The sequence below is a fragment of the Physella acuta genome, unplaced genomic scaffold (genome assembly GCF_028476545.2).
Source record: "Physella acuta isolate Inbredline_101_S28 unplaced genomic scaffold, ASM2847654v3 ptg000620l, whole genome shotgun sequence".
NCBI lineage: Eukaryota > Metazoa > Mollusca > Gastropoda > Physidae > Physella > Physella acuta.
This window is the reverse complement of record NW_026732139.1, coordinates 80,655-152,743: the sequence shown is the minus strand read 5'-3', so window position 1 is coordinate 152,743 and position 72,089 is coordinate 80,655. Positions and strand designations below refer to the sequence as shown.

Genomic DNA, 72,089 nt, shown 5'->3' with positions numbered 1-72,089 from the left:
ACAGTACGCTTGTCTGGATGCGGACATATTGGATGAGAAGTTATAGGACATAAAGCTGGTTGGATGAGAAGATATAGGACATAAACCTGGTTGTATGAGAAGATATAGGACATAAATGAGAACATATAGGGCATAAAGCTGGTTGGATTAGAAGATATAGGACATAAAGCTGGTTGGATGAGAAGATATAGGACATAAAGCTGGTTGTATGAGAAGATATGACATAAATGAGAAGATATAGGGCATAAAGCTGGTTGGATTAGAAGATATAGGACATAAAGCTGGTTGTATGAGAAGATATAGGACATAAATGAGAAGATATAGGGCATAAAGCTGGTTGGATTAGAAGATATAGGACATAAAGCTGGTTGGATGAGAAGATATAGGACATAAATGAGAAGATATAGGGCATAAAGCTGGTTGGATTAGAAGATATAGGACATAAAGCTGGTTGTATGAGAAGATATGACATAAATGAGAAGATATAGGGCATAAAGCTGGTTGGATTTGAAGATATAGGACATAAAGCTGGTTGGATTAGAAGATATAGGACATAAATGAGAAGTTATAGGACATAAAACTGGTTGATTGAGAAGTTATAAGACATAAAGCTGGTTGATTGAAAAGTTATAGGATATAATTTATAAAGCTGGTTGGATGAGAAGTTATAGGATATAAAGCTGGTTGATTGAGAAGTTATAGGATATAAAGCTGGTTGATTGAGAAGTTATAGGACATAAAGCTGGTTGGATGAAAAGATATCGGACATAAAGCTGGTTGATTGAGAAGTTATAGGATATAAAGCTGTTTGGATGAGAATTTGTAGGACATAAAGCTGGTTGGATGAGAAGTTATAGGATATAAAGCTGGTTGCTTGAGAAGAAATAGGATATAAAGTTGGCTGGATGAGAAGAAATAAGATATAATGCTGGCTGAGTGCAGACATAATAGATAAGTTATAGTAGAATGACTGGGTTATATTAACTGACAGTTGAAGTCACCTAAGAGATCCCGGATGTTACATAACTTACTTGGATTTTGCAGATAACTTTTTTTTTAAAACCCGAGAAAGTCGATTTAAAAACGAATCAAATCATTCTTCGCAGTGATCTCGTGCAAAATGTTTTTGTTGACACAAGTATTAGACATGCTGACAAGTATAGGGCTGGTAAGTAGGGCAATAAATAGTTCTATGGCTCATGCAGGTTTTATTGAGTTGTAGAACTGGTTGGTGACCTACTTACCAGCCAGTAGCGTACGCAGGGGGGGGAGCAGGGGGAGCGGCCGCTCCCCCTCTGGCCATTTTCAGCAAAGTGGCGCCTTTTTGGAAACTTTTTAAATTCAAAGTTTTAAACAATGATATTAGTTAAAAAAATATTTTTTTAAATCACAAGATTTCTTTTCATGCAGCAATTAAGCATTATTGTACTAGTCTAGTAGTGTCTACTTTTACAACACGTATTAACAGCTGCATTAGTTTGCCATTCTAAAAATAACCATTACGATGCATTGCAATGTTTAAAATACGTTTACGGTAGTACCACTTGGCAAGAGGGGTGTTAAGTTTAAGGCAACTGTGTAATGTATTTGCCTACGAATAATTGAATTAGAAAATGTTATACATAAAACTTCACACATAATTACTTTATACATACAGTTTGAATCATGTGATTAATTTTTTTAAAATTACAATACAAAAACCGTTTGGGCGATAGTGATTACGATTACAAATTATATGAAACAGTTACAACCTCCCTCCCCCATAGACCCCTCTGTAAAAAAAAATGTCATAATACCACTGCTACTTATTTAAATCTATTTCTGTAATATGTATTTGTGTAATATATACGTGTGTAATATATATGTATGTTTAGAACAGTCATCTAAAAACTGACGCTAAGTTCACTCTGAGTTGGTTATCTCCCCCCCCCACACACACACACACCTCACCACCACAATTGTGTAGAGCGACATTAATGTCACACCTAGGTATACACTGGGTTGGATAATTGACCTAAAGTGAACGGACAGTGGTGAATGAAGTTGAAACCCCCCCCCCACCCCACCCCACCCCGAACTGATCTGTTAAGTACATGTAGAGAACGCGTAATGATGTACCAAAGTACCATGCCGCCAGAAAATTAGCTTTTTAAACATAAAACTCTGTGAATATTGTTTTTGCAATTACCAGTAAAAAGGTGTGTGATCAATACAGTGATCTAACCCATACCTATCACAATGTTAAAAAAAAAGATCTTTAAAGAACACAAAGAAGCAGTAGTTAATTAAAATATATGATCTGAACTGAAAGACCGATATTTAGCTCTATGTAGGCTGTTCTTCCGAATGTCTTTTATTGTAACGAAAAGCGTGCTTTTATACCATCTCTGATTTTACAAACTTTCATTATGCTGTAATACTTTAGCATTTATGATAACGAAATATTAAATTCTGATTATAGACAAAAACATTTTGTAATCACGAATAGTCTTAAACAATTTCATTATATTCTAAAGTAATTATTTATTTGTTTTGACATTTATAATTAAATGTGTCGATATATACATATTTATATTAAGAGAGTGATTATTTCCCCTATTTCACTTGTCTTAATGTCCCAGGAATTATTATGTAAGAAATTTTGTTTACAAGAATTACAAAACAGATTGTGTTACGTTCATTGTTTTTGGTTGTAGTATATATATAAATATATATATATATATATATATATATATATATATATATATATATATATATATATATATATATATATATATATATATATATATATTTGTCGGCCAACATTGTGTGTTTTTTCTTATTTCTTCAGAGCGCTACTTTCAATTTATTTTACATCATAGCGTATTTATGACATACAGCTCTCTCTCTCTCTCTCTCTCTCTCTCTCTATATATATATATATATATATATATATATATATATATATATATATATAATACACGTATATAGAACGTGTTAAAAATTCGGCGCCTTTTTTTGCTCTTTTCGCTCCCCCTACAACGAAAACCTGGATACGCCTCTGTTACCAGCCCTATAGTAAGGATCGTCCAGACGTGTATGTTTCATTACATACCTACAAGACATTTGAAACCTACCCCATACTCCACAGGACGTTACAGAACAAATATGTTCATAACCCCCCCCCCCCCCACCACGAACAAAATGTAAACTCAGTGCTTTGCAATTTATGTGACCATATAAATGAATTACAAGAATCCCATTATTTTTTAGGAAATATTTTATTAAAATAAGACTGTTTTGTAATAATATTCATTATACAACTGTCTGTTGATTTAAGCAAAAGAAACAATAACCTAAATTAATAATTGTAATGCATTCAATGATAAAAATAGATAATAATAAATGCAATCTTTTGTAGTTTAGATATTAACGTCAATAAAACATTAAAATTTAATAACTATGAATATAAACACACCTAACTTTATATACAAACATTGTATTCAATAAAAACATTGCAACCATCCATTGTTTGCAGTTGTGTTGTCATGTTATAGTGATGCCTTGTATTCTATAGAACTGTTTTCATCGTTACTATGGACTTATAGTAACTACTTTTACAAATGGTGCCGAGTGTATGGCTTGTAAGACATGTTCTCTCTCACTGTTATTTGATATCTCGCTAGCCAGGGAGAGGTGTGAATTTTCAAACTGAATTTTCTCTTGTGATCATGGTTACCATTATTAACAAACAAAAAAAAATGGGGTTATTTGTTTCTAGGTCTCGCCTCAAGATTTTAAAATACCAAGAGTGCATAAAAGAAAAAAGAATTGCGCAGCAAGTGAACGGAAAAAAATATTTAAATAATAGTGCGGAAAACTAGTACTTCATTCATTCATATGCGTTTTTTTAGAAATCGGAAATAGCGTAAAGTTTTACTTCCGGTCAATGAAAATTACTCAAAATTTGAAAGAAAGCAGAGAATTAGATCTTCTACGTTTAAGTGAAATTTCGTTTCTCTATGTGAAACAGTACTCAAGTTATGTTTGCGTTTTTGTTTGTGGTTAGGGTTAATTAAAAAGGTAATATATATATTAAATCCGTGCTATGCCGGGTATATGCTGAACACAACACACAAGTCATAGGGGGGGGGGGCGGTAGATGCATGGAAAAAATTCTAGTGCCTGGCCGGCTAGTTTATAATTATTTATATATATATATATAAATATATATATATATATATGTTAGGGGGATTTAGTTGTTCGAGAAAGAGGGATCATCTGCGATCGCACTTCTGACACCAAAATGTAAGGGGAGGGTTGTTTTTGTTAACCGATTTAAAAGAGAGACATGGTAAGATGGTATTGACCATTATTCTCTCAAATCCGTGCACCTTTGCGTGGTGACAAAGGAGTCTAATAGAGCTGAGCAAAACTAATTAACATCTAAACAAATACAACATTAATTTTACACTAAAAATAAAACTTGGTAAACACCCAGTTAATGCATTTATTTTGTCTTGAGCACTTATATCGGGAGCCAATATGTCGGGAGCCGCTTTATTTTAGAAACATATTTATGGCAATCATCACATTCATCTGGCTTATCTCCAGTATGAACTTTTCTATGTTTCCTTAAATTAGAACTCAGAGAAAACTTTTTATGACAAACATCACATTCAAATGGTTTATCTTCTAAATAACCTTTTTTGTGTGTATTTAAACTAGAACTCTGAGAAAACTTTTTATGACAAACATCACATTCAAATGGTTTATCTCCTGAATGAACTCTTTTGTGTGTATATAAATTAGAACTATATGAAAACTTTTTATGACAAACATCACATTCAAATGGTTTTTCTTCTAAATGAACTTTTTTGTGTGTATTTAAACTAGAACTCTGAGAAAACTTTTTATGACAAACATCACATTCAAATGGTTTATCTCCTGAATGAACTCTTTTGTGTGTATATAAATTAGAACTATATGAAAACTTTTTATGACAAACATCACATTCAAATGGTTTATCTTCTGAATGAACTTGTTTGTGTTCATATAAATTAGCACTATATGAAAACTTTTTATGACAAACATCACATTCAAATAGTTTATCTTCTAAATGAACTCTTTTGTGTTTATATAAACTAGTACTCCAAGAAAACTTTTTATGACAAACATCACATTCAAATGGTTTATCTTCTGAATGAACTTGTTTGTGTTCATATAAATTAACATTATATGAAAACTTTTTATGACAAACATCACATTCAAATGGTTTATCTTCTGAATGAACTTGTTTGTGTTCATATAAATTAACATTATATGAAAACTTTTTATGACAAACATCACATTCAAATGGTTTATCTTCTGAATGAACATGTTTGTGTTCATATAAATTAACACTATATGAAAACTTTTTATGACAAACATCACATTCAAATGGTTTATCTTCTGAATGAACTTGTTTGTGTTCATATAAATTAGCACTATATGAAAACTTTTTATGACAAACATCACATTCAAATGGTTTATCTTCTGAATGAACTTGTTTGTGTTCATATAAATTAACACTATATGAAAACTTTTTATGACAAACATCACATTCAAATGGTTTATCTTCTGAATGAACTTGTTTGTGTTCATATAAATTAACACTATATGAAAACTTTTTATGACAAACATCACATTCAAATGGTTTATCTCCAGTATGAACTTTTCTATGTGTCCTTAAATTAGAACTATGAGAAAACTTTTTATGACAAACATCACATTCAAATGGTTTATATCCAGTATGAACTTTTCTATGTGTCCTTAAATTAGAACTATGAGAAAACTTTTTATGACAAACATCACATTCAAATGGTTTATCTCCTGAATGAACTCTTTTGTGTGTATATAAACTAGAACTATATGAAAACTTTTTATGACAAATATCACATTCAAATGGTTTATCTCCTGAATGAACTCTTTTGTGTCTATATAAACTAGAACTCTGAGAAAACTTTTTATGACAAACATCACATTCAAATTGTTTATCTTCTGAATGAACTTGTTTGTGTGCATATAAATTAGCACTATGTGAAAACTTTTTATGACAAACATCACATTCATATGGTTTATCTTCTGAATGAACGCTTTTGTGTTCATATAAAATAGAACTATATGAAAACCTTTTGTGACAAACATCACATTCAAATGGTTTATCTCCTGAATGAACTGTTTTGTGTCTATATAAATTAGAACTCTTAGAAAACTTTTTATGACAAACATCACATTCATATGGCTTATCTCCTGAATGAACTTTTTTATGTTCATTTAACCTAGAACTATATGAAAACCTTTTATGACAAACATCACATTCAAATGGTTTATCTCCTGAATGAACTGTTTTATGTCTATATAAATAAGAACTCTTAGAAAACTTTTTATAGAGCAAAAATGTTGGTTTTTCACGGTATACAAACAAGCTATAGGTGGCAGGGCAAAATATGCCAGAAAAACATTTTAAAATTTGCTTTGAAGAAGGAAGGTATATTTAAAAGTTGGTACCATTAAAAATGATAGAACTTTTAAAATATTAGCCCGGGAAGTAGAAAAATGAATTGAAGATTGAAGAACTGTTAGGTTTATCAGTCTATTAAAAAATATATCCAATATATAATACAACATAATTAGTTTAAAATGTTAGTACAATCTCTAGGCCTACCCCCATGCATGTAAACCACAATACAAACAACTCTGTAGTGGCAGTGGTCACTTTTTCTACTGTTGGTAATACAGAAATGTGTAGAAATATCTAAGAATTTTTTTTTAGCAGGCCTGAACTATAACAAGTGGTAGGCGTACAACACAAATGTACACTGTCGTATGCCTGCTTTTACAACATACCCAGGTATATGGCTAATTTCCACATCAAAATCTAAAACCTTATGTTGCACCATTTCACCACCAATGTCCCCCACCTTGATATGCGCGATGACATAAAAAAAAATATTGTGGAAATTCGTAAGTAACATCGCAGGATTACAGAAACGTTTTTACTAAGAAATCACTTCAGAAGTGGGGTTGGTATGGTCGAGTCGGTAAAGCTCATGGTTGCTAAACCGATATGTCTCGAGTTTGAACACTCTGGCAGATGAGGCTCGTTAGCAGAGGACAGCCACTCTTCTAGGAGAGACTACTCCAAAATCAAACAACTTCTGCCTTGGGTGGACAAAGGCTATGGAAGCAAATCCAAAAAGAAAAGCAGGAAGAAATCTGAGTCAATGGCCTCAATGGCGCATAACCAGTTGACATGTATATTTCATTATGAAGAAGAAGATTTCAGAAGTAACTATGCTAATACTAATGTCAGAGATGTAGCGCCCCACCTCCCCCCAAAGCAAATAGCTGATTTTTTTTACAAGTGGTGGGAGGAGAAAATAGGATGAGTGCAGTGACAGCAGCAATTTTCACAAACACTGCATTTCAAGGTTTTTTAAAAATTTCAAGGACCTTTTACAACTGTTAAAAAACAACTATAGATAGATCGTGTAAAAAAAATTATAGCAGGCCTACATATTTTGTTTGAAGGCCCAAAACCAGATACGTTTTTTCAAAATTTTGCTTAACAGTAAAGTGACTTTCTTTGAATTTGGTTTTTAAAAAATGATTATCACGTGAAAAATGGCAGATTTTAAGCGTATTTTTATGCTACCTGAAGATGACAAAGCTATTTTTGCCAGAAAAAAATTTATCAAACATAAACATGGGTAAAGTTTTAAGTTGCTTAAAAACTTAAAATATCTATCTGTAAGGTTCCAAACTTGCACTGTTAGGTAGGGTATTATTAGATTGATCTGTTTCTGAATTAAAACTGTAAATATTCTGTACTCATTTTGAGAAAAAAAATCACCCACATGTCACGTAAACAATATTTTTTTGTGAGGGACGTAATTGCTATCCTCTGTCACTGCTTAAGTTTTCTTTTTACTAGACACTTTCTTTTTTTACCTATTTTGCTAGCGTAATTAGGCTAATTAAGTCTCATTATGGATCTATCACCGGGCTTTTTGATTATACTATAACTCTAAAAGCCCCTAAACCACAATGATCTATTATTTTGTTTTTTAATTTGTGTTAATCCTTGAAATTATTGCGAGTTGGCCTTTGTGTGCTTATTTATGCCTAATTATTTGTTGTTTTCAAATGTGTTATAAGGGGTTGGCGTGGTAGAGTCAGTAAAGCCCATGGTTGCTAAACCGAAAAGTCTCGAGTTCGAACCCTCAGGCAGATAAGGCTCGTTAGCTGGGGACAGCCACCCTTCTAGGAGAGACAACTCCAAAATTAAACAACTGCTGCCTTGTACTTTGTTCTTGGTTGGACAAAGGCTATGGAAGCAAATCCAAAAAGAAAAGCAGGCTGAAATCGGAGTCAATGGCCTCAATGGCGCATAACCAGTTGACACGTAACGCTTAATTGTGTTGGAGGCGTGGTCGAGTAGGCAAAAAGTTCATGGTTGATAAATTCGAACAAAGTCTCGAGTTCAAACCCACTGGCAGATAAATCTCGATCCCCTTCGACACTAATAATTAAGAACAAAGAAGAAGAAGAAAAATGTGTTATAGCTTAAGGACAATGGCGGGTGTACTTTTCGTCATAAATCCACTAAATCATCGATTTCCCACTTTTACTTGATCTATACAGAATAACCATCGTTGAATCTAAAAATGGCATTGTTATGACCCTAAAAACAGTATTTATTTATGAAAAACCGGGTTCAATGTAGTGTGTACAGGGTCTTTTGTTTAATTTTTTGGTAAAAATAGCAATTTTTCGACCTAGAAAAGTACTATTAGGCTTCGCGGAAAACCTAATGTGTTTCATATCAATGGAAAGGCTGTGACATCCTTTCTTTATTTGTTCTAAAATTAAATGACCAATCAAAATACCTATTTTAATGTGATTATTTTTCTACGTCATAAAGTTGTTTATTTTACTCAGTCGGGTTTTTCCGGTATGCAAATTTTTTACCTCAATTTTTTCATTGGCATACAACTGCGGAAGCTAGTTAGCGATTGGTCATTTCGCTTCGGAAATAAACATTCCCTTAGTTTCAGCACGTTGCTAAGTTTGATCTAGTTTTGTTTCTCTAAGCTTCTATGAAATACTTACATTATTTTAACATATAATTATTGCAATTAAATATACTATTAACAGTTTAGACTAGTTTGTGTGAATTATCATAAGCAGAGAGACGATTTAATTTGTTTCTCTTTCGATAATGGGTAGAACAAAACACTCGCTAAAAATAGATACACACATCTAACTAATTTACTAAAGCTAGAGCACGTCCGAATGCAACTGATTGCAGCTACCTCTACTCAATCTAGCACTGGTGCAGATGTAATATGCACATTTACTAAGAAACTGCGGCAATGTAAGACACAGTTTTTACAGACAGAAGAAAGCACTGTTACATCTAGTACTGGTAGTGCTAATTGTAAACCACAGCCATGCAGAATTATTGTCGAATGTGATTTGCTTCTTGATGTTATCAATATATTTCCTCGCCCACTGTGATGTAGTGGCTACTATTGATGAAAAAAGTGTAAAGGGTTTGCTTCAAGCATGGTGTGGCAGTAATAAAAATGTTGTAAACCGTAAGTATACAACTGCAAAAGAATCCAGAACAAGGCCTTTCACAATAAACAAAGACATCGTCTTATCATAATTGGCTTTAGACATGAGACCATGCAAAATATACTGCTGTTTCAATTTTGGGCCCAGGCATGCTATGGCATTGCTGTCAAAAGAAGGAAACCATAGTCGAAGACCCAGCTTTACTACAGCTTTAGGTAAAACAAACAGCGCCAGAAAAAAAGAAAACTAGCAGCTGAAAAAGCTCAGAAGGAATATATTCAGCAGCACCATACTTCAGGCTATAAATGTGGTCGATTTTAGTGACATACAGCGATAAATTTTAATTTTTTGCAACTTTTTGTTAGTTTTTTGCGTTTTTCTCAGTTTGGTGTTTATTTGTACAATTGTTGAAATAACTTTGTTAATAATTATAAGAACTGAACTAAATTTGCTCCAGTTACTCTTTATATATATTCAAATAAAACTGATAGAACACTTTTGGATATTTGGTAAAAAAAAAAAAAAAATTTTTTGTTGAAATAGTGAAAAAATTGGACGAAATAATGTAATTTTTTACAGTGATGTTTGGAAAAAAAAAGTTAAAAAAAAACTATTTTCTTTTTTGAAAATGTAATCTATCAGAAGTCTTAAACACATGTGTCTGCAGACTATATTAAGTTTTCATGAAATTTGTACAAACCATTTTTGAGTTATTTCCATTTAAAAATTGTCAATAAAATCCAATATGGCCACCGTCATCATGGCAACGGAAGATTTAAAAAAATATTTTTATGCTTAACTCTTTGAGTTATAACTATTAGCCAAGTATTACATCTTTAGACTCGGAAAAAAGGAAGTTGGTACTCATCACCCGCCCATGCCCTTAATTAATTTTTGTTAATTCTTATTGATTTCATAGATTTTAATTAGTTTAAGTTTAATATAATATTATTCTCACTGTTCTTTGTTGATATTCTTTTATTAGGCTAAATAATGTTTATATTATTAAGATTTAAGAGGTCTGAAAAATTAAATGATTTTAGTGTTGGGTCTAGGCTTACATTACTAATTAGAATTATTAATTAGAACTTGGGCTAACAAAGTACTTGGACTAGATTTGGAACACGCTCATACTGTGCTTTGAGTTTTCTCTCACCGGTTTACAAAAGAACTCAGGTGGGCTGCAATGTTTGTAATTTGCCTATATCTTTCGGTCACATGCGATCATTTTAATGTGATAGGCCTCTTAATTTTATAGGCCTGATGAATTGTATTTGATAGGTTAACTTTTCTAGTTGACAAAACTACTTGAGTGAGCATCTGTCTGTCACTACGCAAGCGAGATGCATGTCATGGGCACTGCCAGTGATGCTGTTTAGAATGCGTTTCTCGATAATTTGATCAATTTTAATGTGATTACAGTTTTAAAAAATGGATACAAATCTTAACAATATTTTAAACTCAGCATGGACAAAGCTTTGTGAATAACACACAGGTTTCAAGTCCAGTAAGGGAGGAGGGATAGATTCATTTTACAATGACATAGCTATCATTTATAAATTGCCCTGATTAAACATTACTAAAACACACTAATTAAGCCTAATCAAAACTGAAATAAACATACATATGAATATCTTTTAAAAGTTTAGATCTAGATCTATATTATATATTCTTAAACATTTAAAACGTGATTATTTTTGGATCATTCATTAGCCTATATTAAAAAAATAGTAAATATGTTACATGACAAAACCAAGTTACGAGCATCCTTTCAATTATGTTTTATTGACACATACCGACACTCCACCCTCCCCTCACATGATCCTTACTAACATCCAAGGTCCCTCTCCTGTCAATTTTGTGGACCAGATCTAAGAATGATTGTCACGGAAAAAGCTGTCCCAGCTAAGCTAAAAAGCACCAATAATTAAAATCCTGTATTTTAGCCCCAAATTTACAAATTAGCTAAAACCATCAAATGTAGTTAGTAGTTAGAGATAGGGTAAAGGAGGGCGTTAAGAGCCGTGTTATTAAGCCCCAAACCACACCCCACCCCCACAAAACCCCCAATAACACTGCTAATCTACTTCTGAGGTAACAACCACTGCTGTTCTTTGATAACAGAGAAGCAGAGGATTCATTTTATGTAATTTATGACTCACTTGGTCCAATAGGGAGAGGACGAGACAGGATTTAATCCCACTGCTCTTTCCCTAAAATTTCTCATCTCCATAAAACCATTTTGTGAACTTTTTTTTTCCAAATAGACATAACTTGGGAAACTTCACTTTGTAATAAACCAAATGAGTTTTTCAAGCCCATTTTTTGTTCCTGTATTAGAGCATTGGTTGTTGTACATTTTAACACTATTTTTATAGCTATGGCTAGAATAGTTTTATTTTGGTGAATTTTTTTTGCACAGTGATTATTGGTGCCAAACAAAATGGCCGACATTTGTCCCATTTTACCATGCTATAAAGTTTTTATCATTATCAGAGTAAAACTTGACTGATCATTACCATAATGGTTTTATTTGTTAGATAATAACTAAATCTACATGAATACATTAATTTTGTCCACTAGCTTGCCTGTTAAGAAAAGTTATAACAGATACTGTTATGTGGCTCTTGATACCCTATGTGCAAGTTTCTCATTGATTAGACCACTGAATATGACACTGGTTTAGGACCACGCCTCCAACACAATTAAGCGTTACGTGTCAACTGGTTATGCGCCATTGAGGCCATTGACTCCAATTTCAGCCTGCTTTTCTTTTTGGATTTGCTTCCATAGCCTTTGTCCAACCAAGAACAAACTACAAGGCAGCAGTTGTTTAATTTTGGAGTTGTCTCTCCTAGAAGAGTGGCTGTCCCCAGCTAACGAGCCTCATCTGCCCGGGGGTTCGAACTAGACCATTTGTACATGTTTTTTGGGGTTAGGATAAATAGGATGGTCTATCTATAGAACGTGCACTTGCAATCGCGGATTTTTCGAGTTCGCTATTCGGCACCCTGGACCGAACTGCCGCTCATAACGAACCAGGTGCATCTGAGAAGTAGGCAAAAGACTGGCAAAACCCACGGACCATGCGGGTTACAATACAAGATACGAGATTCTTCAAAGTTTTTCCAGACTGCCTAGCTTAAGAATGATGCAGGAGTAGGCGATGGCCGTGGTAGAAATAGATAATTTGTCGTGAAAGCGAGATGGCTAGTTGAAGATACTTTTTTTCTAAAATGGTGAAATAGCTTATTTATTTTTTAATTTAATTTTTTTTGTAAAAATTGCCCTGAGCTTTAACCGTCTTAAGATATTTGAATTGATACTATGAAAAACAATAACTTTTTTTCTTGATAAAAAAAATATGCTGCGTTCCCTTCAAAATACAAGTAAAATGAATTGTTCTTATGTTATTACTTTTTAAATAAACCGAGAGTGATCTCCCCTAAACTTTCTCGAATATTCTTATGTAAAATAAACCGGGAGTGATCTCCCCTAAACTTTCTCGAATATTCTTATATAAAAAACAAGGGATGGGAACTCGGGATATAGACATGAATTTTAATCCATTTTAAAAATTAAAACTTTTTAAAAATAGAATAAAATCTCGTAGAAAAAAGAATTGCACACCAGTGAACGCCAAATAAAATGTGCTTAATATGCGGAATATTATTAGTACTTTATAAATTTACATTAATTTTTGAGAAATCGGAGATATCGCAAATTAGTACTTCCGGTCAATGGAAATTACTCAAGATTTGACAGAAGGTAGAGAATTAGATCTTTTACTTACATGTTTAATTTCATTTATCTATCTAAAATAGTACTCAAGTTATAGGCTTTTGAAAAATTCAAAGTAAAAAAAAGTACCACTTCCGGTTATCGGAAATCGCTCAAAAGTTGATACGGATCTACGATTTTGATAACATACTTATATATGAAATTTCATCAATCTAGCTGTAACGGTTCTCAAGTTATCGTGTTTACAGACACACAGACACACATACACACGAACAAGATTGCAAAATTATGTTTTTCCGTATCAGTGAGGTGTAAAATGTCGAGATTTTTGCACGATTACAAGCCAATCTTTTATTTAATTAATTCAGCTGCCCTACGCCGTCGCCGGTAAAACAACAGCGGAAACAGTCTTACGTCACTTCAGACAGGAAACCGGTCTACGTCACATCCGACACGATTTCTCTGAGCAGCCGATCGAGGCAGACGGCGCGGCGAGGCAGCATGTCCAGCCAGTGCAGCAGTGTGGCCACGGAGAGCTGCTTTAGTCGCATCACCAGCATAGACGAGGTGGAGGAGGAGCGGATCTCGTCCAGCGATCTCTTCGCTTTCTGCCTACAGGTGGCGCGGGGTATGGGGCATCTGGCTGAGAACAAGGTGATAACAGGTGGGGACAGGTACAGATGGTGGTGGTGGGGACAGGTGGCGGTGGGGACAGGTACAGGTGGTGGAGGGGCTAGGGGTGGGTGGTAAATACAGGTGGCGCGGGGTATGGGGCATCTGGCTGAGAACAAGGTGAGAACTGGTGGGGACAGGTGGTGGTGGGGACAGGCGGGGCTAGGGGTATGGGGCATCTGGCTGAGAACAAGGTGAGAACAGGTGGGGACAGGTACAGGTGGTGGTGGTGGGGACAGGTGGTGGTGGGGACAGGTACAGGTGGTGGAGGGGCTAGGGGTGGGTGGTAAATACAGGTGGCGCGGGGTATGGGGCATCTGGCTGAGAACAAGGTGATAACAGGTGGGGACAGGTACAGGTGGTGGTGGTGGGGACAGGTACAGGTGGTGGTGACAGGTACAGGTGGTTGTGGGGCTAGGGGTGGGTTGGTAGATACAAGTGGGGCGGGGTATGGGGCATCTGGCTGAGAACAAGGTGATAACAGGTGGGTACAGGTACAGGTGGGGACAGGTGGTGGTGGGGACAGGTACAGGTGGTTGTGGGGCTAGGGGTGGGTTGGTAGATACAAGTGGGGCGGGATATGGGGCATCTGGCTGAGAACAAGGTGAGAACAGGTGGGGACAAGTGGTGGTGATGGGGACAGGTACAGGTGGTGGTGGTGGGGACAGGTGGTGGTGGGGACAGGTGGGGCAAGGGGTGGGGAGATAGGTACAGTTGGGGATAGGGGTGGGGACAGATGAGGCAAGGGGTGCGATGGTACATGGGGACAGGTGGGGGCTGGCGGTTGTGTGGTTCGTAGGGGTATAGGAGCATTCACCGTAGACCATTTAATAGGGCATCTAGGCTAGACATTAAAACGATAATACGTAGGGATCGAAAAGGACATTGATGGAATTTATTTAAGACGCAAAAGGACAATTAGTTGTGAAAAAAATGGAAATTTTATTTAGACAGTAAAAGGACAATTATTTTCGTCCAAGAAACCAAATCAAGACAACAAAAGGACAAATATTTTTGAGAAAAACTGTTTATAAAAATGGGAAATAACTCCAGTTGACTTTTTTCTTTGACCAGATTGTCCACAGAGATCTGGCAGCTCGCAATGTGTTGGTCACTGACAGGGGCGTGTGCAAGATCACAGACTTCTGGCTGGCTCGATGTCTGGGGGACACTGACCACTACGACAGGTCGTCGAAGGTTCGTGAATTGGTTAAATTATGGTTAAATGGTCAAAGGTTCGTGAATTGGTTAAATTATGGTTAAATAGTCAAAGGTTCGTGAGTTGGTTAAATTATGGTTAAATAGTCAAAGGTTCGTGAGTTGGTTAAATTATGGTTAAATAGTTGGCTCGATGTCTGGGGGACACTGACCACTACGACAAATCGTCGAAGGTTCGTGAATTGGTTAAATTATGGTTAAATGGTCAAAGGTTCGTGAATTGGTTAAATTATGGTTAAATGGTCAAAGGTTCGTGAATTGGTTAAATTATGGTTAAATAGTCAAAGGTTCGTGAGTTGGTTAAATTATGGTTAAATGGTCAAAGGTTCGTGAATTGGTTAAATTATGGTTAAATAGTCAAAGGTTCGTAAAATCCATTGGTTAAATTATGGTTAAATCGTCGAAGGTTCGTGAATTGGTTAAATTATGGTTCAATCGTCGAAGGCTCGTAAACTCCATTGGTTAAATTATGGTTAGATCGTCAAAGGTTCGTGAACTGCAATGGTTTAAGGTAAATTATGTTTTCAGTTATTCGTCGAAGGTTCACTAACTTCATTAGTTTGATTATTGTTTGATCGTCGGTTTTTTAACTTGTTTTACTTATAGTCGCGGAAGAAACTCCAAACTTGCTCTAGTTCAGTTGCCACATAATTTGGCCAGAAAATAATTGTTTTATCTGTAGAAAACAAGCATATGTCAATTTGGTGGCTTTAGCAATTGGTTAGAATATTTAAACTAAATATTATGTTTCAATGCATCCTATTGTGAGTTTGTGTGGGACGACGTGGTCGAATGGTAGAGCGTTGGAGGCCAGCCCCAAAGTCTCGAGTTCGGTCCTGGTTTTGATTAATCCACCAAGCTCTGATGGGTACCAGACAATACGTTGGGCATAGTGCTGACCACGCCATCCCTTCATATGCCGAAGTCAAGAAACATGAACCCTAGTTCATCTACACAATGGATCGCTATGTCTAAAGAAAGTATTTTTTACTTTCTTTATTGCTAGCTGGTGGTAAATCCCAATGCTGATTCACCTTGCTATGGCTTACATTATTAGGACTAGGACATTGATTCCTTTGTAGAACTGTGTTTTATTCGTTTCAAGCATTAATTTTCATACTTCGTTTTAGATTCGAACCCGTTACCGTTAAAGCGGCGTAGGTGAAGTAGATTATAACAGAAGTGGTAGGTGAATGATAAATCTAGTTTAAAACAAGTGTTTTTCTAAACTTGACAGGGCCCACTGCCGGTTAGATGGTTGGCACCAGAAAGTTTGATTGACAGAACACACAGCACCAAATCTGATGTCTGGGCCTGCGGCTTTCTTCTGTGGGAGATTGTTACGCTAGGTGAGTTCATAGGTTTACATTAGTAGGGGGGGGGGGGCGGGGTTGGGGGGAGGTTTTATGTAGTGAAGGGGGTGAGTGTTGTTGTTACTTGGTACCCTATCCCGTTCGTCCTTGTTCAGTTCTCGTGCTGTGAGTTGTAATATTCCGGTTTGTACCAGTTTATGAAAGGGTATGTAAGGTGTATGAAAACGTGTGTGATGGCCTCAGTTTTGTCCAGGTCTCCAAGGTTAGTACAGTTAGGTTTATACTAGTTTTTAGCCACTGTATCTTAGTTTACTAGCTTGTGTATTTTCTGTTTAAACTAGACTGTGTTAGGTGTAGATAATGTATATAAATTCTTTTAGTTTCAACGAGCCTTTGTTTCAGTCTTGTTTTGTAACCCTTTTGTGGTTGTTTGTCTTATGTGTTGCGCTACGCATCGGATCTCCCGAATGGCATGTCCGTGTGTTCACAACAGTGTACTTTACGGTGTTGGAGGGGGGGGGGGGGACTATCTTTGGGTGTGTCTATTGTTTTACTTTAGTTTGGTAGTAGGGGGCTACTGTATGGGTTTGGAGGGGGGTGTAGATTGTAAATCTCGGCAAATTCATTAAGCAGGCGCATGTAACCTTCACCTTGAATGTCTTGCAACCAACAGTCTGATTGCAAACTATACACTTTTGTGTTGATAGATGGGGTCGGAGCGAACTTTCTAGATAGCAAACAAATACAACAAAATAGCATTAGCTTCCTACAACATTGTGTCATGAAGAAGGGCTTCACAAAATGTGTACATTAATACTATTATATTAATACACGGGATACCGTGATGGGTCTGAATAGATCCGCCTTCAAGATAAAATAAACAGTACCTGTGATGTAAAAGATACTGGGTGAACCTGGCAATAGGGCTGGTAAGTAGGTCACCAACCAGTTATATGGCTCATGCAGGTTTTATTGAGCCGTAGAACTGGTTGGTGACCTACTTACCAGCCCTATTTTGTTCCAAATGTCCACTCTATATTTTATTTTCTTGTACCACACCCACCCCACGCACCCCAGACCAAGTTGACAAAATATCGATCTAAAGAGTTTGATTGATTGATTTCAGGTGCCAGTCCTTACCCCGGGTTGTCTGCCCATGACGCCTTCAAGTTTGTTAGCGCTGGCAAGAAAATGGAGAAACCTCAGCACTGCAGTTCTGACATGTACATAACTTTAATCCTAACCACACAATCGACAACACACACATCCACTTTGACAACTAAAAACCCACTCAGCTAGAGAAATTTTGACAATTCCACATCAATTACGACAGCAACAAGAGAGTTCCACACAACCCCCACCCCCCACATAACTCACCCCAATGTATAATCCCACCCACTCACAACCCCACACAACTCAACTCCAACAATCCTACACAAAATCCCACCCCCATACAAACCCGCACAACTCAACTCCCACACAAAATCCCACCCCACACAATTCCATCAAAACAAACCCACCCCCACAATCCCACACAACTCACCCCCATACATAATCCCAACCATTCACAACCCCACACAACTCAACTCCCACACAAACTCCCACCCCCACACAACTCAACTCCCACAATAAATCCCACCCCCACACAATCTCCCACCCCCACACAATCTCCTACCCAGACACAATCCTACAACTCAACTCCAACATTCCCACACAATCTCCCACCCCCTCACAATCCTACTACTCACCTCCCACAATCCCACACAAAACGCCACCCCAACTCCCCCATAACCAACCAACTAACCCTAACCCTCCCTGTCCCCAGATACGAGCTCATGTGCAGCTGCTGGTCCTTCCTCCCAGTGAACCGTCCAACGTTTGATGCTCTGTATCGCAGGTTCGAGACTCTGCTGGAAAAAGAAAAAGATTACATCAATCTGGAACTATTCCAGAGCGAACAGTACGCTTGTCTGGATGCGGACATATTGGATGAGAAGTTATAGGACATAAAGCTGGTTGTATGAGAAGATATAGGACATAAAGCTGGTTGTATGAGAAGATATAGGACATAAATGAGAAGATATAGGGCATAAAGCTGGTTGGATTAGAAGATATAGGACATAAAGCTGGTTGTATGAGAAGATATGACATAAATGAGAAGATATAGGGCATAAAGCTGGTTGGATTTGAAGATATAGGACATAAAGCTGGTTGGATTAGAAGATATAGGACATAAATGAGAAGTTATAGGACATAAAGCTGGTTGATTGAGAAGTTATAGGACATAAAGCTGGTTGATTGAAAAGTTATAGGATATAATTTATAAAGCTGGTTGGATGAGAAGTTATAGGATATAAAGCTGGTTTATTGAGAAGTTATAGGATATAAAGCTGGTTGATTGAGAAGTTATAGGACATAAAGCTGGTTGGATGAAAAGATATCGGACATAAAGCTGGTTGATTGAGAAGTTATAGGATATAAAGCTGTTTGGATGAGAAGTTGTAGGACATAAAGCTGGTTGGATGAGAAGTTATAGGATATAAAGCTGGTTGCTTGAGAAGAAATAGGATATAATGTTGGCTGGATGAGAAGAAATAAGATATAATGCTGGCTGAGTGCAGACATAATAGATAAGTTATAGTAGAATGACTGGGTTATATTAACTGACAGTTGAAGTCACCTAAGAGATCCCGGATGTTACATAACTTACTTGGATTTTGCAGATAACTTTTTTTTTTAAAACCCGAGAAAGTCGATTTAAAAACGAATCAAATCATTCTTCGCAGTGATCTCGTGCAAAATGTTTTTGTTGACACAAGTATTAGACATGCTGACAAGTATAGGGCTGGTAAGTAGGTCAATAAATAGTTCTATGGCTCATGCAGGTTTTATTGAGCTGTAGAACTGGTTGGTGACCTACTTACCAGCCCTATAGTAACGATCGTCCAGACGTGTATGTTTCATTACATACCTACAAGACATTTGAAACCTACCCCATACTCCACAGGACGTTACAGAACAAATATGTTCATAACCCCCCCCCCCCCTGCCTCAACACGAACAAAATGTAAACTCAGTGCTTTGCAATTTATGTGACCATATAAATGAATTACAAGAATCCCATTATTTTTTAGGAAATATTTTATTAAAATAAGACTGTTTTGTAATAATATTCATTATACAACTGTCTGTTGATTTAAGCAAAAGAAACAATAACCTACATTAATAATTGTAATGCATTCAATGATAAAAATAGATAATAATAAATGCAATCTTTTGTAGTTTAGATATTAACGTCAATAAAACATTAAAATTTAATAACTATGAATATAAACACACCTAACTTTATATACAAACATTGTATTCAATAAAAACATTGCAACCATCCATTGTTTGCAGTTGTGTTGTCATGTTATAGTGATGCCTTGTATTCTATAGAACTGTTTTCATCGTTACTATGGACTTATAGTAACTACTTTTACAAATGCTGCCGAGTGTATGGCTTGTGAGACATGTTCTCTCTCACTGTTATTTGATATCTCGCTAGCCAGGGAGAGGTGTGAATTTTCGAACTGAATTTTCTCTTGTGATCATGGTTACCATTATTAACAAACAAAAAAAAAATGGGGTTATTTGTTTCTAGGTCTCGCCTCAAGATTTTAAAATACCAAGAGTGCATAAAAGAAAAAAGAATTGCGCAGCAAGTGAACGGAAAAAAATATTTAAATAATAGTGCGGAAAACTAGTACTTCATTAATTCATATGCGTTTTTTTAGAAATCGGAAATAGCGTAAAGTTTTACTTCCGGTCAATGAAAATTACTCAAAATTTGAAAGAAAGCAGAGAATTAGATCTTTTACGTTTAAGTGAAATTTCGTTTCTCTATGTGAAACAGTACTCAAGTTATGTTTGCGTTTTTGTTTGTGGTTAGGGTTAATTAAAAAGGTAATATATATATTAAATCCGGGTATATGCTGAACACAACACACAAGTCATAGGGGGGGGGGGGGCGGTGGATGCATGGAAAAAATTCTGGTGCCTGGCCGGCTAGTTTATAATTATTTATATATATATATATATATAAATATATATATATGTTAGGGGGATTTAGTTGTTCGAGAAAGAGGGATCATCTGCGATCGCACTTCTGACACCAAACTGTAATGGGAGGGTTGTTTTTGTTAACCGATTAAAAGAGAGACATGGTAAGATGGTATTGACCATTATTCTCTCAAATCCGTGCACCTTTGCGTGGTGACAAAGGAGTCTAATAGACCTGAGCAAAACTAATTAACATCTAAACAAATACAACATTAATTTTACACTAAAAATAAAACTTGGTAAATACCCAGTTAATGCATTTATTTAACTTCATCCTACTTCACAAAAATGTATTTTACAAGCAAAAAACAAAAGGATACAAATATGACCTGGCCAGTTTTCATAATCAAGGAAACATCCCTCGAATTCTTAATACATGGTAAGATGGTATTGACCATTATTCTCTCAAATCTGTGCACCTTTGCGTGGGGACAAAGGAGTCTAATAGACCTGAGAAAAACTAATTAACATCTAAACAAATACAACATTAATTTTACACTAAAAATAAAACCTGGTAAACACCCAGTTAATGCATTTATTTAACTTCATCCTACTTCACAAAAATGTATTTTACAAGCAAAAAACAAAAGGATACAAATAAGACCTGGCCAGTTTTCATAATCAAGGAAACATCCCTCGAATTCTTAATACATGGTAAGATGGTATTGACCATTATTCTCTCAAATCCGTGCACCTTTGCGTGGTGACAAAGGAGTCTAATAGAGCTGAGCAAAACTAATTAACATCTAAACAAATACAACATTAATTTTACACTAAAAATAAAACTTGGTAAACACCCAGTTAATGCATTTATTTTGTCTTGAGCACTTATATCGGGAGCCAATATGTCGGGAGCCGCTTTATTTTAGAAACATATTTATGGCCATCATCACATTCATCTGGCTTATCTCCAGTATGAACTTTTCTATGTTTCCTTAAATGAGAATTCAGAGAAAACTTTTTATGACAAACATCACATTCAAATAGTTTATCTTCTGAATGAACTCTTTTGTGTTTATATAAACTAGAACTCTGAGAAAACGTTTTATGACAAACATCGCATTCAAATGGTTTATCTTCTGAATGAACTCCTTTGTGTCTATATAAACTAGAACTCTGAGAAAACTTTTTATGACAAACATCACATTCAAATTGTTTATCTTCTGAATGAACTTGTTTGTGTGCATATAAATTAGCACTATGTGAAAACTTTTTATGACAAACATCACATTCATATGGTTTATCTTCTAAATGAACTTTTTTGTGTGTATTTAAACTAGAACTCTGAGAAAACTTTTTATGACAAACATCACATTCAAATGGTTTATCTCCTGAATGAACTCTTTTGTGTGTATATAAAATAGAACTATATGAAAACTTTTTATGACAAACATCACATTCAAATGGTTTATCTTCTGAATGAACTTTTTTGTGTGTATTTAAATTAGCACTATGTGAAAACTTTTTATGACAAACATCACATTCAAATGGTTTATCTTCTGAATGAACTCTTTTGTGTCTATATAAACTAGAACTCCGAGAAAAATTTTTATGACAAACATCACATTCAAATGGTTCATCTTCTGAATGAACTTGTTTGTGTGCATATAAATTAGCACCATGTGAAAACTTTTTATGACAAACATCACATTCATATGGCTTATCTCCTGAATGAACTTTTTTATGTTCATTTAACCTAGAACTATCTGAAAACTTTTTATGACAAACATCACATTCAAATGGTTTATCTTCTGAATGAACTTGTTTGTGTTCATATAAATTAACACTATATGAAAACTTTTTATGACAAACATCACATTCATATGGTTTATCTTCTGAATGAACGCTTTTGTGTTTATATAAAATAGAACTCTGAGAAAACTTTGCATGACAAACATCACATTCAAATGGTTTATCCCCTGAATGAACTCTTTTGTGTTTATATAAACTAGAACTATATGAAAACCTTTTGTGACAAACATCACATTCAAATGGTTTATCTCCTGAATGAACTGTTTTGTGTCTATATAAATTAGAACTCTTAGAAAACTTTTTATGACAAACATCACATTCATATGGCTTATCTCCTGAATGAACTTTGTTATGTTCATTTAACCTAGAACTATATGAAAACCTTTTATGACAAACATCACATTCAAATGCTTTATCTCCTGAATGAACTCTTTTGTGTCTATATAAATAAGAACTCTGAGAAAACTTTTTATGACAAACATCACATTCAAATGGTTTATCTCCTGAATGAACTCTTTTGTGTCTATATAAATAATAACTCTTAGGAAACTTTTTATGACAAACATCACATTCATGAGGCTTTTCTCCTGAATGAACTTTTTTATGTTCATTTAACCTAGAACTATATGAAAACCTTGTATGGCAAGCATCACATTCAAGTGGCCTCTCCCCTACTTGAGCTTGTTTATTCAAGTTAGATCTTTGAAAAAACTGTTCATGACAATTATGAGGATCAACAGACAGATATGTTTCATCTTCAGGGAGTTTTAGCTTTTCTTCAAGTCCATTTTGTTGTTTGTCCTCAGAATCTAAAAATTTTGTCCATAAATCTGGTTTTAAATCTTTGTTGGTTGATAAAGTTTCTAATTCTGGTATTATATCTTCGCTAGTTGATAAAGTTTCTAATTCTCGTTTTAGATCTTCACTAGTTGATTTATTTTCTAATTCTGGTTTTATATCTTCAGATCTTGTACATACTGCTGATACAGCAGGTTGCATATCTTTAAAAATTAAAAATGCTGTTGTTTTATCTTGAGATGTTAGAAATGTCATATGGTGTTTTACATCATCAAAAGAGGAAAATGATGTACATTCTGACTTTGTGTCTGTAGAAGATGAAAAATCTGGCGTAACAACGGTTTTATCATCCTGTGAAGCTATAAATGTCAAGTTTGGTTTGATATCAGGGAAAGTTAAAAATGATAATTCTGTTTTTATGCCAGAAGAAGATGAAAATACTGTAGATAGAAGTGGCTTCACATCTTCAGAATTTGAAAATTCTTTAAACTCATCAGACTGTAAATCTAAATCAGCAGTTGCCTCTCCCATGCTGCTTCTTATAAATAAACTGAGGATTAGATATTTAAATGTTAAAGTGGTGATTATATAGATCTAGAAACTATAGTCAAAACAAAGTTTTTTCAATAAAACTTCTCAGAAGCATATTAAAACATCTTAGAAATGAATTTAGATAGCTTAAAGTTAACACAATCAATAAACAATTTTAAAAATAAAATAATTAATGTATTGTATATGCCTAAGAGTGGCGGATTATGGTAGAAAATAAAATCAAACTTAATTTTTTTTTTGTTTTATACAATATTTGTACAAAATTAACATGCCATGCTTTTTAAATTGACAGAAGGTAAGTATACCATGTTACAAAAACTGCTATCATAACAATTCATATTTTCACTTTAAAAAATGAAAAGAAATAAAACAATCGTCAGTGAGGAAAGCGCAACCCTTTACGTTTTTAAAATATGGGGCGACATGACAAATAATAAATCTGGCCAAATGATTGGCTTTGGGCGCAGTACACATCTAAACGCGCCTTGTTTTTCACAAGATTATAATAAAATGGCATTAATGGGGAGGGGGGGGGGTATATATGACTGGCATAGTGACCACAAATAAGGACATGAGAATTATTCCCTAACCGTTGTTTAATCACACACGGCATAACATTAGAATCATAGTTTAGAAGTTTATTTGATTGTAAGATCATTTTAAAACAAGAATATACAAAGCTACTTTCACTAAAGTGTCGCTTGCGAGATAAATAAAGAAATAAGGTCAAAAGTACACCTTACTATTCTTAATTAACAGACTAAGGTAATCTATGGTTTTATGTAGGGGGCCTACATAAAATCTGCAGAGGCTAGTAATGTTAAAAAGCCAGTAGTGATCTCCCCTAAGCTTTCTCAAATATTCTTATATAACACTACGGGGGATTGGCAACTCGGGATATACAATATATAGACATGATTTTTAAAATAGAATAGAATCTTGTAGAAAAAAGAATTGCGCACCAAGGAAACGTGAAACAAAATGTGTATAATAGTGCGGAATATTATTAGTACTTTATATATTCACATGCATTTTTGAGAAAGTGGAAATAGCCTCCATTACTACTTCTGGTCAACGGAAATTACTCTAAATTTGAAAGAAGGTGGAAAATTAGATCTTTTACTTACATATGAAATTTCATTTGGCTATCTGAAACAGAACTCAAGTTATAGGCTTTTGAAAAATTTAAAGTAGAATAAATTCCACTTCCGGTTAATCAGAAATCGCTGAAAAGTTGATACAGAACTAGAAATTTGATATAATACTTATATATGAAATTTTATCAACCTAGCTGTAACTGTACTCAAGTTATCGTGATCACAGACACACATACACTGAAAGAATTGCAAAGCCCAGTTTTTCAGACTCGATTATGCATAAAACGTCAAAAATTTGATAAATGTGGGTTTATAATTTTTGCCCGATTAAAATAAGTCTTCTATACTCCAGATGAAGGACTGAGGTGAAAAACTGTGAAAACCGTCACAATTTCATGTGATTTTTGTGCACTATCAGAATACTTTCTCTATACCCTGTGCCTGTATGTGTATACGTCATACGAGAAAGAAAAAAAGGGTGACGTATCAAATTTTTGTAATTAGTTGGCATTTTTAGAAGGATTCACATTTTGAAAGCTACAAAAATGTTACAAACTTTGGTATACCATTCGAATCGTCCTTAGAGGATTTCATAGTGTCAGCCGCCAACCAATCAAACGCGCGCTTTCTCCGCGTTTTGGTTGGCGGCTGACGTCACGATGACGTCACGCGACGCGTTTTTGGAGCTAAAAGGGCCGAAAAAGCCATTTTTTTCTACGTGTAGTTCGGATTTTTTTACGTTTTTTAAAATGGGCCCGAAAATGACACTTTTTAAAACTGGACTTAGCCATTTTTTCAAACAAATTTTTCGAAAAAAGGCCGTTTTGGGTGATTTTTGGATGTAAACAATGGCCTAGGTCAACACGTGTCAAACCACGTGAAGGCACCCAATCGACGATTTCGGTCACGCATGAGTGGTTTTCATACGTTCTCGTGAACTAAATACCAGTTTCTTGACAACAAAATGGAAAACGACAATTTCGTGAAAATAACGACCCTAGAGGAATGGTTCTTGAAGATTATTAAATAAAAATCGGTGTGTTGGCTCTATGTATTGATTCTAAAGTTGTCTATAATTGACTAGTAGGGCATGCTGAAACAACGGCCTGAGGGCGCCGTGTAGTGTGTAGTTTCGCTAAATGTAAATTAATCAGCCCAGCCGCAGATCAATCGCAAACTGTTAAAATGGTTGGATGTGAAAAGCTTCTACTTACAAATTACTTCTGAATAATCACATCACACAAAATAATCCCAAAGAAAGCACAAAATAAAATCCTTTAGAAAAGTATCACCATGAAATTTGAAAACCACAGTTTGTCAACCTTAACCAGCCATCTTTGGCTCGATCTAGAGGTCATTCTTTAGCCTACACATGTGTCTTGTCAACCAATTTAGTTTCTGATGGTACACGACATTTAGATAAATATAATATAACAAACTAACTGAATTCCAACAATATCCATCTAATCCAATATTGAAACAGAATTTGAAGCACAATGATCTAACGAATAAATCCAACTCTATGCGAGTGTCGCAGCTTTAGTCCTGGATACAAGCATAGTGTGTAGTCGTGTTGTGAGTAAATTTGCACGAGATACAACACCGACCTAGACCTTCCTGATGTGTATGGCCCCAAAGTGCTGCGAGTAGGGGAGGGCAATTTAACACCAGAATATTTTTTTTTCAATAGTTAGGGCATCAGTAGTTCACGCGGTTCACCAGTTCACGCATCCTAACGGGGTTGAAAGTGTAACTTTAAATTGAACTAGGTGAGAGGAGGAGGGTGAGGTCATTAGAACAACGGAGCTATATTTCTAGTAGAAGAATACGGGGAAATCATAGCTTGAAGTTTGAAGCCGGCATTTCATTTTTTTCATTGTTATTGAGTAGCCTACAGTCCTTTAATGCACGACTAGGCTACTCATTATGAAATCTAAAAATGTAGTTGTGCTACCATGCAAAAGTAGCCTAATAGGTCTTGTTTATTTAAATGCAGATCCTGTTAGCCTAAAAATATTTGAATACACATTTTAGTTTATCGTAATGATTAATGTTATAATACAATGCATATATTCTGATAGTCCTTCAAGTTTTTGGGCAATCCATAACTTGTATTTCAAATTTATAATGAGCGGGATGCACTCGATGTTTTAAGTGCTACATTCGGTAGCTGTTACTTTATGTATGACAGCATCCCAATAGTTCACTGTAAATATAAACTGAGCTTGACAAGATTCCCATCGCCAAGCAATCGTATGATAGACCCAGCAAGCATCACTCGTTAAATTCGACATCATGGCTATACCAGTCCTTGATTTTCATTAAAGCCTTTAAACGCCTAGTTCTTGGTTTAAAAAAAAAAAAGTGTCTCCCCCCCCCCCCTCCCCGCTTGCGCCGACGTCATCATAGGCCAATACCATGTTGCGATTTTTTTAAACGGATATAACACACCCCTCTCCCCCTCACAGCAAACGCCAACAACGTCACCGAAGGCCCAAGGCCAATAACACGCACCACGTTGGATTTTTTCTTCAACGAGTATATACCCTACCCACCCGCCGCCTTACAACATACCGCATGTCTCTACGAACGGGGTTAAAAGTTTAACTTTGAGTTCAAGAAGGGGAGGGGGTGGTATTCAAACAACGAAGGTGTTTCTTTATAGTACAAATACATAGTTAAAAAAATTATACTTACCGTAACTTACCTACTGCTATAGCATCATACATAATTTTATAAATTAGCTAATTAATTAATTAACTAATTAAATATATCTAATGAAGGGAGATAGTTTATTTTGGTTAAGGCACGACACACAACACTGTGCGTGCCTGGTATGTGGCCTGACCGACCTAAAAGGAGATTGTTTATATTATTGTTTTGAGTTTATATTTAACTCAATGCAACGAGCCCGCCGGTTGGCTGAGGCCACGCCGGGGGGACGATCTGTCCGGGATTCAAAGGGACGACTCGAAATATCATCCCAAACTTTTATTGATGTGCGTGTTTTAAAACATCAGTAGTAAAACTTTTCAGTAATAAATAAAGATTAACGATGTTTTTACTTGATGCAACCAAGCTCATTTACTAAAGCAGCCATCTTGTTTAAGCTAGAGATTCAAGGGAAACCACCCTAATTTACAGTTGGCCGCTGTTTATATAGCAAATCTTGCTCGCAAACTAGGCTGTTTAAAGTTAATTTCTGGCTTCTATTGATATATTTGGACATTGATTTTGGTTTATTATTCAATTATCTATTACTATTATATTTGACACAAAACTATTAGTATTACTCGCTACCTTGGAGGTGTGGATCGTTGCTAACATCAATATGATGTCCACACCAGATGCATGACTTTCAAAGATTTTTCATCTTAGCTCCAGTGACCTTCTTACAATTAGTTTTTAAAACGTTTACCAAGAGCAAAAATGTTGGTTTTTCACGGTATACAAACAAGCTATAGGTGGCAGGGCAAAATATGCCAGAAAAACATTTTAAAATTTGCTTTGGAGAAGGAAGGTATATTTAAAAGTTGGTACCATTAAAAATGATAGAACTTTTAAAATATTAGCCCGGGAAGTAGAAAAATGAATTGAAGATTGAAGAACTATTAGGTTTATCAGTCTATTAAAAAATATATCCAATATATATATATATATATATATATATATATATATATATATATATATATATATATATATATATATATATATATATATATATCCAATATATAATACAACATAATTAGTTTAAAATGTTAGTACAATCTCTAGGCCTACCCCCATGCATGTAAACCACAATACAAACAACTCTGTAGTGGCAGTGGTCACTTTTTCTACTGTTGGTAATACAGAAATGTGTAGAAATATCTAAGAATTTTTTTTAGCAGGCCTGAACTATAACAAGTGGTAGGCGTACAACACAAATGTACACTGTCGTATGCCTGCTTTTACAACATACCCAGGTATATGGCTAATTTCCACATCAAAATCTAAAACCTTATGTTGCACCATTTCACCACCAATGTCCCCCACCTTGATATGCGCGATGACGTAAAAAAAATATTGTGGAAATTCGTAAGTAACACCGCAGGATTACAGAAACGTTATTTTTACTAAGAAATCACTTCAGAAGTGGGGTTGGTGTGGTCGAGTCGGTAAAGCTCATGGTTGCTAAACCGATATGTCTCGAGTTTGAACACTCGGGCAGATGAGGCTCGTTAGCAGAGGACAGCCACTCTTCTAGGAGAGACTACTCCAAAATCAAACAACTTCTGCCTTGTAGTTTGTTCTTGGGTGGACAAAAGCTATGGAAGCAAATCCTAAAAAGAAAAGCAGGAAGAAATCTGAGTCAATGGCCTCAATGGCGCATAACCAGTTGACATGTATATTTCATTATGAAGAAGAAGATTTCAGAAGTAACTATGCTAATACTAATGTCAGAGATGTAGCGCCCCACCTCCCCCCAAAGCAAATAGCTGATTTTTTTTTACAAGTGGTGGGAGGAGAAAATAGGATGAGTGCAGTGACAGCAGCAATTTTCACAAACACTGCATTTCAAGGTTTTTTTAAAAATTTCAAGGACATTTTACAACTGTTAAAAAACAACTATAGATAGATCGTGTAAAAAAAATTATAGCAGGCCTACATATTTTGTTTGAAGGCCCAAAACCAGACACGTTTTTCAAAATTTTGCTTAACAGTAAAGTGACTTTCTTAGAATTTGGTTTTTAAAAAATGATTATCACATGAAAAATGGCAGATTTTAAGCGTATTTTTATGCTACCTGAAGATGACAAAGCTATTTTTGCCAGAAAAAAATTTAATTAGCTTCCAACAATGAAGGTCAAACATAAACATGGGTAAAGTTTTAAGTTGCTTAAAAACTTAAAATATCTATCTGTAAGGTTCCAAACTTGCACTGTTAGGTAGGGTATTATTAGATTGATCTGTTTCTGAATTAAAACTGTAAATACTCTGTACTCATTTTGATAAAAAAAAAATCACACACATGTCACGTAAACAATATTTTTTTTTGTGAGGGACGTCATTGCTATCCTCTGTCACTGCTTAAGTAAGTTTTCTTTTTACTTGACACTTTTTTTTTACCTATTTTGCTAGCGTAATTAGGCTAATTAAGTCTCATTATGGATCTTTCACCTGGCTTTTTGATTATACTATGACTCTAAAAGCCCCTAAACCACAACGATCTATTATTTTGTTTTTTAATTTGTGTTAATCCCTGAAATTATTGCGAGTTGGCCTTTGTGTGCTTATTTATGCCTAATTATTTGTTGTTTTCAAATGTGTTATAAGGGGGTCGGCGTGGTAGAGTCGGTTAAGCTCATGGTTGCTAAACCGAAAAGTCTCGAGTTCGAACCCTCAGGCAGATAAGGCTCCAAAATTAAACAACTGCTGCCTTGTACTTTGTTCTTGGTTGGACAAAGGCTATGGAAGCAAATCCAAAAAGAAAAGCAGGCTGAAATCGGAGTCAATGGCCTCAATGGCGCATAACCAGTTGACACGTAACGCTTAATTGTGTTGGAGGCGTGGTCGAGTCGGCAAAAAGTTCATGGTTGATAAATTCGAACAAAGTCTCGAGTACAAACCCACTGGCAGATAAATCTCGATCCCCTTCAACACTAATAATTAAGGACGAAGAAGAAGAAGAAGAAAAATGCGTTATAGCTTAATTAATTTTTGTTAATTCTTATTGATTTCATAGATTTTAATTAGTTTAAGTTTAATATAATATTATTCTCACTGTTCTTTGTTGATATACTTTTATTAGGCTAAATAATGTTTATATTATTAAGATTTAAGAGGTCTGAAAAATTAAATGATTTTAGTGTTGGGTCTAGGCTTACATTACTAATTAGTACTTAGTAATTAGAATTATTAATTAGAACTTGGGCTAACAAAGTACTTGGACTAGATTTGGAACACGCTCATACTGTGCTTTGAGTTTTCTCTCACCAGTTTACAAAAGAACTCAGGTGGGCTGCAATGTTTGTAATTTGCCTATATCTTTCGGTCACAGGCGATCATTTTAATGTGATAGGCCTCTTAATTTTATAGGCCTGATGAATTGTATTTGATAGGTTAACTTTTCTAGTTGACAAAACTACTTGAGTGAGCATCTGTCTGTCACTACGCAAGCGAGATGCATGTCATGGGCACTGCCAGTGATGCTGTTTAGAATGCGTTTCTCGATAACTTGATCAATTTTAATGTGATTACAGTTAAAAAAAATAGATACAAATCTTAACAATATTTTAAACTCAGCATGGACAAAGCTTTGTGAATAACACACAGGTTTCAAGTCCAGTAAGGGAGGAGAGATAGATTCATATTACAATGACATAGCTATCATTTATAAATTGCCCTGATTAAACATTACTAAAACACACTAATTAAGCCTAATCAAAACTGAAATAAACATGCATATGAATATCTTTTAAAAGTTTAGATCTAGATCTATATTATATATTCTTAAACATTTAAAACGTGATTATTTTTGGATCATTCATTAGCCTATATTAAAAAAATAGTAAATATGTTACATGACATAACCAAGTTACGAGCATCCTTTCAATTATGTTTTATTGACACATACCGACACTCCACCCTCCCCTCACTTGATCCTTACTAACTTCCAAGGTCCCTCTCCTGTCAATTTTGTGGACCAGATCTAAGAATTTACAAATTAGCTAAAACCATCAAATGTAGTTAGTAGTTAGAGATAGGGTAAAGGAGGGCGTTAAGAGCCGTGTGGTATTAAGCCCCAATCAACACCCCACCCCCACAAAACCCCCAATCACACTGCTAATCTACTTCTGAGGTAACAACCACTGCTGTTCTTTGATAACAGAGAAGCAGAAGATTCATTTTATGTAATTTATGACCCACTTGGTCCAATAGGGAGAGGATGAGACAGGATTTAATCCCACTGCTCTTTCCCTAAATTTTCTCATCTCCATAAAACCATTTTGTGAACTTTTTTTTCCAAATAGACATAACTTGGGAAACTTCACTTTGTAATAAACCAAATGAGTTTTTCAAGCCCATTCTTTGTTCCTGTATTAGAGCATTGGTTGTTGTACATTTTAACACTATTTTTATAGCTATGGCTAGAATAGTTTTATTTTGGTGAATTTTTTTTTTGCACAGTGATTATTGGTGCCAAAACAAAATGGCCGACATTTGTCCCATTTTACCATGCTATAAAGTTTTTATCATTATCAGAGTAAAACTTGACTGATCATTACCATAATGGTTTTATTTGTTAGATAATAACTAAATCTACATGAATACATTAATTTTGTCCACTAGCTTGCCTGTTAAGAAAAGTTATAACAGATACTGTTATGTGGCTCTTGATACCCTATGTGCAAGTTTCTCATTGATTAGACCACTGAATAAGACACTGGTTTAGGACCACGCCTCCAACACAATTAAGCGTTACGTGTCAACTGGTTATGCGCCATTGAGGCCATTGACTCCAATTTCAGCCTGCTTTTCTTTTTGGATTTGCTTCCATAGCCTTTGTCCAACCAAGAACAAACTACAAAGCAGCAGTTGTTTAATTTTGGAGTTGTCTCTCCTAGAAGAGTGGCTGTCCCCAGCTAACGAGCCTCATCTGCCCGGGGGTTCGAACTAGACCATTTGTACATGTTTTTTGGGGTTAGGATGAATAGGATGGTCTATCTATAGAACGTGCACTTGCAATCGCGGATTTTTCGAGTTCGCTATTCGGCACCCTGGACCGAACTGCCGCTCATAACGAACCAGGTGCATCTGAGAAGTAGGCAATAGACTGGCAAAACCCACGGACCATGCGGGTTACAATACAAGATACGAGATTCTTCAAAGTTTTTCCAGACTGCCTAGCTTAAGAATGATGCAGGAGTAGGCGATGGCCGTGCTAGAAATAGATAATTTGTCGTGAAAGCTAGATGGCTAGTTGAAGATACTTTTTTTCTAAAATGGTGAAATAGCTTATTTATTTTTTAATTTAATTTTTTTTGTAAAAATTGCCCTGAGCTTTAACCGTCTTAAGATATTTGAATTGATACTATGAAAAACAATAACTTTTTTTCTTGATAAAAAAAAATATGCTGCGTTCCCTTCAAAATACAAGTAAAATGAATTGTTCTTATGTTATTACTTTTTAAATAAACCGAGAGTGATCTCCCCTAAACTTTCTCGAATATTCTTATGTAAAATAAACCGGGAGTGATCTCCCCTAAACTTTCTCGAATATTCTTATATAAAAAACAAGGGATGGGAACTCGGGATATAGACATGAATTTTAATCCATTTTAAAAATTAAAACTTTTAAAAAATAGAATAAAATCTCGTAGAAAAAAGAATTGCACACCAGTGAACGCCAAATAAAATGTGCTTAATATGCGGAATATTATTAGTACTTTATAAATTTACATTAATTTTTGAGAAATCGGAGATATCGCAAATTAGTACTTCCGGTCAACGGAAATTACTCAAGATTTGACAAAAGGTAGAGAATTAGATCTTTTACTGTTTAATTTCATTTATCTATCTAAAATAGTACTCAAGTTATAGGCTTTTGAAAAATTCAAAGTAAAAAAAGTACCACTTCCGGTTATCGGAAATCGCTCAAAAGTTGATACGGATCTACGATTTTGATAACATACTTATATATGAAATTTCATCAATCTAGCTGTAACGGTTCTCAAGTTATCGTGTTTACAGACACACAGACACACATACACACGAACAAGATTGCAAAATTATGTTTTTCCGTATCAGGTGGCGCGGGGTATGGGGCATCTGGCTGAGAACAAGGTGATAACAGGTGGGGACAGGTACAGGTGGGGACAGGTGGTGGTGGGGACAGGTACAGGTGGTGGTGGGGCTAGGGGTGGGTTGGTAGATACAAGTGGGGCGGGATATGGGGCATCTGGCTGAGAACAGGTGGGGACAAGTGGTGGTGGTGGGGACAGGTACAGGTGGTGGTGGTGGGGACAGGTGGTGGTGGGGACAGGTGGGGCAAGGGGTGGGGAGATAGGTACAGTTGGGGATAGGGGTGGGGACAGATGAGGCAAGGGGTGCGATGGTACATGGGGACAGGTGGGGGCTGGCGGTTGTGTGGTTCGTAGGGGTATAGGAGCATTCAGCGTAGACCATTTAATAGGGCATCTAGGCTAGACATTAAAACGATAATACGTAGGGATCGAAAAGGACATTGATGGAATTTATTTAAGACGCAAAAGGACAATTAGTTGTGAAAAAAATGGAAATTTTATTTAGACAGTAAAAGGACAATTATTTGCGTCTAAGAAACCAAATCAAGACAACAAAAGGACAAATATTTTTGAGAAAAACTGTTTATAAAAATGGGAAATAACTCCAGTTGACTTTTTTTCTTTGACCAGATTGTCCACAGAGATCATCTGGCAGCTCGCAATGTGTTGGTCACTGACAGGGGCGTGTGCAAGATCACAGACTTCGGGCTGGCTCGATGTCTGGGGGACACTGACCACTACGACAGGTCGTCGAAGGTTCGTGAATTGGTTAAATTATGGTTAAATGGTCAAAGGTTCGTGAATTGGTTAAATTATGGTTAAATAGTCAAAGGTTCGTGAGTTGGTTAAATTATGGTTAAATAGTTGGCTCGATGTCTGGGGGACACTGACCACTACGACCAATCGTCGAAGGTTCGTGAATTGGTTAAATTATGGTTAAATGGTGAAAGGTTCGTGAATTGGTTAAATTATGGTTCAATCGTCGAAGGCTCGTAAACTCCATTGGTTAAATTATGGTTAGATCGTCAAAGGTTCGTGAACTGCAATGGTTTAAGGTAAATTATGTTTTCAGTTATTCGTCGAAGGTTCACTAACTTCATTAGTTTGATTATTGTTTGATCGTCGGTTTTTTAACTTGTTTTACTTATAGTCGCGGAAGAAACTCCAAACTTGCTCTAGTTCAGTTGCCACATAATTTGGCCAGAAAATAATTGTTTTATCTGTAGAAAACAAGCATATGTCAATTTGGTGGCTTTAGCAATTGGTTAGAATATTTAAACTAAATATTATGTTTCAATGCATCCTATTGTGAGTTTGTGTGGGACGACGTGGTCGAATGGTAGAGCATTGGAGGCCAGCCCCAAAGTCTCGAGTTCGGTCCTGATTTTGATTAATCCACCAAGCTCTGATGGGTACCAGACAATACGTTGGGCATAGTGCTGACCACTCCATCCCTTCATATGCCGAAGTCAAGAAACATGAACCCTAGTTCATCTACACAATGGATCGCTACGTCTAAAGAAAGTATTTTTTACTTTCTTTATTGCTAGCTGGTGGCAAATCCCAATGCTGATTCACCTTGCTATGGCTTACATTATTAGGACTAGGACATTGATTCCTTTGTAGAATCTTCCAACTGTGTTTTATTCGTTTCAAGCATTAATTTTCATACTTCGTTTTAGATTCGAACCCGTTACCGTTAAAGCGGCGTAGGTGAAGTAGATTATAACAGAAGTGGTAGGTGAATGATAAATCTAGTTTAAAACAAGTGTTTTTCTAAACTTGACAGGGCCCACTGCCGGTTAGATGGTTGGCACCAGAAAGTTTGATTGACAGAACACACAGCACCAAATCTGATGTCTGGGCCTGCGGCTTTCTTCTGTGGGAGATTGTTACGCTAGGTGAGTTCATAGGTTTACATTAGTAGGGGGGGGGCGGGGTTGGGGGGAGGTTTTATGTAGTGAAGGGGGTGAATGTTGTTGTTACTTGGTACCCTATCCCGTTCGTCCTTGTTCAGTTCTCGTGCTGTGAGTTGTAATACTCCGGTTTGTACCAGTTTATGAAAGGGTATGTAAGGTGTATGAAAACGTGTGTGATGGCCTCAGTTTTGTCCAGGTCTCCAAGGTTAATACAGGTTAGGTTTATACTAGTTTTTAGCCACTGTATCTTAGTTTACTAGCTTGTGTATTTTCTGTTTAAACTAGACTGTGTTAGGTGTAGATTGTGTATATAATATAAATTCTTTTAGTTTCAACGAGCAGAGCCGGCGTTAGGGGTGGCAAACGGGGCGGTCGCCCCAGGCCCCGCGCTTGAAGGGGCCCCGCGCTTTAGCAACGCCATTGTTGCCTGAATTAGTTTGTAAACTTAAATAACTTTTGCTGAATTAAATTAAAAAAAAAAAACAACTAAATGGCCGAAATTGTTGGATGTTAAAACTGAGGTCACGGCTGATGTTAGTGAGTTATCCTCTACATGGACTGGGACAGACCGTCATTCGATACGAAGACATTAGTGTCCTTATCGCTGGTACGGTCGACTCGCGATTGTCCTGAGGTGAATGGAGATGGCGGTCGCGAATTAGTCCCCGACCTGACATGGGAGGTAAAATCGGGAAAAACACGTAAAGTGATACACTATTGTATGCGGACCGTTGAAGACGTTTTTTTAGTGAGCAGGCGGGGGTGTCTGTAGTAAACAGTGACCTGGTGATGGCTTGCAGAGAAGAAGAGGTGAGAGCGGATGAGGACATGCCCAGGAAATCCAGAGTATTTATCCCTAAAATCATAATGTATACACTGTATGGGCATCTTTTGAGCTTATTCACCACGATACGTTTGATAGGCATCCATACAGTAATTATGTTCATATTTATTTTATATATTGTCAGTCATCTTTAAATACATTATACTTGTATTTATTTTTATATTTTTGAAGGGCATTTATACAATAATTATGTCCATTTTCATTTTGGTAAACTTTTACGGTATTCGTAAGGTGATTAAGCACATGTTTATTTTAATTAATTGTAGGGATATTCAGTATAATAGTTAAGGCCGTAGTGATCCTTGTTTTTAAATAGTGTAGGCATACTAAACAAATTATAAAGTCTATACTGTTTGATACATCGGGCTGAGACTGTTTTATGGTAAAGTTCTCCTGATTTCTCAAACGTCTAAATTACCGGCAGTCCGAGCATGCCGTCGCGAAACTCATAAATAAGGCTTTCTAATTATAGACACGGACCTTCTCTTGTGAGAACGCGGTCTTAATCTGTAATGTAATACGTGGACGCTTTATAAACACGCACCTTCTCTTGAATGGCTGCGGTCAGAGATCCAGTAACGTACTACTTGAACTGATTTTTTTTAGGGTTTGGCATCCCATAGATTTAAATGTACAGTTATCCTTTACCTCACTCCACCAACTGTCACCCCCCCCCCCCCAGTGTTCCACCCTACTGAGCGTCCGTGAGAGTCATTTCATGTGGATATCTATAGCCGTAAACAGTGTTTTTCACGATTCGAGTTTATTCCGAAATCTATCAATGTTTTGCTATTTTCCCCGGCATCCACACACTTTGAATGCCACTATTAACACTCGATAAATTGAGAAAATATCGGTACTATCACCCGCCACTATGGACCGATTTTGCGTTGCTTCAAAGTGATTTCACCATTTTTCCTCTACACCATGGCTACAAGAGAGAGATAGATTTCGCAAGTATGAATCAGGTGCATCAAAAGCGAGGAAACGCAATTTAAGAGAAGAATTTGATAAAACACAAGCAGGCGCGTTGCCCAAAGGTATTAAGTCAGCCAAACAGTGCCTTCAGTACATTTGGAGTATTCGGGATTCCTTTCCCAATACGGCGATCGCCTACAGAATCTTGCTAACAGTTCCAGTCACAGTGGCAAGCGCCGAAAGAAGTTTCTCCAAACTAAAGTTGATCAAGAACTATTTTAGGTCAACGATGTCCCAAGACAGACTCTGCGGCCTGTCGATTCTGTCATTAGAAAAAGGCATTGCCTCCAATTAGGACTATGATGATATAATCAAAGATTTTTTCTCACGAAAGGCAAGAAAAGTAGATCTTCGTTTGTGAACGTACTGGTAAGATTTTCATAATTAAACATTAATATTAAAAAAATCAGGTTTGAAGCTGACCTTCATCGTCTCTTTAATGCGTGTCTCAAACTTATATCTGTTTTATTTTTTACTTTTCAAACAAAAAGCCTTAACAGAAACAAGCAACGTTTCAAAAGCACTTCTAAGTAAACAAATTATTTGTTAATCACTGTCTTAATGTTAATACATTGATAAGCAGCTTAAAAATACCATATATATCGTTATAAATATTAATTCGCGTTGAGAAGGAAAAAAAACCGCCTCACTACATGTTTTAGACACCATTGGAAAAATATAAGGCCCCGCGCGGATGGTTGGCCATAGGCCCCGCGTACCCCTAGCGCCGGCTCTGTCAACGAGCCTTTGTTTCAGTCTTGTTTTGTAACCCGTTTGTGGTTGTTTGTCTTATGTGTTGCGCTACGCATCGGATCTCCCGAATGGCAGTGTACTTTACGGTGTTGGAGGGGGGGGGGGGACTATCTTTGGGTGAGTCTATTGTTTTACTTTAGTTTGGTAGGAGGGGGCTACTGTATGGGTTTGGAGGGGGGGGGTGTAGATTGTAAATCTCGGCAAATCTCGGCAAATTCATTAAGCAGGCGCATGTAACCTTCACCTTGAATGTCTTGCAACCAACAGTCTGATTGCAAACTATACACTTTTGTGTTGATAGATGGGGTCGGAGCGAACTTTCTAGATAGCAAACAAATACAACAAAATAGCATTAGCTTCCTACAACATTGTGTCATGAAGAAGGGCTTCACAAAATGTGTACATTAATACTATTATATTAATACACGGGATACCGTGATGGGTCTGAATAGATCCGCCTTCAAGATAAAATAAACAGTACCTGTGATGTAAAAGATACTGGGTGAACCTGGCAATAGGGCTGGTAAGTAGGTCACCAACCAGTTATATGGCTCATGCAGGTTTTATTGAGCCGTAGAACTGGTTGGTGACCTACTTACCAGCCCTATTTTGTTCCAAATGTCCACTCTATATTTTATTTTCTTGTACCACACCCACCCCACGCACCCCAGACCAAGTTGACAAAATATCGATCTAAAGAGTTTGATTGATTGATTTCAGGTGCCAGTCCTTACCCCGGGTTGTCTGCCCATGACGCCTTCAAGTTTGTTAGCGCTGGTAAGAAAATGGAGAAACATCAGCACTGCAGTTCTGACATGTACATAACTTTAATCCTAACCACACAATCGACAACACACACATCCACTTTGACAACTAAAAACCCACTCAGCTAGAGAAATTTTGACAATTCCACATCAATTACGACAGCAACAAAAGAGTTCCACACAATCACACACAAAAAATCCCACACAACCCCCACATAACTCACCCCAATGTATAATCCCACCCACTCACAACTCCAACAATCCTACACAAAATCCCACCCCCATACAAACCCGCACAACTCAACTCCCACACAAAATCCCACCCCACACAATTCCATACACAAACCCACCCCCACAATCCCACACAACTCACCCCCATACATAATCCCAACCATTCACAACCCCACACAACTCAACTCCCACACAAAATCCCAATCCCACACAAACTTACACCCCCACACAACTCAACTCCCACAATGAATCCCACCCCCACACAATCTCCCACCCCCACACAATCCTACAACTCACCTCCCACAATCCCACACACAACGCCACCCCAACTCCCCCATAACCAACCAACTAACCCTAACCCTCCCTGTCCCCAGATACGAGCTCATGTGCAGCTGCTGGTCCTTCCTCCCAGAGAACCGTCCAACGTTTGATGCCCTGTATCGCAGGTTCGAGACTCTGCTGGAAAAAGAAAAAGATTACATCAATCTGGAACTATTCCAGAGCGAACAGTACGCTTGTCTGGATGCGGACATATTGGATGAGAAGTTATAGGACATAAAGCTGGTTGGATGAGAAGATATAGGACATAAAGCTGGTTGGATGAGAAGATATAGGACATAAAGCTGGTTGTATGAGAAGATATAGGACATAAATGAGAAGATATAGGGTATAAAGCTGGTTGGATTAGAAGATATAGGACATAAAGCTGGTTGGATTAGAAGATATAGGACATAAAGCTGGTTGGATTAGAAGATATAGGACATAAAGCTGGTTGTATGAGAAGATATGACATAAATGAGAAGATATAGGGCATAAAGCTGGTTGGATTTGAAGATATAGGACATAAAGCTGGTTGGATTAGAAGATATAGGACATAAATGAGAAGTTATAGGACATAAAGCTGGTTGATTGAGAAGTTATAGGATATAAAGCTGGTTGATTGAGAAGTTATAGGATATAAAGCTGGTTGATTGAGAAGTTATAGGATATAAAGCTGGTTGATTGAGAAGTTATAGGAGGTAAAGCTGGTTGGATGAAAAGATATCGGACATAAAGCTGGTTGATTGAGAAGTTATAGGATATAAAGCTGTTTTGATGAGAAGTTGTAGGACATAAAGCTGGTTGGATGAGAAGTTATAGGATATAAAGCTGGTTGCTTGAGAAGAAATGGGATATAAAGTTGGCTGGATGAGAAGAAATAAGATATAATGCTGGCTGAGTGCAGACATAATAGATAAGTTATAGTAGAATGACTGGGTTATATTAACTGACAGTTGAAGTCACCTAAGAGATCCCGGATGTTACATAACTTACTTGGATTTTGCAGATAACTTTTTTTTTTAAAACCCGAGAAAGTCGATTTAAAAACGAATCAAATCATTCTTCGCAGTGATCTCGTGCAAAATGTTTTTGTTGACACAAGTATTAGACATGCTGACAAGTATAGGGCTGGTAAGTAGGTCAATAAATAGTTCTATGGCTCATGCAGGTTTTATTGAGCTGTAGAACTGGTTGGTGACCTACTTACCAGCCCTATAGTAACGATCGTCCAGACGTGTATGTTTCATTACATACCTACAAGACATTTGAAACCTACCCCATACTCCACAGGACGTTACAGAACAAATATGTTCATAACCCCCCCCCCCCCCCTGCCTCATCACAAACAAAATGTAAACTCAGTGCTTTGCAATTTATGTGACCATATAAATGAATTACAAGAATCCCATTATTTTTTAGGAAATATTTTATTAAAATAAGACTGTTTTGTAATAATATTCATTATACAACTGTCTGTTGATTTAAGCAAAAGAAACAATAACCTACATTAATAATTGTAATGCATTCAATGATAAAAATAGATAATAATAAATGCAATCTTTTGTAGTTTAGATATTAACGTCAATAAAACATTAAAATTTAATAACTATGAATATAAACACACCTAACTTTATATACAAACATTGTATTCAATAAAAACTTTGCAACCATCCATTGTTTGCAGTTGTGTTGTCATGTTATAGTGATGCCTTGTATTCTATAGAACTGTTTTCATCGTTACTATGGACTTATAGTAACTACTTTTACAAATGCTGCCGCGTGTATGGCTTGTAAGACATGTTCTCTCTCACTGTTATTTGATATCTCGCTAGCCAGGGAGAGGTGTGAATTTTCGAACTGAATTTTCTCTTGTGATCATGGTTACCATTATTAACAAACAAAAAAAAATGGGGTTATTTGTTTCTAGGTCTCGCCTCAAGATTTTAAAATACCAAGAGTGCATAAAAGAAAAAAGAATTGCGCAGCAAGTGAACGGAAAAAAATATTTAAATAATAGTGCGGAAAACTAGTACTTCATTAATTCATATGCGTTTTTTTAGAAATCGGAAATAGCGTAAAGTTTTACTTCCGGTCAATGAAAATTACTCAAAATTTGAAAGAAAGCAGAGAATTAGATCTTTTACGTTTAAGTGAAATTTCGTTTCTCTATGTGAAACAGTACTCAAGTTATGTTTGCGTTTTTGTTTGTGGTTAGGGTTAATTAAAAAGGTTATATATTACATCCGGGCTATGCCGGGTATATGCTGAACACAACACACAAGTCATAGGGGGGGGCGGTAGATGCATGGAAAAAATTGTGGTGCCTGGCCGGCTAGTTTATAATTATTTATATATATATATAAATATATATATATATGTTAGGGGGATTTAGTTGTTCGAGAAAGAGGGATCATCTGCGATCGCACTTCTGACACCAAAATGTAAGGGGAGGGTTGTTTTTGTTAACCGATTAAAAGAGAGACATGGTAAGATGGTATTGACCATTATTCTCTCAAATCCGTGCACCTTTGCGTGGTGACAAAGGAGTCTAATAGACCTGAGCAAAACTAATTAACATCTAAACAAATACAACATTAATTTTACACTAAAAATAAAACTTGGTAAACACCCAGTTAATGCATTTATTTAACTTCATCCTACTTCAAAAAAATGTATTTTACAAGCAAAAAACAAAAGGATACAAATATGACCTGGCCAGTTTTCATAATCAAGGAAACATCCCTCGAATTCTTAATACATGGTAAGATGGTATTGACCATTATTCTCTCAAATCTGTGCACCTTTGCGTGGGGACAAAGGAGTCTAATAGACCTGAGAAAAACTAATTAACATCTAAACAAATACAACATTAATTTTACACTAAAAATAAAACCTGGTAAACACCCAGTTAATGCATTTATTTAACTTCATCCTACTTCACAAAAATGTATTTTACAAGCAAAAAACAAAAGGATACAAATAAGACCTGGCCAGTTTTCATAATCAAGGAAACATCCCTCGAATTCTTACTACATGGTAAGATGGTAATGACCATTATTCTCTCAAATCCGTGCACCTTTGCGTGGTGACAAAGGAGTCTAATAGAGCTGAGCAAAACTAATTAACATCTAAACAAATACAACATTAATTTTACACTAAAAATAAAACTTGGCAAACACCCAGTTAATGCATTTATTTTGTCTTGAGCACTTATATCGGGAGCCAATATGTCGGGAGCCGCTTTATTTTAGAAACATATTTATGGCCATCATCACATTCATCTGGCTTATCTCCAGTATGAACTTTTCTATGTTTCCTTAAATGAGAATTCAGAGAAAACTTTTTATGACAAACATCACATTCAAATAGTTTATCTTCTGAATGAACTCTTTTGTGTTTATATAAACTAGAACTCTGAGAAAACTTTTTATGACAAACATCGCATTCAAATGGTTTATCTTCTGAATGAACTCCTTTGTGTCTATATAAACTAGAACTCTGAGAAAACTTTTTATGACAAACATCACATTCAAATTGTTTATCTTCTGAATGAACTTGTTTGTGTGCATATAAATTAGCACTATGTGAAAACTTTTTATGACAAACATCACATTCATATGGTTTATCTTCTAAATGAACTTTTTTGTGTGTATTTAAACTAGAACTCTGAGAAAACTTTTTATGACAAACATCACATTCAAATGGTTTATCTCCTGAATGAACTCTTTTGTGTGTATATAAATTAGAACTATATGAAAACTTTTTATGACAAACATCACATTCAAATGGTTTATCTTCTGAATGAACTTTTTTGTGTGTATTTAAATTAGCACTATGTGAAAACTTTTTATGACAAACATCACATTCAAATGGTTTATCTTCTGAATGAACTCTTTTGTGTCTATATAAACTAGAACTCCGAGAAAACTTTTTATGACAAACATCACATTCAAATGGTTCATCTTCTGAATGAACTTGTTTGTGTGCATATAAATTAGCACCATGTGAAAACTTTTTATGACAAACATCACATTCATATGGCTTATCTCCTGAATGAACTTTTTTATGTTCATTTAACCTAGAACTATCTGAAAACTTTTTATGACAAACATCACATTCAAATGGTTTATCTTCTGAATGAACTTGTTTGTGTTCATATAAATTAACACTATATGAAAACTTTTTATGACAAACATCACATTCATATGGTTTATCTTCTGAATGAACGCTTTTGTGTTTATATAAAATAGAACTCTGAGAAAACTTTTCATGACAAACATCACATTCAAATGGTTTATCTCCTGAATGAACTCTTTTGTGTTTATATAAACTAGAACTATATGAAAACCTTTTGTGACAAACATCACATTCAAATGGTTTATCTCCTGCATGAACAGTTTTGTGTCTATATAAATTAGAACTCTTAGAAAACTTTTTATGACAAACATCACATTCATATGGCTTATCTCCTGAATGAACTTTTTTATGTTCATTTAACCTAGAACTATATGAAAACCTTTTATGACAAACATCACATTCAAATGGTTTATCTCCTGAATGAACTTGTTTGTGTCTATATAAATTAGAACTCTGAGAAAACTTTTTATGACAAACATCACATTCAAATGGTTTATCTCCTGAATGAACTCTTTTGTGTCTATATAAATAATAACTCTTAGAAAACTTTTTATGACAAACATCACATTCATGAGGCTTTTCTCCTGAATGAACTTTTTTATGTTCATTTAACCTAGAACTATATGAAAACCTTTTATGGCAAGCATCACATTCAAGTGGCCTCTCCCCTACTTGAGCTTGTTTATTCAAGTTAGATCTTTGAAAAAACTGTTCATGACAATTATGAGGATCAACAGACAGATATGTTTCATCTTCAGGGAGTTTTAGCTTTTCTTCAAGTCCATTTTGTTGTTTGTCCTCAGAATCTAAAAATGTTGTCCATAAATCTGGTTTTAAATCTTTGTTGGTTGATAAAGTTTCTAATTCTGGTATTATATTTTCGCTAGTTGATAAAGTTTCTAATTCTCGTTTTAGATCTTCACTAGTTGATTTATTTTCTAATTCTGGATTTATATCTTCACTAGTTGATTTATTTTCTAATTCTGGTTTTATATCTTCAGATCTTGTACATACTGCTGATACAGCAGGTTTCATATCTTTAAAAATTAAAAATGCTGTTGTTTTATCTTGAGATGTTAGAAATGTCATATGGTGTTTTACATCATCAAAAGAGGAAAATGATGTACATTCTGACTTTGTGTCTGTAGAAGATGAAAAATCTGGCGTAACAACGGTTTTATCATCCTGTGAAGCTATAAATGTCAAGTTTGGTTTGATATCAGGGAAAGTTAAAAATGATAATTCTGTTTTTATGCCAGAAGAAGATGAAAATACTGTAGATAGAAGTGGCTTCACATCTTCAGAATTTGAAAATTCTTTAAACTCATCAGACTGTAAATCTAAATCAGCAGTTGCCTCTCCCATGCTGCTTCTTATAAATAAACTGAGGATTAGATATTTAAATGTTAAAGTGGTGATTATATAGATCTAGAAACTATAGTCAAAACAAAGTTTTTTCAATAAAACTTCTCAGAAGCATATTAAAACATCTTAGAAATGAATTTAGATAGCTTAAAGTTAACACAATCAATAAACAATTTTAAAAATAAAATAATTAATGTATTGTATATGCCTAAGAGTGGCGGATTATGGTAGAAAATAAAATCAAACTTAATTTTTTTTTGTTTTATACAATATTTGTACAAAATTAACATGCCATGCTTTTTAAATTGACAGAAGGTAAGTATACCATGTTACAAAAACTGCAATCATAACAATTCATATTTTCACTTTAAAAAATGAAAAGAAATAAAACAATCGTCAGTGAGGAAAGCGCAACCCTTTACGTTTTTAAAATATGGGGCGACATGACAAATAATAAATCTGGCCAAATGATTGGCTTTGGGCGCAGTACACATCTAAACGCGCCTTGTTTTTCACAAGATTATAATAAAATGGCATTAATGGGGAGGGGGGGGGGGGTATATATGACTGGCATAGTGACCACAAATAAGGACATGAGAATTATTCCCTAACCGTTGTTTAATCATACACGGCATAACATTAGAATCATAGTTTAGAAGTTTATTTGATTGTAAGATCATTTTAAAACAAGAATATACAAAGCTACTTTCACTAAAGTGTCGCTTGCGAGATAAATAAAGAAATTAGGTCAAAAGTACACCTTACTATTCTTAATTAACAGACTAAGGTAATCTATGGTTTTATGTACATAAAATCTGCAGAGGCTAGTAATGTTAAAAAGCCAGTAGTGATCTCCCCTAAGCTTTCTTGAATTTTCTTATATAACACTACGGGGGATTGGCAACTCGGGATATACAATATATAGACATGATTTTTAAATCCATGTTTAAGTACTTAAACTTTTTAAAATAGAATAGAATCTTGTAGAAAAAAGAATTGCGCACCAACGAAACGCGAAACAAAATGTGTATAATAGTGCGGAATATTATTAGTACTTTATATATTCACATGCATTTTTGAGAAAGTGGAAATAGCCTCCATTACTACTTCTGGTCAACGGAAATTACTCTAAATTTGAAGAGAAGGTGGAAAATTAGATCTTTTACTTACATATGAAATTTCATTTGGCTATCTGAAACAGAACTCAAGTTATAGGCTTTTGAAAAATTTAAAGTAGAATAAGTTCCACTTCCGGTTAATCAGAAATCGCTGAAAAGTTGATACAGAACTAGAAATTTGATATACTTATATATGAAATTTTATCAACTGTACTCAAGTTATCGTGATCACAGACACACATACACTGAAAGAATTGCAAAGGCCAGTTTTTCAGACTCGATTATGCATAAAACGTCAAAAATTTGATAAATGTGGGTTTATAATTTTTGCCAGATTAAAGTAAGTCTTCTATACTCCAGATGAAGGACTGAGGTGAAAAACTGAAAACCGTCACAATTTCATGTGATTTTTGTGCACTATCAGAATACTTTCTCTATACCCTGTATACGAGAAAGAAAAAAAGGGTGACGTATCAAATTTTTGTAATTAGTTGGCATTTTTAGAAGGATTCACATTTTGAAAGCTACAAAAATGTTACAAAATTTTATTGATGTGCGTGTTTTAAAACATCAGTAGTAAAACTTTTCAGTAATAAATAAAGATTAACGATGTTTTTACTTGATGCAACCAAGCTCATTTACTAAAGCAGCCATCTTGTTTAAGCTAGAGATTCAAGGGAAACCACCCTAATTTACAGTTGGCAGCTGTTTATATAGCAAATCTTGCTCGCAAAATAGGCTGTTTAAAGTTAATTTCTGGCTTATATTAATATATATTTGGACATTGATTTTAGTTTATTATTCAATTATCTATTACTATTATATTTGACACAAAACTATTAGTATTACTCGCTACCTTGGAGGTGTGGATCGTTGCTAACATCAATATGATGTCCACACCAGATGCATGACTTTCAAAGATTTTTTCATCTTAGCTCCAGTGACCTTCTTACAATTAGTTTTTAAAACGTTTACCAAGAGCAAAAATGTTGGTTTTTCACGATATACAAACAAGCTATAGGTGGCAGGGCAAAATATGCCAGAAAAACATTTTAAAATTTGCTTTGAAGAAGGAAGGTATATTTAAAAGTTGGTACCATTAAAAATGATAGAACTTTTAAAATATTAGCCCGGGAAGTAGAAAAATGAATTGAAGATTGAAGAACTATTAGGTTTATCAGTCTATTAAAAAATATATCCAATATATAATACAACATAATTAGTTTAAAATGTTAGTACAATCTCTAGGCCTACCCCCATTCATGTAAACCACAATACAAACAACTCTGTAGTGGCAGTGGTCACTTTTTCTACTGTTGGTAATACAGAAATGTGTAGAAATATCTAAGAATTTTTTTTAGCATTCCTGAACTATAACAAGTGGTAGGCGTACAACACAAATGTACACTGTCGTATGCCTGCTTTTACAACATACCCAGGTATATGGCTAATTTCCACATCAAAATCTAAAACCTTATGTTGCACCATTTCACCACCAATGTCCCCCACCTTGATATGCGCGATGACATAAAAAAAAATATTGTGGAAATTCGTAAGTAACATCGCAGGATTACAGAAACATTTTTACTAAGAAATCACTTCAGAAGTGGGGTTGGTATGGTCGAGTTGGTAAAGCTCATGGTTGCTAAACCGATATGTCTCGAGTTTGAACACTCTGGCAGATGAGGCTCGTTAGCAGAGGACAGCCACTCTTCTAGGAGAGACTACTCCAAAATCAAACAACTTCTGCCTTGTAGTTTGTTCTTGGGTGGACAAAAGCTATGGAAGCAAATCCAAAAAGAAAAGCAGGAAGAAATCTGAGTCAATGGCCTCAATGGCGCATAACCAGTTGACATGTATATTTCATTATGAAGAAGAAGATTTCAGAAGTAACTATGCTAATACTAATGTCAGAGATGTAGCGCCCCACCTCCCCCCAAAGCAAATAGCTGATTTTTTTTACAAGTGGTGGGAGGAGAAAATAGGATGAGTGCAGTGAAAGCAGCAATTTTCACAAACACTGCATTTCAAGGTTTTTTAAAAATTTCAAGGACATTTTACAACTGTTAAAAAACAACTATAGATAGATCGTGTAAAAAAAATTATAGCAGGCCTACATATTTTGTTTGAAGGCCCAAAACCAGACACGTTTTTTCAAAATTTTGCTTAACAGTAAAGTGACTTTCTTTGAATTTGGTTTTTAAAAAATGATTATCACGTGAAAAATGGCAGATTTTAAGCGTATTTTTATGCTACCTGAAGATGACAAGGCTATTTTTGCCAGAAAAAAATTTATCAAACATAAACATGGGTAAAGTTTTAAGTTGCTTAAAAACTTAAAATATCTATCTGTAAGGTTCCAAACTTGCACTGTTAGGTAGGGTATTATTAGATTGATCTGTTTCTGAATTAAAACTGTAAATATTCTGTACTCATTTTGAGAAAAAAAATCACCCACATGTCACGTAAACAATATTTTTTTGTGAGGGACGTAATTGCTATCCTCTGTCACTGCTTAAGTAAGTTTTCTTTTTACTAGACACTTTCTTTTTTTACCTATTTTGCTAGCGTAATTAGGCTAATTAAGTCTCATTATGGATCTTTCACCGGGCTTTTTGATTATACTATGACTCTAAAAGCCCCTAAACCACAATGATCTATTATTTTGTTTTTTAATTTGTGTTAATCCTTGAAATTATTGCGAGTTGGCCTTTGTGTGCTTATTTATGCCTAATTATTTGTTGTTTTCAAATGTGTTATAAGGGGTTGGCGTGGTAGAGTCAGTAAAGCCCATGGTTGCTAAACCGAAAAGTCTCGAGTTCGAACCCTCAGGCAGATAAGGCTCGTTAGCTGGGGACAGCCACCCTTCTAGGAGAGACAACTCCAAAATTAAACAACTGCTGCCTTGTACTTTGTTCTTGGTTGGACAAAGGCTATGGAAGCAAATCCAAAAAGAAAAGCAGGCTGAAATCGGAGTCAATGGCCTCAATGGCGCATAACCAGTTGACACGTAACGCTTAATTGTGTTGGAGGCGTGGTCGAGTCGGCAAAAAGTTCATGGTTGATAAATTCGAACAAAGTCTCGAGTTCAAACCCACTGGCAGATAAATCTCGATCCCCTTCAACACTAATAATTAAGAACAAATGTAATAGATTGAAATAATTGTGAGGTCAAGGGAACTCACTCTTCTGTATTAGTTATATTTATAATATTGTTATCTTGAGTGATGTCCCTTGTGTACTTCCTTCCGTCCTCTCTGTGTATTACCATCGTGATGTAGTTAGACCCAATAAATGTGTTATATACAACCACAGGCTTCTGTCGTCAATCTATTATAACTGGCGACGAAGGATAAACATCTACTAGAAAGAGCACCTACTTACGCAAAAAAGAGGTTTGCTAGAGCTTATTAGCTAATTATTTCTAGAATTATGGCGCTGTATGGCCAAATAAAAGAATTTGATGCGAATGATGAAATCATTCAAGATTACCTAGAGAGGTTAAGCTTTTACCTAGAAGCTAACGACGTGACGATAGAAGCCAAAAAGAGAGCTGTTTTGTTAACAGTCATAGGGCCTCAACAATTTAGGCTACTAAAAGACTTATGCGCACCAGCTAGTCTAACTACCAAGAGCTTTAACGAGCTGAGCAAATTGCTAACAGACCACCATGCGCCTACCCCATCAAAGTTTCTATGTAGAGCTAGATTTGACAGTAGGACTCGTCAACCAAACGAGTCAATATCAGAATATGTTGCTGCTTTACGTCATTTAAGTGAATTTTGTGAATTCGGAGAAACGCTGTCTGACAGACTGTGTGAAAAGTTTGTGACAGGTGTAAACAGCCCTGATATTCAAAGAAAGTTGCTGCTCGAGTCAGATCTAAAATTGGAAAAAGCAATACAACTTGCAATGTCATTCCAGCAGTCATCAGATGCGGCGAGATCTTTAGCACCTTCAGAGATCCATGCAGTAAACAGCAGGTTAGTCAATAAACATCAACCCCATCAGAGCATTTCAACTTATGCTAAACAGCCTGCTCGTTTAAATCCTAGATCTAAATCTAGTAATAATTATCAAAAATGTCATCGATGCAAAGGTCCCCATGCATCTCATCGGTGCAAGTTCAAGTCTGCAACTTGTTATAAGTGCAGTAAGCAAGGTCACATTGCCAAGGCCTGCTTTGCAAAGTCTTCGTCTGTTGCTAAATCTAGCCAGTCAAGACAGTACCGCAACCAAAGGCAGCACTATGTTAACTCTCACCAAGACTACCTAACCCAACCGATGAACCACTCTACCTGTGAAAATGCTCAAACTGATTTGCAGCCGGATTTCAACCTGTTCTCTGTGAAATCAATAAGTCATGCTCCCATCAATGTACAAGTTAATATCAACGGTAAGAGCATCAGCTTCCAACTTGACACTGGAGCATCTCTAACAGTCATAACAAAGAAAGATTTTGACGCTGTCACAGGAGGATCAGTGTCTCTACAGCCGTGTCACAAGTGTCTAACAACATACACTGGTGACAATGTTCCGGTAATAGGAGAGTGTATGGTTCATGTAAGTTATAATGGTCAAAGTGTTAAACTTCCTCTTCTTGTGGTTGAAGGAAATGGACCGCCATTACTAGGTAGGAACTGGTTAAGTGATCTTAAGTTAAATTGGGAGAGTATTTGTTCATTGAAGAATGTAAAAGAATCTAGTCTTACTTCACTAGATAAAGTTATATCTGAAAATAAATGTGTTTTTGGTAATTCAGGTTTACTAAATGATAGAACAGTGAAGTTAAGCATTAAAGATACAAATCCAAGATACTGCAAAGCTAGAGTTCCACCTTATGCAATGAGGAATAAAATTGAAAATGAGCTAAGTAGATTGGAATCTAATGGCATTATAAAGAAGGTAGACTATTCCGATTGGGCGACACCCATTGTGCCAGTGTTAAAGAAGGATGGTTCTATAAGAATTTGTGGAGACTACAAAACTACACTGAATAAGCAAATAGAGCTAAATAGGTACCCTATTCCTAACATTGAGGAAATTTCTTTGAATTTGGCAGGAGGAGACAAATTCACTGAACTAGACTTTAGTCATGCTTACACTCAACTAGAACTGCATCCAGATTCAAAAGTCTATACGACAATAAACACACATAAAGGACTCTACCAATATGAAAGACTATGTTTTGGCATATCATCTAGCCCTGGAATTTTCCAAGCTGTCATGGACAGTATTTTTAAGGATATTCCAAATGTTTGTGTGTACTTTGACAATGTGTACATAACTGGTAAGAATGACACTGAACATCTTAAAACACTTGATAAAGTATTGAAAATTGTTGGTGAAAAAGGTTTAAAGATAAACAAAGATAAATGTCAATTCATGCTGACAGAAATTAGTTTTCTTGGTTATATATTAAGCAAACAAGGCATCAGACCTCAACCTGAGAAAACAAAAGCCATTAAAGAAGCACCCAAACCTGAAAATACCCAACAACTAAGAGCTTTTTTGGGCTTGATAAATTACTATGCAAAGTTCATAGGGAATCTGTCTGGTAAACTATCACCACTGTACAAGCTGCTACAGAAAAATGCAACTTGGCACTGGGGTAAACAACAAGATACTGCTTTTAATACAGCAAAAGAGGCTTTGTCTGCTGACACCTTACTAACTCACTATGACCCAGGGAAAAGACTTGTATTGACATGTGATGCTTCACCAGATGGTGTAGGAGCAGTCTTGTCCCACATGGATGAGAAGGGTGACAGACCCATTGCTTCTGCCAGTAGATCTTTGAACCAGGCTGAGAAAAATTATTCTCAGTTAGATAGGGAAGGCTTAGGCATCATTTTTGGTGTTAAGAAATTTCATAAGTTTCTGTTTGGTAGGAAGTTCACCATCTTTACAGATCATAAACCATTGCTAGGTTTATTTGGAGAAAACAAAACCCTACCTGAGCATGCCTCACCAAGAATTCAAAGATGGGCTATCACACTAACTGCATACAATTATGAATTGAGATACAAACCTGGATCTGAGAATAGTGCAGATAGTCTTAGTAGATTACCTTTAAAAAACCAAAGCCTGAGCTATGTACCAGAAGATGTATTTGTTCTCTTCACTATCATGGATAACTCCAATATAAATGTGAATGATATTAAGAGAGAAACACAAAAAGATGAGTGCTTAATAAAAGTATATGAGTACTGTAAGAATGTGTATCTAAGAAATTATGGGAGAAAGGAAAAATGGATACCAGGTCAAATTGTTCAATGTACAGGACCTGTGTATTATAAAGTAAAAACAAATGATGGACTTATTGTCCGTAGACATGCAGACCAGTTAAAAATAACTTGTGCAGATAATAAGTGTAAATCTATAAATCCCACCAAGTCTGATCAGTTCACACCAACTCAGTTTGTTCCACAACCAAGTTCTGTTGATATGAGTGAACCAAGTTGTCTGGAGTCAGAAAATGTAAATTCTGGAGTTAATGATTTAAATCCTAGACCTCCTGAGATAGAGAATCCAGATGGTCAGAATCTTGAGTCACCAAATCAGAAGCCACTGAGAAGGTCAAGCAGGACAATCAAAGTCCCAAATAAGTTAGACCTATGATTCTAAAGGTCAAAAGGACTTTGACATTATTGTTTTGTATTTTGATTATGTTGTAGCATATTGTGCATTGTTTGTAAGGATGTAATCTACCATAGTGTTCATGTTACAATATAATTGGTGATTTTGGGATACTATCAATTGTTCTATTGAGAGATGTGTTATTGTGTTCTAAGGGTAAAGGGATGTAATAGATTGAAATAATTGTGAGGTCAAGGGAACTCACTCTTCTGTATTAGTTATATTTATAATATTGTTATCTTGAGTGATGTCCCTTGTGTACTTCCTTCCGTCCTCTCTGTGTATTACCATCGTGATGTAGTTAGACCCAATAAATGTGTTATATACAACCACAGGCTTCTGTCGTCAATCTATTATAACAAAGAAGAAGAAGAAAAATGTGTTATAGCTTAAGGACAATGGCGGGTGTACTTTTCGTCATAAATCCACTAAATCATCGATTTCCCACTTTTACTTGATCTATACAGAATAACCATCGTTGAATCTAAAAATGGCATTGTTATGACCCTAAAAACAGTATTTATTTATGAAAAACCGGGTTCAATGTAGTGTGTACAGGGTCTTTTGTTTAATTTTTTGGTAAAAATAGCAATTTTTCGACCTAGAAAAGTACTATTAGGCTTCGCGGAAACCTAATGTGTTTCATATCAATGGAAAGGCTGTGACATCCTTTCTTTATTTGTTCTAAAATTAAATGACCAATCAAAATACCTATTTTAATGTGATTATTTTTCTACGTCATAAAGTTGTTTATTTTACTCAGTCGGGTTTTTCCGGTATGCAAATTTTTGACCTCAATTTTTTCATTGGCATACAACTGCGGAAGCTAGTTAGCGATTGGTCATTTCGCTTCGGAAATAAACATTCCCTTAGTTTCAGCACGTTGCTAAGTTTGATCTAGTTTTGTTTCTCTAAGCTTCTATGAAATACTTACATTATTTTAACATATAATTATTGCAATTAAATATACTATTAACAGTTTAGACTAGTTTGTGTGAATTATCATAAGCAGAGAGACGATTTAATTTGTTTCTCTTTCGATAATGGGTAGAACAAAACACTCGCTAAAAATAGATACACACATCTAACTAATTTACTAAAGCTAGAGCACGTCCGAATGCAACTGATAGCAGCTACCTCTACTCAATCTAGCACTATTCAGACAAGCACTGGTGCAGATGTAATATGCACATTTACTAAGAAACTGCGGCAATGTAAGACACAGTTTTTACAGACAGAAGAAAGCACTGTTACATCTAGTACTGGTAGTGCTAATTGTAAACCACAGCCATGCAGAATTATTGTCGAATGTGATTTGCTTCTTGATGTTATCAATATATTTCCTCGCCCACTGTGATGTAGTGGCTACTATTGATGAAAAAAGTGTAAAGGGTTTGCTTCAAGCATGGTGTGGCAGTAATAAAAATGTTGTAAACCGTAAGTATACAACTGCAAAAGAATCCAGAACAAGGCCTTTCACAATAAACAAAGACATCGTCTTATCATAATTGGCTTTAGACATGAGACCATGCAAAATATACTGCTGTTTCTGCGATAGCATAATTCAATTTTGGGCCCAGGCATGCTATGGCATTGCAGTCAAAAGAAGGAAACCATAGTCGAAGACCCAGCTTTACTACAGCTTTAGGTAAAACAAACAGCGCCAGAAAAAAAAAGAAAACTAGCAGCTAAAAAAGCTCAGAAGGAATATATTCAGCAGCACCATACTTCAGGCTATAAATGTGGTCGATTTTAGTGACATACAGCGATAAATTTTAATTTTTTGCAACTTTTTGTTAGTTTTTTGCGTTTTTCTCAGTTTGGTGTTTATTTGTACAATTGTTGAAATAACTTTGTTAATAATTATAAGAACTGAACTAAATTTGCTCCAGTTACTCTTTATATATATTCAAATAAAACTGATAGAACACTTTTGGATATTTGGTAAAAAAAAAAAAAATTTTGTTGAAATAGTGAAAAAATTGGACGAAATAATGTAATTTTTTACAGTGATGTTTGAAAAAAAAGTTAAAAAAAACTATTTTCTTTTTTGAAAATGTAATCTATCAGAAGTCTTAAACACATGTGTCTGCAGACTATATTAAGTTTTCATGAAATTTGTACAAACCATTTTTGAGTTATTTCCATTTAAAAATTGTCAATAAAATCCAATATGGCCACCGTCACCATGGCAACGGAAGATTTAAAAAAATATTTTTATGCTTAACTCTTTGAGTTATAACTATTAGCCAAGTATTACATCTTTAGACTCGGAAAAAAGGAAGTTGGTACTCATCACCCGCCCATGCCCTTAATTAATTTTTGTTAATTCTTATTGATTTCATAGATTTTAATTAGTTTAAGTTTAATATAATATTATTCTCACTGTTCTTTGTTGATATTCTTTTATTAGGCTAAATAATGTTTATATTATTAAGATTTAAGAGGTCTGAAAAATTAAATGATTTTAGTGTTGGGTCTAGGCTTACATTACTAATTAGAATTATTAATTAGAACTTGGGCTAACAAAGTACTTGGACTAGATTTGGAACACGCTCATACTGTGCTTTGAGTTTTCTCTCACCAGTTTACAAAAGAACACAGGTGGGCTGCAATGTTTGTAATTTGCCTATATCTTTCGGTCACAGGCGATCATTTTAATGTGATAGGCCTCTTAATTTTATAGGTTTGATGAATTGTATTTGATAGGTTAACTTTTCTAGTTGACAAAACTACTTGAGTGAGCATCTGTCTGTCACTACGCAAGCGAGATGCCTGTCATGGGCACTGCCAGTGATGCTGTTTAGAATGCGTTTCTCGATAACTTGATCAATTTTAATGTGATTACAGTTAAAAAAAATAGATACAAATCTTAACAATATTTTAAACTCAGCATGGACAAAGCTTTGTGAATAACACACAGGTTTCAAGTCCAGTAAGGGAGGAGGGATAGATTCATTTTACAATGACATAGCTATCATTTATAAATTGCCCTGATTAAACATTACTAAAACACACTAATTAAGCCTAATCTAAACTGAAATAAACATGCATATGAATATCTTTTAAAAGTTTAGATCTAGATCTATATTAAATATTCTTAAACATTTAAAACGTGATTATTTTTGGATCATTCATTAGCCTATATTAAAAAAATAGTAAATATGTTACATGACAAAACCAAGTTACGAGCATCCTTTCAATTATGTTTTATTGACACATACCGACACTCCACCCTCCCCTCACTTGATCCTTACTAACTTCCAAGGTCCCTCTCCTGTCAATTTTGTGGACCAGATCTAAGAATGATTGTCACGGAAAAAGCTGCTGTTCTTTGATAACAGAGAAGCAGAGGATTCATTTTATGTAATTTATGACCCACTTGGTCCAATAGGGAGAGGATGAGACAGGATTTAATCCCACTGCTCTTTCCCTAAAATTTCTGATCTCCATAAAACCATTTTGTGAACTTTTTTTTTCCAAATAGACATAACTTGGGAAACTTCACTTTGTAATAAACCAAATGAGTTTTTCAAGCCCATTCTTTGTTCCTGTATTAGAGCATTGGTTGTTGTACATTTTAACACTATTTTTATAGCTATGGCTAGAATAGTTTTATTTTGGTGAATTTTTTTTGCACAGTGATTATTGGTGCCAAAACAAAATGGCCGACATTTGTCCCATTTTACCATGCTATAAAGTTTTTATCATTATCAGAGTAAAACTTGACTGATCATTACCATAATGGTTTTATTTGTTAGATAATAACTAAATCTACATGAATACATTAATTTTGTCCACTAGCTTGCCTGTTCAGAAAAGTTATAACAGATACTGTTATGTGGCTCTTGATACCCTATGTGCAAGTTTCTCATTGATTAGACCACTGAATAAGACACTGGTTTAGGACCACGCCTCCAATACAATTAAGCGTTACGTGTCAACTGGTTATGCGCCATTGAGGCCATTGACTCCAATTTCAGCCTGCTTTTCTTTTTGGATTTGCTTCCATAGCCTTTGTCCAACCAAGAACAAACTACAAGGCAGCAGTTGTTTAATTTTGGAGTTGTCTCTCCTAGAAGAGTGGCTGTCCCCAGCTAACGAGCCTCATCTGCCCGGGGGTTCGAACTAGACCATTTGTACATGTTTTTTGGGGTTAGGATGAATAGGATGGTCTATCTATAGAACGTGCACTTGCAATCGCGGATTTTTCGAGTTCGCTATTCGGCACCCTGGACCGAACTGCCGCTCATAACGAACCAGGTGCATCTGAGAAGTAGGCAAAAGACTGGCAAAACCCACGGACCATGCGGGTTACAATACAAGATACGAGATTCTTCAACGTTTTTCCAGACTGCCTAGCTTAAGAATGATGCAGGAGTAGGCGATGGCCGTGCTAGAAATAGATAATTTGTCGTGAAAGCGAGATGGCTAGTTGAAGATACTTTTTTTCTAAAATGGTGAAATAGCTTATTTATTTTTTAATTTAATTTTTTTTTGTAAAAATTGCCCTGAGCTTTAACCGTCTTAAGATATTTGAATTGATACTATGAAAAACAATAACTTTTTTTCTTGATAAAAAAAATATGCTGCGTTCCCTTCAAAATACAAGTCAAATGAATTGTTCTTATGTTATTACTTTTTAAATAAACCGAGAGTGATCTCCCCTAAACTTTCTCGAATATTCTTATATAAAAAACAAGGGATGGGAACTCGGGATATAGACATGAATTTTAATCCATTTTAAAAATTAAAACTTTTTAAAAATAGAATAAAATCTCGTAGAAAAAAGAATTGCACACAAGTGAACGCCAAATAAAATGTGCTTAATATGCGGAATATTATTAGTACTTTATAAATTTACATTAATTTTTGAGAAATCGGAGATATCGCAAATTAGTACTTCCGGTCATCGGAAATTACTCAAGATTTGACAGAAGGTAGAGAATTAGATCTTTTACTTACATGTTTAATTTCATTTATCTATCTAAAATAGTACTCAAGTTATAGGCTTTTGAAAAATTCAAAGTAAAAAAAGTACCACTTCCGGTTATCGGAAATCGCTCAAAAGTTGATACGGATCTACGATTTTGATAACATACTTATATATGAAATTTCATCAATCTAGCTGTAACGGTTCTCAAGTTATCGTGTTTACAGACACACAGACACACATACACACGAACAAGATTGCAAAATTATGTTTTTCCGTATCAGTGAGGTGTAAAATGTCGAGATTTTTGCACGATTACAAGCCAATCTTTTATTTAATTAATTCAGCTGCCCTACGCCGTCGCCGGTAAAACAACAGCGGAAACAGTCCTACGTCACTTCAGACAGGAAACCGGTCTACGTCACATCCGACACGATTTCTCTGAGCAGCCGATCGAGGCAGACGGCGCGGCGAGGCAGCATGTCCAGCCAGTGCAGCAGTGTGGCCACGGAGAGCTGCTTTAGTCGCATCACCAGCATAGACGAGGTGGAGGAGGAGCGGATCTTGTCCAGCGATCTCTTCGCTTTCTGCCTACAGGTGGCGCGGGGTATGGGGCATCTGGCTGAGAACAAGGTGATAACAGGTGGGGACAGGTACAGATGGTGGTGGTTGGGACAGGTGGTGGTGGGGACAGGTACAGGTGGTGGAGGGGCTAGGGGTGGGTGGTAAATACAGGTGGCGCGGGGTATGGGGCATCTGGCTGAGAACAAGGTGATAACAGGTGGGGACAGGTACAGGTGGTGGTGGTGGGGATAGGTACAGGTGGTGGTGACAGGTACAGGTGGTGGTGGGGCTAGGGGTGGGTTGGTAGATACAAGTGGGGCGGGGTATGGGGCATCTGGCTGAGAACAAGGTGAGAACAGGTGGGGACAGGTACAGGTGGTGGTGGGGACAGGTACAGGTGGTGGTGGGGCTAGGGGTGGGTTGGTATATACAAGTGGGGCGGGGTATGGGGCATCTGGCTGAGAACAAGGTGATAACAGGTGGGGACAGGTACAGGTGGGGACAGGTGGTGGTGGGGACAGGTACAGGTGGTGGTGGGGCTAGGGGTGGGTTGGTAGATACAAGATGGGGCGGGATATGGGGCATCTGGCTGAGAACAAGGTGAGAACAGGTGGGGACAAGTGGTGGTGGTGGGGACAGGTACAGGTGGTGGTGGTGGGGACAGGTGGTGGTGGGGACAGGTGGGGAGATAGGTACAGTTGGGGATAGGGGTGGGGACAGATGAGGCAAGGGGTGCGATGGTACATGGGGACAGGTGGGGGCTGGCGGTTGTGTGGTTCGTAGGGGTATAGGAGCATTCAGCGTAGACCATTTAATAGGGCATCTAGGCTAGACATTAAAACGATAATACGTAGGGATCGAAAAGGACATTGATGGAATTTATTCAAGACGCAAAAGGACAATTAGTTGTGAAAAAAATGGAAATTTTATTTAGACAGTAAAAGGACAATTATTTGCGTCTAAGAAACCAAATCAAGACAACAAAAGGACAAATATTTTTGAGAAAAACTGTTTATAAAAATGGGAAATAACTCCAGTTGACTTTGTTCTTTGACCAGATTGTCCACAGAGATCTGGCAGCTCGCAATGTGTTGGTCACTGACAGGGGCGTGTGCAAGATCACAGACTTCGGGCTGGCTCGATGTCTGGGGGACACTGACCACTACGACAAATCGTCGAAGGTTCGTGAATTGGTTAAATTATGGTTAAATGGTCAAAGGTTCGTGAATTGGTTAAATTATGGTTAAATAGTCAAAGGTTCGTGAGTTGGTTAAATTATGGTTAAATAGTCAAAGGTTCGTGAGTTGGTTAAATTATGGTTAAATAGTTGGCTCGATGTCTGGGGGACACTGACCACTACGACAGATCGTCGAAGGTTCGTGAATTGGCTAAATTATGGTTAAATAGTCAAAGGTTCGTGAGTTGGTTAAATTATGGTTAAATAGTTGGCTCAATGTCTGGGGGACACTGACCACTACGACAGATCGTCGAAGGTTCGTGAATTGGTTAAATTATGGTTAAATAGTCAAAGGTTCGTGAGTTGGTTAAATTATGGTTAAATAGTTGGCTCGATGTCTGGGGGACACTGACCACTACGACAAATCGTCGAAGGTTCGTGAATTGGTTAAATTATGGTTAAATGGTCAAAGGTTCGTGAATTGGTTAAATTATGGTTCAATCGTCGAAGGCTCGTAAACTCCATTGGTTAAATTATGGTTAGATCGTCAAAGGTTCGTGAACTGCAATGGTTTAAGGTAAATTATGTTTTCAGTTATTCGTCGAAGGTTCACTAACTTCATTAGTTTGATTATTGTTTGATCGTCGGTTTTTTAACTTGTTTTACTTATAGTCGCGGAAGAAACTCCAAACTTGCTCTAGTTCAGTTGCCACATAATTTGGCCAGAAAATAATTGTTTTATCTGTAGAAAACAAGCATATGTCAATTTGGTGGCTTTAGCAATTGGTTAGAATATTTAAACTAAATATTATGTTTCAATGCATCATATTGTGAGTTTGTGTGGGACGACGTGGTCGAATGGTAGAGCGTTGGAGGCCAGCCCCAAAGTCTCGAGTTCGGTCCTGGTTTTGATTAATCCACCAAGCTCTGATGGGTACCAGACAATACGTTGGGCATAGTGCTGACCACGCCATCCCTTCATATGCCGAAGTCAAGAAACATGAACCCTAGTTCATCTACACAATGGATCGCTACGTCTAAAGAAAGTATTTTTTACTTTCTTTATTGCTAGCTGGTGGCAAATCCCAATGCTGATTCACCTTGCTATGGCTTACATTATTAGGACTAGGACATTGATTCCTTTGTAGAATCTTCCAACTGTGTTTTATTCGTTTCAAGCATTAATTTTCATACTTCGTTTTAGATTCGAACCCGTTACCGTTAAAGCGGCGTAGGTGAAGTAGATTATAACAGAAGTGGTAGGTGAATGATAAATCTAGTTTAAAACAAGTGTTTTTCTAAACTTGACAGGGCCCACTGCCGGTTAGATGGTTGGCACCAGAAAGTTTGATTGACAGAACACACAGCACTAAATCTGATGTCTGGGCCTACGGTATTCTTCTGTGGGAGATTGTTACGCTAGGTGAGTTCATAGGTTTACATTAGTAGGGGGGGGCGGGGTTGGGGGGGGAGGTTTTATGTAGTGAAGGGGGTGAGTGTTGTTGTTACTTGGTACCCTATCCCGAAGTCCTTGTTCAGTTCTCGTGCTGTGAGTTGTAATACTCCGGTTTGTACCAGTTTATGAAAGGGTATGTAAGGTGTATGAAAACGTGTGTGATGGCCTCAGTTTTGTCCAGGTCTCCAAGGTTAGTACAGGTTAGGTTTATACTAGTTTTTAGCCACTGTATCTTAGTTTACTAGCTTGTGTATTTTCTGTTTAAACTAGACTGTGTTAGGTGTAGATAGTGTATATAAATTCTTTTAGTTTCAACGAGCCTTTGTTTCAGTCTTGTTTTATAACCCGTTTGTGGTTGTTTGTCTTATGTGTTGCGCTACGCATCGGATCTCCCGAATGGCATGTCCGTGTGTTCACAACAGTGTACTTTACGGTGTTGGAGGGGGGGGGGGGAACTATCTTTGGGTGAGTCTATTGTTTTACTTTAGTTTGGTAGTAGGGGGCTACTGTATGGGTTTGGAGGGGGGGGGGTGTAGATTGTAAATCTCGGCAAATTCATTAAGCAGGCGCATGTAACCTTCACCTTGAATGTCTTGCAACCAACAGTCTGATTGCAAACTATACACTTTTGTGTTGATAGATGGGGTCGGAGCGAACTTTCTAGATAGCAAACAAATACAACAAAATAGCATTAGCTTCCTACAACATTGTGTCATGAAGAATGGCTTCACAAAATGTGTACATTAATACTATTATGTTAATACACGGGATACCGTGATGGGTCTGAATAGATCCGCCTTCAAGATAAAATAAACAGTACCTGTGATGTAAAAGATACTGGGTGAACCTGGCAATAGGGCTGGTAAGTAGGTCACCAACCAGTTATATGGCTCATGCAGGTTTTATTGAGCCGTAGAACTGGTTGGTGACCTACTTACCAGCCCTATTTTGTTCCAAATGTCCACTCTATATTTTATTTTCTTGTACCACACCCACCCCACGCACCCCAGACCAAGTTGACAAAATATCGATCTAAAGAGTTTGATTGATTGATTTCAGGTGCCAGTCCTTACCCCGGGTTGTCTGCCCATGACGCCTTCAAGTTTGTTAGCGCTGGCAAGAAAATGGAGAAACCTCAGCACTGCAGTTCTGACATGTACATAACTTTAATCCTAACCACACAATCGACAACACACACATCCACTTTGACAACTAAAAACCCACTCAGCTAGAGAAATTTTGACAATTCCACATCAATTACGACAGCAACAAAAGAGTTCCACACAACCCCCACCCTCTACATAACTCACCCCAATGTATAATCCCACCCACTCACAACCCCACACAACTCAACTCCAACAATCCCACACAAAATCCCACCCCACACAATTCCATCAAAACAAACCTACCCCCACAATCCCACACAACTCACCCCCATACATAATCCCAACCATTCACAACCCCACACAACTCAACTCCCACCCCCACACAACTCAACTCCCACAATAAATCCCACCCCCACACAATCTCCCACCCCCACACAAACTCCTACCCCCACACAATCCTACAACTCAACTCCAACAATCCCACACAATCTCCCACCCCCACACAATCCTACAACTCACCTCCCACAATCCCACACAAAACGCCACCCCAACTCCCCCATAACCAACCAACTAACCCTAACCCTCCCTGTCCACAGATACGAGCTCATGTGCAGCTGCTGGTCCTTCCTCCCAGAGAACCGTTCAACGTTTGATGCCCTGTATCGCAGGTTCGAGACTCTGCTGGAAAAAGAAAAAGATTACATCAATCTGGAACTATTCCAGAGCGAACAGTACGCTTGTCTGGATGCGGACATATTGGATGAGAAGTTATAGGACATAAAGCTGGTTGGATGAGAAGATATAGGACATAAACCTGGTTGTATGAGAAGATATAGGACATAAATGAGAACATATAGGGCATAAAGCTGGTTGGATTAGAAGATATAGGACATAAAGCTGGTTGGATGAGAAGATATAGGACATAAAGCTGGTTGTATGAGAAGATATGACATAAATGAGAAGATATAGGGCATAAAGCTGGTTGGATTAGAAGATATAGGACATAAAGCTGGTTGTATGAGAAGATATAGGACATAAATGAGAAGATATAGGGCATAAAGCTGGTTGGATTAGAAGATATAGGACATAAAGCTGGTTGTATGAGAAGATATAGGACATAAATGAGAAGATATAGGGCATAAAGCTGGTTGGATTAGAAGATATAGGACATAAAGCTGGTTGTATGAGAAGATATGACATAAATGAGAAGATATAGGGCATAAAGCTGGTTGGATTTGAAGATATATGACATAAAGCTGGTTGGATTAGAAGATATAGGACATAAATGAGAAGTTATAGGACATAAAGCTGGTTGATTGAGAAGTTATAAGACATAAAGCTGGTTGATTGAAAAGTTATAGGATATAATTTATAAAGCTGGTTGGATGAGAAGTTATAGGATATAAAGCTGGTTGATTGAGAAGTTATAGGATATAAAGCTGGTTGATTGAGAAGTTATAGGACATAAAGCTGGTTGGATGAAAAGATATCGGACATAAAGCTGGTTGATTGAGAAGTTATAGGATATAAAGCTGTTTGGATGAGAATTTGTAGGACATAAAGCTGGTTGGATGAGAAGTTATAGGATATAAAGCTGGTTGCTTGAGAAGAAATAGGATATAAAGTTGGCTGGATGAGAAGAAATAAGATATAATGCTGGCTGAGTGCAGACATAATAGATAAGTTATAGTAGAATGACTGGGTTATATTAACTGACAGTTGAAGTCACCTAAGAGATCCCGGATGTTACATAACTTACTTGGATTTTGCAGCTAACTTTTTTTTTAAAACCCGAGAAAGTCGATTTAAAAACGAATCAAATCATTCTTCGCAGTGATCTCGTGCAAAATGTTTTTGTTTACACAAGTATTAGACATGCTGACAAGTATAGGGCTGGTAAGTAGGTCAATAAATAGTTCTATGGCTCATGCAGGTTTTATTGAGTTGTAGAACTGGTTGGTGACCTACTTACCAGCCCTATAGTAAGGATCGTCCAGACGTGTATGTTTCATTACATACCTACAAGACATTTGAAACCTACCCCATACTCCACAGGACGTTACAGAACAAATATGTTCATAAACCCCCCCCCCCCCCCCAGCCTCATCACGAACAAAATGTAAACTCAGTGCTTTGCAATTTATGTGACCATATAAATGAATTACAAGAATCCCATTTTTTAGGAAATATTTTATTAAAATAAGACTGTTTTGTAATAATATTCATTATACAACTGTCTGTTGATTTAAGCAAAAGAAACAATAACCTAAATTAATAATTGTAATGCATTCAATGATAAAAATAGATAATAATAAATGCAATCTTTTGTAGTTTAGATATTAACGTCAATAAAACATTAAAATTTAATAACTATGAATATAAACACACCTAACTTTATATACAAACATTGTATTCAATAAAAACATTGCAACCATCCATTGTTTGCAGTTGTGTTGTCATGTTATAGTGATGCCTTGTATTCTATAGAACTGTTTTCATCGTTACTATGGACTTATAGTAACTACTTTTACAAATGCTGCCGAGTGTATGGCTTGTAAGACATGTTCTCTCTCACTGTTATTTGATATCTCGCTAGCCAGGGAGAGGTGTGAATTTTCGAACTGAATTTTCTCTTGTGATCATGGTTACCATTATTAACAAACAAAAAAAAAATGGGGTAATTTGTTTCTAGGTCTCGCCTCAAGATTTTAAAATACCAAGAGTGCATAAAAGAAAAAAGAATTGCGCAGCAAGTGAACGGAAAAAAATATTTAAATAATAGTGCGGAAAACTAGTACTTCATTAATTCATATGCGTTTTTTTAGAAATCGGAAATAGCGTAAAGTTTTACTTCCGGTCAATGAAAATTACTCAAAATTTGAAAGAAAGCAGAGAATTAGATCTTTTACGTTTAAGTGAAATTTCGTTTCTCTATGTGAAACAGTACTCAAGTTATGTTTGCGTTTTTGTTTGTGGTTAGGGTTAATTAAAAAGGTAATATATATATTAAATCCGGGCTATGCCGGGTATATGCTGAACACAACACACAAGTCATAGGGGGGGCGGTAGATGCATGGAAAAAATTCTGGTGCCTGGCCGGCTAGTTTATAATTATTTATATATATATATAAATATAAATATATATGTTAGAGGGATTTAGTTGTTCGAGAAAGAGGGATCATCTGCGATCGCACTTCTGACACCAAAATGTAAGGGGAGGGTTGTTTTTGTTAACCGATTAAAAGAGAGACATGGTAAGATGGTATTGACCATTATTCTCTCAAATCCGTGCACCTTTGCGTGGTGACAAAGGAGTCTAATAGACCTGAGCAAACCTATTTAACATCTAAACAAATACAACATTAATTTTACACTAAAAATAAAACTTGGCAAACACCCAGTTAATGCATTTATTTTGTCTTGAGCACTTATATCGGGAGCCAATATGTCGGGAGCCGCTTTATTTTAGAAACATTTATGGCCATCATCACATTCATCTGGCTTATCTCCAGTATGAACTTTTCTATGTTTCCTTAAATGAGAATTCAGAGAAAACTTTTTATGACAAACATCACATTCAAATAGTTTATCTTCTGAATGAACTCTTTTGTGTTTATATAAACTAGAACTCTGAGAAAACTTTTTATGACAAACATCACATTCAAATGGTTTATCTTCTGAATGAACTCCTTTGTGTCTATATAAACTAGAACTCTGAGAAAACTTTTTATGACAAACATCACATTCAAATTGTTTATCTTCTGAATGAACTTGTTTGTGTGCATATAAATTAGCACTATGTGAAAACTTTTTATGACAAACATCACATTCATATGGTTTATCTTCTAAATGAACTTTTTTGTGTGTATTTAAACTAGAACTCTGAGAAAACTTTTTATGACAAACATCACATTCAAATGGTTTATCTCCTGAATGAACTCTTTTGTGTGTATATAATTTAGAACTATATGAAAACTTTTTATGACAAACATCACATTCAAATGGTTTATCTTCTGAATGAACTTTTTTGTGTGTATTTAAATTAGCACTATGTGAAAACTTTTTATGACAAACATCACATTCAAATGGTTTATCTTCTGAATGAACTCTTTTGTGTCTATATAAACTAGAACTCCGAGAAAACTTTTTATGACAAACATCACATTCAAATGGTTCATCTTCTGAATGAACTTGTTTGTGTGCATATAAATTAGCACCATGTGAAAACTTTTTATGACAAACATCACATTCATATGGCTTATCTCCTGAATGAACTCTTTTGTGTTTATATAAACTAGAACTATATGAAAACCTTTTGTGACAAACATCACATTCAAATGGTTTATCTCCTGAATGAACTTGTTTGTGTCTATATAAATTAGCACTATGTGAAAACTTTTTATGACAAACATCACATTCATATGGCTTATCTCCTGAATGAACTTTTTTATGTTCATATAAATTAGCACTATATGAAAACTTTTTATGACAAACATCACATTCATAGTGTTTATCTTCTGAATGAACTCTTTTGTGTTTATATAAACTAGAACTATATGAAAACCTTTTGTGACAAACATCACATTCAAATGGTTTATCTCCTGCATGAACAGTTTTGTGTCTATATAAATTAGAACTCTTAGAAAACTTTTTATGACAAACATCACATTCATATGGCTTATCTCCTGAATGAACTTTTTTATGTTCATATAAATTAGCACTATATGAAAACTTTTTATGACAAACATCACATTCATAGTGTTTATCTTCTGAATGAACGCTTTTGTGTTTATATAAAATAGAACTCTGAGAAAACTTTTCATGACAAACATCACATTCAAATGGTTTATCTCCTGAATGAACTCTTTTGTGTTTATATAAACTAGAACTATATGAAAACCTTTTGTGACAAACATCACATTCAAATGGTTTATCTCCTGAATGAACTGTTTTGTGTCTATATAAATTAGAACTCTTAGAAAACTTTTTATGACAAACATCACATTCATATGGCTTATCTCCTGAATGAACTTTTTTATGTTCATTTAACCTAGAACTATATGAAAACCTTTTATGACAAACATCACATTCAAATGGTTTATCTCCTGAATGAACTCTTTTGTGTCTATATAAATAATAACTCTTAGGAAACTTTTTATGACAAACATCACATTCATGAGGCTTTTCTCCTGAATGAACTTTTTTATGTTCATTTAACCTAGAACTATATGAAAACCTTGTATGGCAAGCATTACATTCAAGTGGCCTCTCCCCTACTTGAGCTTGTTTATTCAAGTTAGATCTTTGAAAAAACTGTTCATGACAATTATGAGGATCAACAGACAGATATGTTTCATCTTCAGGGAGTTTTAGCTTTTCTTCAAGTCCATTTTGTTTTTTGTCCTCAGAATCTAAAAATTTTGTCCATAAATCTGGTTTTAAATCTTTGTTGGTTGATAAAGTTTCTAATTCTGGTATTATATCTTCGCTAGTTGATAAAGTTTCTAATTCTCGTTTTAGATCTTCACTAGTTGATTTATTTTCTAATTCTGGTTTTATATCTTCAGATCTTGTACATACTGCTGATACAGCAGGTTCCATATCTTTAAAAATTAAAAATGCTGTTGTTTTATCTTGAGATGTTAGAAATGTCATATGGTGTTTTACATCATCAAAAGAGGAAAATGATGTACATTCTGACTTTGTGTCTGTAGAAGATGAAAAATCTGGCGTAACAACGGTTTTATCATCCTGTGAAGCTATAAATGTCAAGTTTGGTTTGATATCAGGGAAAGTTAAAAATGATAATTCTGTTTTTATGCCAGAAGAAGATGAAAATACTGTAGATAGAAGTGGCTTCACATCTTCAGAATTTGAAAATTCTTTAAACTCATCAGACTGTAAATCTAAATCAGCAGTTGCCTCTCCCATGCTGCTTCTTATAAATAAACTGAGGATTAGATATTTAAATGTTAAAGTGGTGATTATATAGATCTAGAAACTATAGTCAAAACAAAGTTTTTTCAATAAAACTTCTCAGAAGCATATTAAAACATCTTAGAAATGAATTTAGATAGCTTAAAGTTAACACAATCAATAAACAATTTTAAAAATAAAATAATTAATGTATTGTATATGCCTAAGAGTGGCGGATTATGGTAGAAAATAAAATCAAACTTAATTTTTTTTTTTGTTTTATACAATATTTGTACAAAATTAACATGCCATGCTTTTTAAATTGACAGAAGGTAAGTATACCATGTTACAAAAACTGCAATCATAACAATTCATATTTTCACTTTAAAAAATGAAAAGAAAAAAACAATCATCAATGAGGAAAGCGCAACGCTTTATGTTTTTAAAATATGGGCGACATGACAAATAATAAATCTGGCCAAATGATTGGCTTTGGGCGCAGCACACATCTAAACGCGCCTTGTTTTTCACAAGATTATAATCAAATGGCATTAATGGGGAGGGGGGGGGGGTATATGACTGGCATAGTGACCACACCTAAGGACATGAGAATTATTCCCTAACTGTTGTTTAATCATACATGGCGTAACATTAGAATCATAGTTTAGAAGTTTATTTGATTGTAAGATCATTTTAAAACAAGAACATACAAAGCTACTTTCACTAAAGTGTCGCTTGCGAGATAAATAAAGAAATAAGGTCAAAAGTACACCTTACTATTCTTAATTCACAGACTAAGGTAATCTATGGTTTTATGTAGGGGGCCTACATAAAATCTGCAGAGGCTAGTAATGTTAAAAAGCCAGTAGTGATCTCCCCTAAGCTTTCTCAAATATTCTTATATAACACTACGGGGGATTGGCAACTCGGGATATACAATATATAGACATGATTTTTAAATCCATGTTTAAGTACTTAAACTTTTTAAAATAGAATAGAATCTTGTAGAAAAAAGAATTGCGCACCAAGGAAACGCGAAACAAAATGTGTATAATAGTGCGGAATATTATTAGTACTTTATATATTCACATGCATTTTTGAGAAAGTGGAAATAGCCTCCATTACTACTTCTGGTCAACGGAAATTACTCTAAATTTGAAAGAAGGTGGAAAATTAGATCTTTTACTTACATATGAAATTTCATTTGGCTATCTGAAACAGAACTCAAGTTATAGGCTTTTAAAAAATTTAAAGTAGAATAAATTCCACTTCCGGTTAATCAGAAATCGCTGAAAAGTTGATACAGAACTAGAAATTTGATATAATACTTATATATGAAATTTTATCAACCTAGCTGTAACTGTACTCAAGTTATCGTGATCACAGACACACATACACTGAAAGAATTGCAAAGCCCAGTTTTTCAGACTCGATTATGCATAAAACGTCAAAAATTTGATAAATGTGGGTTTATAATTTTTGCCCGATTAAAATAAGTCTTCTATACTCCAGATGAAGGACTGAGGTGAAAAACTGTGAAAACCGTCACAATTTCATGTGATTTTTGTGCACTATCAGAATACTTTCTCTATACCCTGTGCCTGTATGTGTATACGACGTATAAGTATACGAGAAAGAAAAAAAGGGTGACGTATCAAATTTTTGTAATTAGTTGGCATTTTTAGAAGGATTCACATTTTGAAAGCTACAAAAATGTTACAAACTTTTATTGATGTGCGTGTTTTAAAACATCAGTAGTAAAACTTTTCAGTAATAAATAAAGATTAACGATGTTTTTACTTGATGCAACCAAGCTCATTTACTAAAGCAGCCATCTTGTTTAAGCTAGAGATTCAAGGGAAACCACCCTAATTTACAGTTGGCCGCTGTTTATATAGCAAATCTTGCTCGCAAACTAGGCTGTTTAAAGTTAATTTCTGGCTTCTATTGATATATTTGGACATTGATTTTGGTTTATTATTCAATTATCTATTACTATTATATTTGACACAAAACTATTAGTATTACTCGCTACCTTGGAGGTGTGGATCGTTGCTAACATCAATATGACGTCCACACCAGATGCATGACTTTCACTTTCAAAGATTTTTCACCTTAGCTCCAGTGACCTTCTTACAATTAGTTTTTAAAACGTTTACCAAGAGCAAAAATGTTGGTTTTTCACGGTATACAAACAAGCTATAGGTGGCAGGGCAAAATATGCCAGAAAAACATTTTAAAATTTGCTTTGAAGAAGGAAGGTATATTTAAAAGTTGGTTCCATTAAAAATGATAGAACTTTTAAAATATTAGCCCGGGAAGTAGAAAAATGAATTGAAGATTGAAGAATTATTAGGTTTATCAGTCTATTAAAAAATATATCCAATATATAATACAACATAATTAGTTTAAAATGTTAGTACAATCTCTAGGCCTACCCCCATGCATGTAAACCACAATACAAACAACTCTGTAGTGGCAGTGGTCACTTTTTCTACTGTTGGTAATACATAAATGTGTAGAAATATCTAAGAATTTTTTTTTAGCAGGCCTGAACTATAACAAGTGGTAGGCGTACAACACAAATGTACACTGTCGTATGCCTGCTTTTACAACATACCCAGGTATATGGCTAATTTCCACATCAAAATCTAAAACCTTATGTTGCACCATTTCACCACCAATGTCCCCCACCTTGATCTGCGCGATGACATAAAAAAAAATATTGTGGAAATTCGTAAGTAACATCGCAGGATTACAGAAACGTTTTTACTAAGAAATCACTTCAGAAGTGGGGTTGGTATGGTCGAGTCGGTAAAGCTCATGGTTGCTAAACCGATATGTCTCGAGTTTGAACACTCTGGCAGATGAGGCTCGTTAGCAGAGGACAGCCACTCTTCTAGGAGAGACTACTCCAAAATCAAACAACTTCTGCCTTGTGTTTGTTCTTGGGTGGACAAAAGCTATGGAAGCAAATCCAAAAAGAAAAGCAGGAAGAAATCTGAGTCAATGGCCTCAATGGCGCATAACCAGTTGACATGTATATTTCATTATGAAGAAGAAGATTTCAGAAGTAACTATGCTAATACTAATGTCAGAGATGTAGCGCCCCACCTCCCCCCAAAGCAAATAGCTGATTTTTTTTACAAGTGGTGGGAGGAGAAAATAGGATGAGTGCAGTGACAGCAGCAATTTTCACAAACACTGCATTTCAAGGTTTTTTAAAAATTTCAAGGACCTTTTACAACTGTTAAAAAACAACTATAGATAGATCGTGTAAAAAAAATTATAGCAGGCCTACATATTTTGTTTGAAGGCCCAAAACCAGATACGTTTTTTCAAAATTTTGCTTAACAGTAAAGTGACTTTCTTTGAATTTGGTTTTTAAAAAATGATTATCACGTGAAAAATGGCAGATTTTAAGCGTATTTTTATGCTACCTGAAGATGACAAAGCTATTTTTGCCAGAAAAAAATTTATCAAACATAAACATGGGTAAAGTTTTAAGTTGCTTAAAAACTTAAAATATCTATCTGTAAGGTTCCAAACTTGCACTGTTAGGTAGGGTATTATTAGATTGATCTGTTTCTGAATTAAAACTGTAAATATTCTGTACTCATTTTGAGAAAAAAAATCACCCACATGTCACGTAAACAATATTTTTTTGTGAGGGACGTAATTGCTATCCTGTCACTGCTTAAGTAAGTTTTCTTTTTACTAGACACTTTCTTTTTTTACCTATTTTGCTAGTGTAATTAGGCTAATTAAGTCTCATTATGGATCTTTCACCGGGCTTTTTGATTATACTATGACTCTAAAAGCCCCTAAACCACAATGATCTATTATTTTGTTTTTTAATTTGTGTTAATCCTTGAAATTATTGCGAGTTGGCCTTTGTGTGCTTATTTATGCCTAATTATTTGTTGTTTTCAAATGTGTTATAAGGGGTTGGCGTGGTAGAGTCAGTAAAGCCCATGGTTGCTAAACCGAAAAGTCTCGAGTTCGAACCCTCAGGCAGATAAGGCTCGTTAGCTGGGGACAGCCACCCTTCTAGGAGAGACAACTCCAAAATTAAACAACTGCTGCCTTGTACTTTGTTCTTGGTTGGACAAAGGCTATGGAAGCAAATCCAAAAAGAAAAGCAGGCTGAAATCGGAGTCAATGGCCTCAATGGCGCATAACCAGTTGACACGTAACGCTTAATTGTGTTGGAGGCGTGGTCGAGTCGGCAAAAAGTT

At 35.8% G+C, this 72,089-nt stretch overlaps 4 protein-coding genes across 4 annotated transcripts; 3 read left to right on the top strand and 1 right to left on the bottom strand.

Annotated features, from left to right (window-relative positions):
• Window positions 1–14,312: 14,312 nt before the first annotated feature.
• Window positions 14,313–18,547, top strand: LOC131948013 (tyrosine kinase receptor Cad96Ca-like). The gene is made up of 5 exons (XM_059309459.1): window positions 14,313–14,345; window positions 15,088–15,210; window positions 16,469–16,580; window positions 17,671–17,767; window positions 18,370–18,547. Exons 1-5 carry the CDS (start codon window positions 14,322–14,324, stop codon window positions 18,545–18,547), a joined length of 534 nt encoding a protein of 177 aa, XP_059165442.1. The 5' UTR covers window positions 14,313–14,321.
• Window positions 18,548–29,241: 10,694 nt separating this feature from the next.
• On the top strand, window positions 29,242–39,671 carry LOC131948012 (tyrosine kinase receptor Cad96Ca-like). The gene is made up of 6 exons (XM_059309458.1): window positions 29,242–29,262; window positions 33,635–33,670; window positions 34,261–34,386; window positions 35,420–35,531; window positions 38,845–38,941; window positions 39,494–39,671. Exons 1-6 carry the CDS (start codon window positions 29,242–29,244, stop codon window positions 39,669–39,671), a joined length of 570 nt encoding a protein of 189 aa, XP_059165441.1.
• Window positions 39,672–48,285: 8,614 nt separating this feature from the next.
• On the top strand, window positions 48,286–62,709 carry LOC131948011 (tyrosine kinase receptor Cad96Ca-like). The gene is made up of 6 exons (XM_059309457.1): window positions 48,286–48,371; window positions 57,980–58,265; window positions 59,255–59,377; window positions 60,685–60,796; window positions 61,889–61,985; window positions 62,532–62,709. Exons 1-6 carry the CDS (start codon window positions 48,286–48,288, stop codon window positions 62,707–62,709), a joined length of 882 nt encoding a protein of 293 aa, XP_059165440.1.
• Window positions 62,710–63,390: 681 nt separating this feature from the next.
• On the bottom strand, window positions 63,391–69,702 carry LOC131948010 (uncharacterized). Its single transcript, XM_059309456.1, has 3 exons — window positions 69,652–69,702; window positions 67,213–67,885; window positions 63,391–63,564 (listed from the first exon to the last, which is right to left on the bottom strand). The coding sequence occupies exons 1-3, from the start codon at window positions 69,684–69,686 to the stop codon at window positions 63,391–63,393; spliced, it is 882 nt and encodes a 293-aa protein (XP_059165439.1). The 5' UTR covers window positions 69,687–69,702.
• Between the last annotated feature and the right edge of the window lie 2,387 nt (window positions 69,703–72,089).

What these genes read in the sequence shown, in the direction of transcription:
- LOC131948013 (XM_059309459.1), top strand. Translation starts at nt 14,322, where the DNA reads ATGGGGCATCTGGCTGAGAACAAG. An exon ending in GTGGGAGATTGTTACGCTAG is followed by an intron (nt 16,581 to 17,670) that starts GTGAGTTCATAG and finishes GATTGATTTCAG; the next exon opens with GTGCCAGTCCTTACCCCGGG. An exon ending in CAGCACTGCAGTTCTGACAT is followed by an intron (nt 17,768 to 18,369) that starts GTACATAACTTT and finishes CCCTGTCCCCAG; the next exon opens with ATACGAGCTCATGTGCAGCT.
- LOC131948012 (XM_059309458.1), top strand. Translation starts at nt 29,242, where the DNA reads ATGAAGAAGAAGATTTCAGAA. An exon ending in TGAAGAAGAAGATTTCAGAA is followed by an intron (nt 29,263 to 33,634) that starts GTAACTATGCTA and finishes TTTCCGTATCAG; the next exon opens with GTGGCGCGGGGTATGGGGCA. An exon ending in CAGCACTGCAGTTCTGACAT is followed by an intron (nt 38,942 to 39,493) that starts GTACATAACTTT and finishes CCCTGTCCCCAG; the next exon opens with ATACGAGCTCATGTGCAGCT.
- LOC131948011 (XM_059309457.1), top strand. Translation starts at nt 48,286, where the DNA reads ATGGCAGATTTTAAGCGTATTTTTATGCTACCTGAAGATGACAAGGCT. An exon ending in ACTACGACAAATCGTCGAAG is followed by an intron (nt 59,378 to 60,684) that starts GTTCGTGAATTG and finishes TAAACTTGACAG; the next exon opens with GGCCCACTGCCGGTTAGATG. An exon ending in CAGCACTGCAGTTCTGACAT is followed by an intron (nt 61,986 to 62,531) that starts GTACATAACTTT and finishes CCCTGTCCACAG; the next exon opens with ATACGAGCTCATGTGCAGCT.
- LOC131948010 (XM_059309456.1), bottom strand. Translation starts at nt 69,686, where the DNA reads ATGGCTGCTTTAGTAAATGAGCTTGGTTGCATCAA. An exon ending in AATGAGCTTGGTTGCATCAA is followed by an intron (nt 67,886 to 69,651) that starts GTAAAAACATCG and finishes TCTAATCCTCAG; the next exon opens with TTTATTTATAAGAAGCAGCA. An exon ending in ACTTGAATAAACAAGCTCAA is followed by an intron (nt 63,565 to 67,212) that starts GTAGGGGAGAGG and finishes CTTCTCATCCAG; the next exon opens with CCAACTTTATATCCTATTTC.